Source organism: Triticum aestivum, chromosome 5B (genome assembly GCF_018294505.1).
Source record: "Triticum aestivum cultivar Chinese Spring chromosome 5B, IWGSC CS RefSeq v2.1, whole genome shotgun sequence".
Taxonomy (NCBI): Eukaryota; Viridiplantae; Streptophyta; class Magnoliopsida; order Poales; family Poaceae; genus Triticum; species Triticum aestivum.
In genome coordinates, this window is record NC_057807.1 from 670362812 (window position 1) to 670431971 (window position 69160).

Genomic DNA, 69160 nt, shown 5'->3' on the forward strand with positions numbered 1-69160 from the left:
TATTCCTACAAGTGCCTAGAGCCTATATCATGCTTTGGAATTGCTTGGGACCTCAAAAATTTAACATGTAAGCTGAAGAACATGGTCACCTATGCAGCAAAATTTTTCAATAAATAAAGCACTAGAACAAAAACTAATTGGACCAATGGAGGAGTCACATACCAAGCAACAATCTCCCAAAGCAGTTTTGCGAATGGAGCTTTGAGCAAGGAGATCGAAAATCGCAGCAAAACGAGCTAGAACTCGTGCTTGAGCTGGATGGGGATTTTTTGAGTAGAAGATGAAGTGTGCGGGTGCTGGCATAAGTGGAGGGGAGCCACCAGGGGCCCACGAGATAGGGGGCGCGCCCTACAGGGGGGGCGCCCTCCTCTCTCGTGGCCTGGTGCTTGCCCCTCCTACAGTGTTTTCAGTGCCTAAAATCCTCAAATATTCCAGAAAAAATCATACTAAATTTGCAGGGCATTTGGAGCACTTTTATTTTCAGGCTATTTTTTAATGCACGGATAATTCAGAAAATAGACAGATAATACTATTTTTGCTTTATTTATTCTAAATAACAGAAAGTAAAATGAGGGTACAGAAGGTTGTGCCTTCTAGTTTCATCCATCTCGTGATCATCAAAATGAACCCACTAACAAGGTTGATCACGTCTTATTAAGAAACTCATTCCGAATAACACGAAACCGGAGAAATTTCGAATAACACTAAGTTACCTCAACGGGGATATGAAAATCCCCAACAATAAGAATATCATACTTTTTCTTGACAGTGGGGAGAGGAAATTCAAAACCTCCAAAAATGATAGTTGGAACTTTTTCAATAGAATTGATGCTATGAACTTGAGATTGTTTCCTCGGAAAGTGTACCGTACGCTCATTACCATTAACATGAAAAGTGACATTGCCTTTGTTGCAATCAATAACAGCCCCTGCAGTATTAAGAAAAGGTCTACCAAGGATAATAGACATACTATCATCCTCGGGAATATCAAGAATAACAAAGTATGTTAAAATAGTGACATTTGCAAACACAACAGGCACATCCTCACAAATACCGACAGGTATAGTAGTTGATTTATCGGCCATTTGCAAAGATATTTCAGTAGGTGTCAACTTATTCAATTCAAGTCTACGATATAAAGAGAGAGGCATAACGCTAACACCGGCTCCAAGATCACATAAAGCAGTTCTAACATAATTTCTTTTAATGGAGCATGGTATAGTTGGTACACCCGGATCTTCAAGTTTCTTTGGTATTCCACCTTTAAAAGTGTAATTAGCAAGCATGATGGAAATTTCAGCTTCCGGTATCTTTCTTTTATTCGTGGTGATATCCTTCATATACTTAGCATAAGGATTTACTTTGAGCATATATGTTAAGCGCATACGTAAGAAAATAGGTCTAATCATTTCAGCAAAGCGCTCAAAATCCTCATCATAATTTGACTTGGATGGTTTAGGAGGAAAGGGCATGGGTTTCTGAACCCTTGGTTCTCTTTCTTTACCGTGCTTCCTAGCAACAAAATCTCTCTTATCATAACGTTGATTCTTTGATTGTGAGTTATCAAGATCAACAGCAGGTTCAGTCTCTACATCATTGTTTTTGCTAGGTTGAGCATCAACATGAACATTATCATTAACATTATCACTAGGTTCATGTTCATCACCTGATTGAGTTTCAGCATCAGAAATAGAAATATCATTGGGATTCTCAGGTGTGTGTACAGTAGGTTCACTAGAAGCATGCAAAATCCTATCGTCTTTCTTTTTCTTCTTTTTAGAAGAACTAGGTGCCTCTAAATTATTTCTCTGAGAATCTTGCTCGATTCTCTTAGGGTGGCCTTCAGGATACAAAGGTTCTTGAGTCATTCTACCAGTTCTAGTAGCCACTCTAACGGCAAAGTCATTTTTATTATTTAATTCATCAAGCAAATCATTTTGAGCTTTAAGTACTTGCTCAACTTGAGTAGCAACCATAGGGTGAAGTTCATCTCTAACTCTGGCCACATTATCACCTACGCGTCCTATCTCGAAAGCATTATTCTTTAACTCTCTACCAACATAAGCATTAAAACTTTCTTGTCTAGCCATAAAGTCATCAAATTCATCTAAGCATGGGCTATGAAATTTAGTAGAGGGTATTTCAACTTTATCATATCTATAGGGAGAATTTACCTTTACTACCTGTGTCGGGTTATCAAGACAATGTGGTTCTTCAGGCGGTATATTAAGACAATGTATTTCTTCAATAGGAGGTAAATTCTTAACATCTTCAGCTTTAATACTTTTTCTTTCATTGATTTCTTTGCCTCTTGCATATCTTTAGCACTGAGAAATAAAACACCTCTCTTCTTCGGAGTAGGTTTAGGAATAGGCTCAGGAGTTGGCTCAATTGGTTCAGGAATTACTTCAGGAACTGGCTCGGAAAGAGTCCAAATATTTTCATTAGTCAACATATTATTCAATAATATGTCAGCTTCGTCGATTGTTCATTCCCTGAAAACACAACCAGCACAACTATCCAAGTAGTCCTTGGAAGCATCGGTTAGTCCATTATAAAAGATATCAAGTATTTCATTTTTCTTAAGAGGATGATCAGGAAAAGCATTAAGTAACCGGAGAAGCCTCCCCCAAGCTTGTGGGAGACTCTTTTTTTATTTGCACAAAATTATATATTTCCCGCAAGGCAGCTTGTTTCGTATGAGCAGGGAAATATTTAGCAGAGAAGTAATAAATCATATCCTGAGGACTACGCACGCAACCAGGAGCAAGAGAATTATACCAAGTCTTAGCATCACCCTTTAATGAGAACGGAAATATCTTAAGGATGTATAACTAGCGAGACTTCTCATCATGAGTAAACAGGGTGGCTATATCATTCAACTTGGTAAGATGTGCCACAACAGTTTCAGATTCAAGGCCATAAAAAGGATCAGATTCAACTAAAGTAATAATATCAGGATCAGCAGAGAATTCATAATCCTTATGAGTAACACAGATAGGTGAAGTAGCAAAAGCAGGATCGGGTTTCATTCTAGCATTGAGAGACTGTTGCTTCCATTTAGCTAATAATTTCTTAAGATCATTTCTATCATTGCAAGCAAGAATTTCCATAGTAGCTGCTTCATTCATAACATAACCCTTAGGAACAACAGGTAATACATAATCATTGCGGGAACCTTCATCATCACTATCATCAATACTAGGTTCTTAAAACTTTTCATTCCTCCTAACTCTAGCAAGTTGTTCATCAAGAAATTCACCTAATGGCAAAGTAGTATCACGCACAGAAGTAGTTTCATCATGCATAGCAGAAGTGGCATCATCAATAACATGCAACATATCAGTATTCATAGCAGTAGTAGGTTTAGGTGTCGCAAGTTTACTAATAACAGAAGGAGAATCTAGTGCAGAGCTAGATGGCAGTTCCTTACCTCCCCTCGTAGTTGAGGGCAAAATCTTGGTCTTAGCGTCTTTCAAGTTCTTCATAGTGATCAGCAGATAAAATCCCAAGTGACTCAGAGAATAGAGCTATGTTCCCCGGCAACGGCGCCGTAAATTAGTCTTGATAACCCACAAGTATAGGGGATCGCAACAGCTTTCGAGGGTAGAGTATTCAACCCAAATTTATTGATTCGACACAAGGGGAGCCAAAGAATATTCTTGAGTATTAGCAGTTGAGTTGTCAATTCAACCACACCTAGATAACTTAGTATCTGCAGCAAGTGTTTAGTAGCAAAAGTGGTATGATAATAAAGGTAACGGTAGCAAAAGTAAAGATAAATGTTTTTGGGTTTTTGTAGTAGTTGTAACAGTAGCAACGGAAAAGTAAATAAGCGAAGAACAATATATGAAAAGCTCGTAGGCAATGGATCAGTGATGGATAATTATGCCGGATGCGATTCCTCGTGCAATAGCTAAAACATAGGATGATATAGAACTAACTCCAATTCATCAATGTAATTTAGGCATGCATTCCGTAAATAGTCATACGTGCTTATGGCAAAGAACTTGTATGCCATCTTTTGTCCTACCCTCCCGTGGAAGCGGGGTCCTAGTGGAAACTAAGGGATATCAAGGCCTCCTTTTAATAGAGAACCGAACAAAGCATTAGCACATAGTGAATACATGAACTCCTGAAACTACGGTCATCACCGAGAAGTATCCCGATTATTATCACTTCGGGGTTGTCGGATCATAACACATAATAGGTGACTATAGACTTGCAAGATAAGATCAAGAACACACATATATTCATGAAAACATAATAGGTTCAGATCTTAAATCATGGCACTCGGGCCCTAGTGACAAGCATTAAGCATAGCAAATTCATAGCAACATCAATCTCAGAACATAGTGGATACTAGGGATCAAACCCTAACAAAACTAACTTGATTACATGGTAAATCTCATCCAACCCATCACCGTCCAGCAAGCCTACAATGGAATTACTCACGCATGGCGGTGACCATCATGAAATTGGTGATGGAGGATGGTTGATGATGACGACAGCGACGAATCCCCCTCTCTAGAGCCCCGACGGACTCCAGATCAGCCCTCCCCGGAGAGATTAGGGCTTGGCGGTAGCTCCTTGTCGTAAAACGCGATGAAACTTCCTCTCTGATTTTTTTCTCCCCGAACGTGAATATATGGACTTGGAGTTGACGTCGGTGGAGGTCCAGGGGGCCAACGAGATAGGAGGTCGTGCCCTAGGGGGGTGCCCCCCTGTCTCGTGGACAGTCTGTGGGCCCCCTGGCATTAATTCTTCGCCCAAAATTCTTATTAATTCCAAAAAGTGCCTCCGTGGATTTTCAGGACATTCCGAGAACTTTTCTTTTCTACACATAAAACAACATCATGGCAGTATTGCTGAAAACAGCGTCAGTCCGGGTTAGTTTCATTCAAATCATGCAAGTTAGAGTCCAAAACAAGGGCAAAAGTGTTTGGAAAAGTAGATACGTTGGAGACGTATCAATAGCCACCCTGTTTACTAATGATGAGAAGTCTCGCTATTATTATATCCTTAAGATATTTCCATTCTCATTAAAGGGTGATGCTAAGACTTGGTTTAATTCTCTTGATCATGGTTGTGTGCGCAGTCCCCAGGATATGATTTATTACTTCTCTGCTAAATACTTCCCTGCTCATAAGAAACAAGCTGCCTTGCGGGAAATATATAACTTTGTGCAAATCAAAGAAGAGAGTCTCCAACAAGCTTGGGGGAGGCTTCTCCGATTACTTAATGCTTTGCCTGATCATCCTCTTAAGAAAAGTGAAATACTTGATATCTTTTATAATGGACTAACTGATACTTCCAAGGACTACTTGGATGGTTGTGCTGGTTGTGTTTTCAGGGAAAGAATAGCCAACAAAGCTGAATTACTATTGAATAATATGACTAATGAAAATAATTGGACTCTCCCTGAGCCAATTCCTGAGGCAATTCCTGAACCAATTGAGCCAACTCCTGAGCCTATTCCTAAACCAAATCCGAAGAAAAGGGGAGTTCTATTTCTCAGTCCTGAAGATATGCAAGAGGCAAAGAAATCAATGAAAAAAAGGTACTAAAGCTGAAGATGTTAAGAATTTACCACCTATTGAAGAAATACATGGTCTTAATATACCGCCTGTTGAAGAAACACATTGTCTTGATAACCCGACACAGATAGTAAAAGGTAAATTCTCTTTATAGATATGATAAAGTTGAAGTTCTGTCTACTAAATTTCATATCCCATGCTTAGATGAATTTGATGACTTTATGGCTAGAGAAGAAAGTTTTAATGCTTATCTTGGTAGAGAATTAAAGAATAATGCTTCCGAGATAGGACGCTTGAGTGATTATATGTCTAGAGTTAAAGGTAAACTTAAACTCATTAGCAAATATGCTTCTATGGTTGGCACTCAAGCTGAGCAAGTACTTAAAGCTCAAAATGATTTGCTTGATGAATTAAATAATAAAAATGACTTTGCTGTTAGAGTGTCTACTAGGACTGGTAGAATGACTCAGGAACCTTTGTATCCTGAAGGCCACCCTAAGAGAATCGAGCAGGATTCTCAGAGAAATAATTTAGAGGCACCTAGTTCTTCCAAAAAGAAGAAAAAGAAAAATGATAGGACTTTGCATGCTTCTAGTGAACCTGTTGTAGACACACCTGAGAATGCCAATGATATTTCTATTTCTGATGCTGAAACACAATCATGTGATGAACATGAACCTAGTGTTAATGTTAATGATAATGTTCATGTTGATGCTCAACCTAGCAATAATAATGAAGTAGAGGTTGAACCTGCTGTTGATCTTGATAACCCACAATCAGAGAATCAACGTTAAGATAAGAGAGACTTTGTTGCTAGGAAGCACGGTAGAGAAAGAGAACCATGGGTTCAGAAACCCATGCCCTTTCCTCCTAAACCATCCAAGACAAAGGATGATGAGGATTTTGAGCGCTTCGCTGAAATGATTAGACCTATCTTCTTACGTATGCGCTTAACTGATATGCTTAAAGTAAATCCTTATGCTAAGTATATGAAGGATATCATTACAAATAAAAGAAAGATACCGGAAGCTGAAATTTCCACCGTTCTTGCTAATTACACTTTTAAAGGTGGAATACCAAAGAAACTTGGAGACCCAGGGGTACCAACCATACCATGCTCCATTAAAAGAAATTATGTTAAAACTGCTTTATGTGATCTTGGAGCCGGTGTTAGTGTTATGCCACTCTCTTTATATCATAGACTTGAATTGAATAAGTTGACACCTACTGAAATATCTTTGCAAATGGTCGATAAATCAACTACTATACTTGTCGGTATTTGTGAGGATGTGCCTGTTGTGGTTGCAAATGTCACTATCTTAACGGACTTTGTTATTCTTGATATTCCCGAGGACGATAGTATGTCGATTATCCTTGGTAGACCCTTTTTGAATACTGCAGGGGCTGTTATTGATTGCAAGAAAAGCAATGTCACTTTTCATGTTAATGGTAATGAGCATATTGTACACTTTCCGAGGAAACAACCTCAAGTTCATAGCATCAATTCTATTGGAAAAAGTTCAACTATCATTATTGGAGGTTTTGAATTTCCTCTTCCTACTGTCAAGAAAAAGTATGATATTCTTGTTATTGGGGATATTCATATCCCCGTTGAGGTAAGTTAGTGTTATTCAAAATTTCTCCGGTTCCGTGTTATTCGGAATGAGTTTGTTAACAAGACTTGATCAACCTTGTTAGTGGATTCATTTTGATGATCATGAGATGGATGAAACTAGAAGGCACAACCTTCTGTACCCTCTTTTTACTTTCTGTTATTTAAAATAAATAAAGCAAAAATAGTATTATCTGTCTGTTTTCTGATTTATCCATGCAATAAAAAAATATCCCGAAAATAAAAGTGCTCCAAATGCCCTGCAAATTTAGTATGATTTTTTATGAAATATTTGAGGATTTTAGGCACTGAAAACACTGCAGGAGGGGAAAGCACCAGGCCACGAGGGTGGAGGGCGCGCCCACACCCCCTGGGCGTGCCCCCTGTCTCGTGGGCCCATGGTGGCCCCCCTCCACTTATTCCTGCACCCACACACTCCATCTTCTTCCCAAAAAAATCATCATCCAGCTCAAGCACGAGTTCTAGCTCATTTTGCTGCGATTTTTGATCTCCTTGCTCAAAGCTCCATTCACAAAACTGCTTTGGTAGATTGTTGCTTGGTATGTGACTCCTTGATTGGTCCAATTAGTTTTTATTCTAGTGCTTTATTCATTGCAAATTTTTGCTGCATAGGTGACCCTGTTCTTGAGCTTGCATGTTAAATTTATGAGGTCCCAAGCAATTCTAATGCATGATATAGGCTCTAGGCACTTGTAGGAGTAGTTGCTGCCAATTTCGTTTAGTTTTATTCGCTTTTATTTTGAAGTTACTAAAATTTCAGAAATTTTTCAGAAAAAGAAATATGTCTAGGAGAATTTACCAAGGTGGTTCCTTAGTAAAGAAAGGACCCAGGCTTGCCATGCGTGAGCAAGACGATGAACTACCGAGGGACGCAGAAGTACGAGCTTGTGAGTGGCCATCAGGCGATTTTATGGTCAAAGCAGGCTTTAAGGAGGAATTTGACGCATATGTGTGTAATGCCGATCTCGAGGACTTCTTACAAGATAAGTGTCCTCAGTACTATCAATTGACTGATTCATTTGTGAGAAGGTTTAAATATAAATGTTCACGTAATTCTCAGAGTGTCCTGTTTGATATTTATGATAGATCTTATACCATGGACTTAGAGGATTTTACAACTTCTTGCAAACTTCCGTAGTGGGGCAATGTTAATGATCCCCACAAATCTTAATTTAGAGACTTTCTTGCTAGTATTACTATGGGAGAATCTAGGGATATAGCACAAGCTACCATAGGGGGCATTCACTTTCCTGCTATACATCATTTTGCTCTTTTCATTGGTAGATGCATTAATGGTAAAGATGAAGCATGTCACATGTGTGTCCCTGATCTTTGTGTCCTCAAGAGTGTTGTGTTAGGTAATAAAGATTACAACTTGGGGGCAATAGTTGCATGTAGGTTGCATAATACTGGTAGGGCTGGAGATTTATTTGGAGTAATTTATGCGACCCATGTGGCTAATTATCTTGGTATAGCCCCACGAGAGGGGGATATGGTGTTGCCTCCTGCTTATTTAGATTATGACGCTATGGTCAAACATCATTTTCTTAGGAGGAATGAACAATTCCTCCAGTATCGACTAATCTTTGACAGACATAGCTCTCTCCATGTTACTCTTTCTGCACCTTTCCTTTTTGATTACCAGGCAAAAGGAAGATATGTTGTTACCAGGGAGGAAGCAGCTGAACACGAGGGGAGAGCGGAGGCGGCTCGCCAACATGCCGCAGCTAAGGAGGCATTTGCTGCTGCATCTCAGTACGACCCCAGTTACAACTATGGATATCAGCCAGGCTACCCTTGGCATTAGACCAAGTTAGGCCAAAAGCCTAAGCTTGGGGGAGTACGTATTTCTCACCGACTTTACATTTATGTTCACACACCATTCTAGTCGTCGGTGCCGATAACCCACAAGTATAGGGGATCGCAACAGCTTTCGAGGTTAGAGTATTCAACCAAAATTTATTGATTCGACACAAGGGGAGCCAAAGAATAGTCTTGAGTATTAGCAGTTGAGTTGTCAATTCAACCACACCTGGATAACTTAGTATCTGCAGCAAAGTATTTAGTAGCAAAAGTGGTATGATAATAAAGGTAATGGTAGCAAAAGTAAAGATAAATGTTTTGGGGTTTTTGTAGTTGTTGTAACAGTAGCAACGGAAAAGTAAATAAGCGAAGAACAATATGTGAAAAGCTCGTAGGCAATGGATCAGTGATGGATAATTATGCGGGATGTGATTCCTCATGCAATAGTTATAACATAGGGTGATATAGAACTAGCTCCAATTCATCAATGTAATGTAGGCATGTATTCCGTAAATAGTCATACGTGCTTATGGAAAAGAACTTGTATGCCATCTTTTGTCCTACCCTCCCGTTGCAGCGGGGTCCTTACGAAAACTAAGGGATATTAAGGCCTCCTTTTAATAGAGAACCGGAACAAAGCATTAGCATATAGTGAATACATGAACTCCTCAAACTACGGTCATCACCGAGAAGTATCCCGATTATTGTCACTTTGGGGTTGTCGGATCATAACACATAATAGGTGATTATAGACTTGCAAGATAGGATCAAGAACACACATATATTCATGAAAACATAATAGGTTCAGATCTGAAATCATGGCACTCGGGCCCTAGTGACAAGCATTAAGCATAGCAAAGTCATAGCAACATCAATCTCAGAACATAGTGGATACTAGGGATCAAACCCTAACAAAACTAACTTGATTACATGGTAAATCTCATCCAACCCATCACCATCCAGAAATCCTATGATGGAGTTACTCACGCACGGTGGTGAGCATCATGAAATTGGTGATGGAGGATGGTTGATGATGACAACGGCGACGAATCCCCCTCTCCGGAGCCCCGAACGGACTCCAGATCAGCCCTCCCGAGAGAGATTAGGGCTTGGCGGCGGATCCGTGTCGTGAAACGTGATGAAACTTTCTCTCTGATTTTTCTCTCCGCAAAACGGAATATATGGAGTTGGAGTTGAGGTCGGTGGAGCCTTAGGGGGCCCACGAGACAGGGGGGCGCGCCCAGGGGGCGTCCCCCTGTTTCGTGGACAGGCCGTGGGTCCCCTGGCATTAATTCTTTCGCCAAAAATTCTTATTAATTCCAAAAAAGTACCTCCGTGGATTTCCAGGACATTCCGAGAACTTCTCTTTTCTACACATAAAACAACATCATGGCAGTTCTGCTGAAAACAGCATCAGTCCGGGTTAGTTTCATTCAAATCATGCAAGTTAGAGTCCAAAACAAGGGCAAAAGTGTTTGGAAAAGTAGATACATTGGAGACGTATCACTGCTCATACTCTTTCATTTTATTATCCATGCTAGTTTAATTTTCTTTTTCTAGCTTTCTTCTTGTGTGTTTGATAAACCTTAAGAAAAACCAAAAAAAATTAGTTAGTTTAATTTCCATGCTTGTATTAGAAATTAAAATGAAAACCCAAAAAATATTTCTCGTTCTTCTTTTACTTGTTGGGAGCTTTCCCGTGTAAATAGTTTTTGTTTCTTTTCTTTCGTTTTTGGTTCGAGAGTAGAAGACCATATTGAAAATGTTTAGTGGCTCTCATATGCATGATTGTTTATTTAATTAGAGCCCATATTACTTGTCTTCTCTCTTGAGTTGAATGCTTGCAGATTCCAGCTTAGTCCAATGCACGTGCACTATTCTTATTATACACATCGTTCGGTCGTGCAAGTGAAAGACAATAATGACGATATATGTGGACTGATTGAGATGAGAGAAGCTGGTATGAACTTGACCTCTCTTGTTTTTGTAAATATGATGAGTTCATCGTTCCTGATTCAGCTTATTATGAAGTAAACATATTTGCAATGACATTTAGGGATTATAGTTGCTTGTGCCATGCTTGATTAGTTATGAGTTATCACTACTAGGGAAAACCCTAGTAGTAGCGCGGTTTTGAGGCTAGCAGCAGCGCAGGTAGCCGCGCTACTAATAAGGCGCTACAGCTAACTTATAGTAGTAGCGCGGTCTGTACCCACGCTACTACTGTTGACGATATCAACATCGCTTTTGCTGAATGCGCTACGATTAGTTAGCTGTAGCGATTTCGCAGTCCCTTGCTACTGCTATATCTTTCATCATTTTCCCCCTGTACCCCTTTCCCTTTCAGATACTAGATACTATGTACTACTACTAGATATCAAATTCATAAACCATTATAAGTACTAGGTAGTACTCCCTTCGTTCCAAATTACTCGTCGTGGTTTTCGTTCAAACCACGACGAGTAATTTGGAACGAAGGGAGTACTAGATAACAATTTCATGCATAGTCAACGTGCATCCTCAAGCAGTACAAGGTCATATCGACGGCGATCATCATATGTAGTTCTAGATGATATCGACGACGATCATCATATGTAGTTCTAGATGATATCGACGATGATCATCATATGTAGTTCTGGATGATATAGCCACACACACATATGTAGTTCTAGATGATATCGAAGACAATCATCATCCTCAACCCTGGGCGGTTGGTGTTCCTCATAGTAATTAGGATGGCATGTCCAACACAAAGATTTTTGCCATCGAGGAATTTCTTTCACCCAACCGAGTTTAAGTGTGTGCGACCGTCCGTGTCCACACGGTAAGTACAGGTTGTGATAGAGCCCCTTGCAGTAAGGCGTAGTCCAGCCGAGCCTTCTTCATCAGGCTCGATACCATAACTCACAGATAGGCTCTTTGCCAATTTATGAATAAGAAAAACATATCAATTAATAAATAGCCTCGCAAATAAGTACATGTGGATTATCTACACTATTAATAGTTCCTTAGATTCTACACTAATAAGCATGTGATCGAACTCTACACTAAAATATATCATCGACTAGATTCCACACAACATACCATATCATTGGACTGTACACTAAGTATTTCATTGGATAATTTGCATTTGTAAGTATACCATACCATATCATGTCGATCAACCATGGTATTTGTCAGGCAGGTCACAAATGGCACCCCGACAAAGTCAGCATGTGGCGGAATTATGTCCCACAGGTTGGACACCTCCTCCTTGCCCAACCTTGTTATTTGAGCTACAATGGCTTCATGAAGTGGGTCCTCATCATCTTCATCGAGTGGGTCCTCATTATCTTCATCATCTTCATCATCTTTGTCATCTTCATCATCTTCCACCAGGTTGAGATGAATGACAGCCAGCTTGGGTCTTTCTGCTCTGAAGGAGAAGCTGATCAACTCACCACCAGTAAGACGCATGTGGGCGATGAAATGGGCCCATCCATCTCCTCCAATATGCGACATATTGCGTCCTTTCTCGACCTCCATAGTGTACGGCCCCCAGGAGCCTCAAATGTCACAGTGTCTCCTGTCAGCTTGTTGAATTTCAACTTCACATTGCATGGGACGATCTGTGTAAAATAAGCAAAATGACACAATGCAATAATGCCAACACTAAAAATAAAATAGTTATTACATTTCATCTAATTTCTTACCACCGCATGACGAAAACTCAGCTGGAAGTAGATGCCGAACAGCTTGCCAGTTGCAAGGCTGCTGGTGCACCTTGACTTGCACAGTCGACATAGTGGTGGTGGTGGTGGCGCCATTTTTCCTAAAGCAATATGAGCAAAGGATTGACGATCCACTTCACAGGAAAGAAAAACAGTAGCATGTGATATTTTTGGTTCTTCCGCGAGAAGCAATTTGATGGACAATTATAATCCTAAGATCTAGTAACATATTAGATGACAAGGTACCACCTTCATTTTGCCAAAAAGTAACTTATTACAAAAAAACAAAAGCATCTACCTATCCATGTACAGAAAAAATAACAATAAAATGGTGCGTACTAAATCAACTAAATCAACTAGCCTACTAAATTAACTAAATCAAAATGTTCTAAATCAACTAGCCTACTAAATCAACTAAATCATATCAACTAAATCAAAATGTTGCATATGAACTAGCCTACTAAATCAAAATGTAGCAGGGAGGAGGGAGAAGGAGGGGCGACTCGAGGAGGGAGAAGAGAGTAGGACAGAGGAGGAAGGCGGAGCGAGGAGGGGCCGACCGGCGGCCAGTGGAGGGAGGGCGGAGGAAGAAGGCGGAGCGAGGAGGGGCCGGCCAGCGGCGAGTGGAGGAAGGACGGAGGAGGATGCCAGTGCCGAGTCCAGCAAGGAGGAGGAGGTGACGACGGTGCAGAGGGAGGAGGGGCAACGGGGGAGGACCGGTGCAGGGGGTTGAGGGGGGATCCAGTGAGTGTGTGAGTGTGAGTGGATCGGATAAAGGAGAGGGGGGTGGGAGATGGAATGGCTTAGCAGTAGCGCGCTATAGAGAAAGACGCTACTGCTAAACTACCTAGCAGCAGCGCCTTTCACAAAGAAATCGCTACTGCTATGTGTCAGCATGTAAAAATAGACTTCAATATATCAAAACTACATTGATCATCAACGATCTTTTTGTGTACAATCTGATTTGTCAATATGAGTTCTCACCGGTTTAGGAACCGGTGAAGACTCATATTGCGACCACAAATTCTACACATAGAGTTCAATGAAGACCAAGTGCTTGTCAAAGTTTGAGAAGTAACATATTTAAGGTGGTAGAAACTCTCTTCACGGAGCGAGGTGGGACTAATTTTTTGTAGTAAACTTAGGAGTAGCGCTTATTGATGAAATGCATTGCTACTATGCTAAGTAGCAGTAGCGCTTTTCATGGTAATGCGCTGCTGCTAGAACTAGCCTCGCGGCGGCCTCGTGGGAATTATATCAGTAGCGCGTCTTTGAGCGGGCGCTATTGCTATATTTATTTCAGTAGCGAGTTAAGTTTGAGCGCGCTACTGCTACGTAGCAGTAGCGCCTTATTTTAAAGCGCGCTGCTGGTAAGATTATGTGTATAGACTTTTCCTTAGTAGTGTATAATGGTTTACCTTGCGTGCCAATATGCTATTAAAAGGATTGTGATGTGGTATGATAGGATGGTATCCTCCTTTGAATGAATTGAGTGACTCGACTTGGCACATGTTCACGCATGTAGTTGAAAAAAATCAACATAGCCTTCATGATATTTATGTTCATGGTATATTATATCCTACTCATGCTTGTACTCGGTGTGAACTAATTTTAATGCATGCTCATGACTGTTGTCGCTCTTTCAGTTGTCGCTTCCAGTCTTTTGCTAGCCTTCACCTGTACTAAGAGGGAATGCTGCTTGTGCATCCAAACTCCTTAAACCCCAAAGTTATTTCATATGAGTCCATCATACCTTCCTATATGCGGTATTTACCTGCCGTTCCAAGTAAATTTGTATGTGACAAACTCCAAACCTTCAAATGAAATTATGTTTTGTATGCTCGAGCAACTCATGTTTCAACAAGGGCTGCCTGTATCTTCCATGCTAGGTGTGTTATTCTCAAGAGGAGTGGACTCCACTCCTCATTCACGAGAAAGGGTCGGTAACCGGGATGCCCAGTCCCATGATCTAAAAAGATCAAAGCAAATCAATATAATTAAACAAAACTCCCCAGGGCTGTTGTTAGTTGGAGGCACTCGTTGTTTCGAGCAAGCCAAGGATTGATGCTTGTTGGTGGTGGGGGAGTATAAACTTTTACCATTCTGTTTGGGAACTGTCTATAATGCATATAGTATGGAAGATATAGTCATCTCATAGTTGTTGCGTTGACAGTGAAAGTATGCCACTCAAAATGTTATTCCTCTTTATTTTAAAATCGAGCTCTAGCACCTTTACAAATCCATGCTTCCCTCTGTGAAGGGCCTATCTATTTACTTTTATGTTGAGTCATCATCCCTTCTTATTAAAAAGCACCCACTAGAGAGCACACTGTCATTTGCATTCATTATTATTGGTTTATATTGGGTATGACTTGACTGGATCTCTTTTACCATGAATTACAATGTCTAGTCGGTCCTTGGTCTTTAAAGGTGCTCTGCATTTATGTTTTGCGGTCTCAGAAAGGGCTAGCGAGATACCATTTTGTTATATCATATTATGATTGTTTTGAGAAAGTGTTGTCATCCGAGTTTTATTATTATGACTCGCTAGTTGATTATGCCATTGATATGAGTAATTGTGAGACCTAAGTGTTATTATGAGTATGGTTAGTTCATAATACTTGCTGAAAACTTGAATGCTGGCTTTACATGTTTACAACAACAAGAGCAAACAGAGTTTGTAAAAGTTTTTCTTTATCACTTTCAGTTTATCAACTGAATTGCTTGAGGACAAGCAAAGGTTTAAGCTTGGGGGAGTTGATACGTCTCCAATGTATCTACTTTTTCAAATACTTTTGCCCTTGTTTTGGACTTTAACTTGCATGATTTGAATGAAACTAACCCGGACTGATGTTGTTTATTGTCCAGAAAACAAAAGTTCTCAAAATGACCTGAAAATCCACGGAGATGAGTTTTGGAAAATATAAAAAATACTGGCGAAAGAATCAGGACCAGGGGCCCACACCCTGTCTGAGGGTGGGGGCGTGCCCTCCCCCCTGGGCGCGCCCCCTGTCTCGTAGGCCCCCTGAGGCTCCACCGGCCTCAACTCCAACTTCATATATTCCATTTCACGAAGAAAAAACTTAGAGAGAAAGTTTCATCGCGTTTTACGTTACGGAGCCGCCGCCAAGCCCTAATCTCTCTCGAGAGGGCTGATCTAGAGTCTGTTCGGGGCTCCGGAGAGGGGGATTCATCGCTGTCGTCATCATCAACCATCCTACATCACCAATTTCATGATGCTCACCGCAGTGCGTGAGTAATTTCATCGTAGGCTTGCTGGACGGTGATGTGTTGGATGAGATTTACCATGTAATCAAGTTAGTTTTGTTAGGGTTTGATCCCTAGTATCCACTATGTTCTGAGATTGATATTGCTATGACTTTGCTATGCTTAATGCTTTTCACTAGGGCCCGAGTGCCATGATTTCAGATCTGAACCTATTATGTTTTCATGAATATATGTGTGTTGTTGATCCTATCTTGCAAGTAGTCATCTATTATGTGTTATGATCCGACAACCCTGAAGTGACAATAATCGGGATACTTTTCGGTGATGACCGTAGTTTGAGGAGTTCATGTATTCACTATGTGTTAATGCTTTGATCCGGTTCTCTATTAAAAGAAGGCCTTAATATCCCTTAGTTTCCACTAGGACCCCGCTGCCACGGGAGGGTAGGACAAAATATGTCATGCAAGTTCTTTTTCATAAGCACACATGACTATATTCGAAATACATGCCTACATTACATTGATGAATTGGAGCTAGTTCTGTATCACCCTATGTTATAGCCATTACACGAGGAATCGCATCCAACATAAGTGATCCAATGCCTACGAGCTTTTCACATCTTGTGTTTCGCTTATTTACTTTTCCGTTGTTACTGTTACAACTACTACAAAACTGCTGTCTTTACTTTTTCACTGTTACCATTACTATCATACTACTTTGCTATTAAATACTTTGCTGCAGATACTAAGTTATCCAGGTATGGTTGAATTGACAACTCAGCTGCTAATACTTAAGAATATTTTTTGGCTCTCCTTGTGTTGAATAAATAAATTTGGGTTGAATACTCTACCCTCGAAAGCTGTTGCGATCCCCTACACTTGGGTTATCACTGTTCCTGGCCAACTTGCCGGAGAGATATCCAAAGATCGAAAATGAAAAACACACCGGTGTTGTTCACGTCGGCGTCGGACAGGTTGCGGAGCAAGTCCAGGCCAACCATCGTCCATAGGAACCCGTAATCTTTGCCGATCGTATTGAATCGGAAGTTGGTGTCGTCCATGGAGTAGTTGCCCTTCCGGTTCTGATCGGGACCGGGGCTGTTGCACTGCTGTGCCTTCGCGTGGGACAAGAACGACATAACCGATAGGAGGAGAAGGCATGGTACAAGCTGCTTGAGCTGATCTAAAGCCATTGTACACTTTTGCTACCTACCTATCTGCCTCAGCTTACTCACTATATAAGCTTGTCTAATATACTGTACTAGTAGTTAGTGAGTGAGCATACGTCCACGTATTCCACGACCAAGATAACCAGATGGAGAGCCTGTGATATAGTAATGTCCACCTATATGAGTTTTAAAAATGGTAGTTTGCATTAATAGGGGTTCGTCCTTTCTGACGAATGAGTTTGAGAATGCTTTTGCTAAATCTAGTTTTTCTTCATGTCCCGAAGCATTGCATGTCTCCGTTTTTTTTCATCTACAGTATATTAATAAAGAAAGGAATAGAGTTTGTATAACAAGGCCGCGAGGGTCCACCCATAGAAAGCAAGGAACTACTCTCCGTATAATGGTTCCTAATTTTTTTGCACCCGATGAGACCCAAAACTTGGTCTCGTCTTTGATGGCCTTCAGCAAGATGTGCTCGGCGGCTTGCTCTTTTGCCAAAATACACGCACATTCCTCCCGTTCCAAATGGTCCAACTAATGTGCATTGTGAGGGATGCCATTGCTTTATGGTTGGGGATGTTGTTGCCCAACAAGTTGACCCACCAATCTTTGATGGAGAAAGAGGAGTTGTCAAAGCTTTCCAAGTACAACCGCTCGTAGGCAAGTTCCAAAGACAGAGGGTAAAACGACATTTGAAGAAGAGGTGCGGCCCAGACTCTTGCGGAGGGGGCAAAGGTCACAATGTGGTCATCCACGCTTGGCCAAGCGGTCGACAGTCCAAATCTTATCTTGGATGGCCAACCAAGCAAAGAATTTAATTTTGGGCAGAGACCACACCTTCCAAACCATGTGATCGATAGGAGAGTACACGGTGCCAATAAATTGCACCAAGTAAGAGGTATCCGTTGAGTATAGGCCACTCTCCATGAGCTTCGAAAGGATGTTATCTTTGGCATGCTCATCAAGATGGAAATCCTGGATGAGAGACCAAAGGGCAATGAATTGCCGTAGGTGAACCATGTATAAATTGGTGTCTTAATCTTGGAGACCAATGCACCCGCATGAAGGGCACTCTCTCACCTTGATGTTTTTCTTCTTGTATGACTCATCGATAAATGATTGTGGTGAGGGAGTAAAAGAGACCAAGGTCAGTCTTGTCACATGGGTTTCTCAAATTTTCGGCCTTGAGAATTCACTATAAGATCGCTCGGTATGTGCGGTCAGCTATCTCAAAAAACCAATGAAAACAAGAACTACATATAAGATTTTGAAATGTTCAACTGAACACGTTCAAATGTCGATTTTGGTTTTTTTAATAATGCAACATGCTGACCACATGTCTTAGGCCTTTTGGCCTTATGTTTCTGAGAAAGAATGCAAGAATCTTTCAAGAAAAATCAATGTCGTTGTTGTATCATGCATACTTGTTTGACCATTAATCAGTTCCAGCTGAACTTTTCATCGCATGCATCATGCATGTCTCTGTCCGATTGGTCAACCCACTCTGCACCATGCTCTAGTCAAGAGTCAAGAGTCAGGACTAAGAGTTTCTTTAGATATCCGGTCGATCTGCTGGCAACAAATGTCGGGCAGTTGCAGCATCGGCCAGCAAAACCTTAAACAGCAACACGACGAAATTAATGGTTCCATTACTGCTAGAGTGCTAGTAGCAACCACAACATTTTAAACTCAATAATCCTACACCTACGAAACAAGTTACGAAAGGCTACGTAAACTTCCCTTCGATAATTCTCTTCGGCCCCCTGATTTTAAGTGGGATGGGCCCCTCTTTCCCCCATCGCAATCACAATCTGTCATGTGGCTAATTACGTAGCCTTTCATTAACTTGTTCGTAAATATAGCATTGCTCATCCAACCTACCCTAAAAGAACAGATAAAAGAAACAACACCAAAAGTTGGTCATCCGTTAGCTAGTCCTTGGATCGAACTTGACATTCATCATGCATGTGATGCACGTCTCTATCCAACAGGTCAAGAGTCAACAGTCAAAACTGAAAATTCCTTTTAGATAATCATACTTCACGCGATCGTTCTGCTGGCAACAAATGTCAGGCTGCGGGAAGCACAGACAAGCAAAACTGTTAACAGCAACACGACAGAAATGATACTTCTACACCTACCAAACACGGTCCTCTAATTAAACTTCACTACTACAGATCAAGAGAGCAACTCTCCAAAATATATCACTGTTGCCCCGGTGCGCTAGCTCCAAGAAATCAGCTCTAAGAAAATTATAAAGCTACACAAAATTTCTTAGATACTGCGTGTGAATGGATTGGACATCAACATAAACTAAGCGCTTGATGTTGTTATCATTTTTGGTTGGACATCAAACTTTGACTTTCCAAGCCGCGTACAGCGAAGGCGGACTTACAGGTCGGGCCGGGGCTCCACGCTCTTTCTTTCTATGTGGAAACACAAGTTGTCAATATGAGTGTATACATCTAATTCGATTGTTCTATATTTAAGTCGATGGCCCGATGGCCCTGGCCATCTGATTTGATTTTATTTTTTAGAAAAGGATGACCCCCGGCCTCTGTATCTGGGAGATGTATGCGGCCATTTTATTGATTATTTTTTAGGACCTTACAAAGTAGAACAACAATATACCTGAATCCGACGCCTCCAAGGAGATCAGTCCATACCGACACCTCCAAGGAGGGGAACGGCGCCCTAGGTGTCGCCGATGGCGCGGCCGGCCAGGGATTTCGCCCGAACCGACGATCAAGGGAAGCGCGGCCCGACCAGGCCCGCACACCGAACATGGGAGGGGGAAGGCACCAGATCGCGCGCACCGACCGCCGCGGAAGCCGCCGCCAGCCGCCAACGACCACCGGGATTCCGCCGCCCGCGCGGCCAGGACGCCAGATCCAAAGGAGCTGCTGCTCCAGATCCGGGACTCCCCACACAGGGACAGGGCAACCGAGACCCCACGCCGCCATCCTTGGCGCCCCAGGCTTGCCCGGCGGCTGCCTTAGGCGGCAGCGAGGAGGTGGGCCGAGGTGGGGAGGGGGCCGCGGCGGCGCAGCTAGGGTTCCCCCACCGCCGCCGGGGAAGGCGACGCGGGGGTCGCGGGAAGGGTTGGGGTCACGAGAGAGGTTAGTGTCTGGTCTCGAGAGGGGTTAATTGAGTATATATATGCCTCATGACATTAACTTAGATATAACAAATACTCAAGCTTCTTAAATTAACCAAAATCACATCAACATTAAATGCAACAAGTGAATTTTCATTTTACTATGTTTTCATTGGCATTTCCTCATGGACCAGAGGCACTGCTTGCCGTGATGTAGACAGAGTGTTGGAGTTGAAATGAGGCATGTTCTCCAGTGGTGCTTGCCATACTATTGTCGAGATTACTCATCATAGATGTATCTGTGCTACCATCATCGGAGGCCACTGAACGTCCCTCTTCCCGCGGCGGCCACACAAATCTTGGCTTCTGAGGAGGCACCTGTGGTGGTAGTGCAGACTTGGTGATGACACGCACCACATCGGGCATGGTTGGTCGGTCCGATGGATTCGGGTTGCTGCAGGCCAAGCCCAGGAGGAGCAGGCGTTCCACATCACCAGTATTTTTTAGATGCTCCTCGTCCTCTGGAGTAGAACCATTGGTCAGCATGGCATCCACACACTCCAGTAGCCTCCCCTCACGGTGAAGACGCCACACCCTATCGGTGATATGCATGTCATCATCATCCACCACCTCGTGGTCAGCCAATGCCCGCAGCCCAGTGACGACCTCAAGGATAAGCACCCCAAGCGCGTAGATGTCAGTTTGCCGTGTCGCCTTGCGACAAACCGGGTACTCTGGCGCGATGTAGCCCCAAGTGCCACCCACACCGGTGACAGAGTTCCTATCGGCGGCGACAGTGCATGCCAGGCCAAAGTCGCCGAGGCGGGCCTGGAAGCTCGAGTCCAACATGATGTTGCTCGCCTTGATGTCGCGATGGAGCACCATGGGCTCATACTCGTGGTGGACATAGTGCAAGCCGGTGGCTATGCCTCTGATGATCTCGTAGCGGGTTGCCCATTGCCGGATGGCGCCATCGGTGTTTCGCTGCCTGGTGCTATTGCCGCCTCTTTGGAAGAGATGTTGGTCTAAGCTGCCATTGGTCATGAACTCAAACACAAGCAGTGGCACTCCTTTGTTGTATGACCACCCTGATATTTGTTTGTGCAGAGACATGAAAATTAGTGTTTATGTATTTCTACAGGTGCATAGCTAGAATTTAGAATGGATCTCTAAGCAATGGATCCCAGTTGCTAAGCCAGTAGAATTTGACCTCTAACCACAATTGATTATCCTCAACTCCATATAGGACCCTACAGGCAATATATGACATCCAATGCAATAATACACCCTTCAATCCAAATTACTTATCACAGCGTTAGTACAACGTTATACTAAAGTTATACTCAAGCTGGGACAAGTACTAACGCTGCGACAAGTAATTTGGATTGGGGGTAGTACATGACTTCTTCGTATAGGACCCTATATGAAATTTTCTGAAATTTTTTAGGTGATGTACAACGTGCATGTATCCACCAATACAAAAAATTAAATACAAAAAAAATCAAAACAAAGCATAATAAACAAAACAAAGACCAGTCCAACACCGAGAGTAGCAATGAGCTAAATTCACAGCCCAACTTAGATTAAATGTGCTATTTGGATGATGCTCACCGATGAGGGGGACGATGTTCTTGTGGCGCAACCGGTTGATGATGCTGACCTCGGCGAGGAAGTCGTCGTAGCGGTGGTTCTGCACATCACGCGTAAACCTCTTGATGGCCACGTCCATCGGTCGCTTCATCTTGGAAGCCGTGGCCGGGAGCGTGCACCTGTACACAGTGCCGAACCCGCCTCCACCGAGCTTCATCTCCTCGTGGAAGTTTGCGGTGGCCTTTTTTATGTCAGCAAAGTCAACCTTGGTGGGTACCCCCGGGAGGCGCTCCATGGACTTGGCGAGCTGGTCCAGGTCCCTGTGCCACCTCCGATACCTCGAGTTGAAGTAGCACGCCGCACTGGCTACCACCATGGCGGTGACGGCTACCGACCCAAGGACGGATGCCACTATGGTCACCTTCCTTGACAGGAAGCCTCCTTTGGCGGTGTAGCAAGGGAAGTTGTCGACCGTCGCGTTGAAGTGGATGCCTCTGGTACGGAGCCGCTGCGCCACTGTCGAAAGGAGGCCGAGATAGACAAACGGAGACGTCGGGGAGATGACACTGCCGATGTTGAAGGGCGCCTCGGCCATGGCTTCGCCAGGTTTGGGCTTGCCCTCCACGTCTGCGTAGACCGACAGCCGTCCTACACGGTTGTAGTCGATCCACACAGAATAGTTGGAGTCATCTAGTAGCATAGTGATATTGACGACCACTACGCGTTCGCCAACATAGCCCGTCCACACAGGGCTAACCAGCATTCCAATTTGGACGTTGACGTACATGTAGGATCCGGGGATGGAGCCGCTCCGATCTGTAAGGTTGTCAAGACCCCGAATGCTGGAGAACTCTTGCGGGTAGAAATAACCTGTGTCGACCAGCAGTTCCTTCGCCAAAGGCAAGGAGTCGTTTACCTGGAGAAACTCAAGGACCTCTCCAGGGAGGATGAGGAAGGCGAGGTGATTGGTGGCAACCCCTGTCGTCTGAATCCGCATGACGATGTTGACACTGAACGACACATCGTCGACCCCCGACCCGTCGGGGCGCCTTCGACAGAGTTCAATCGAGCGATGGACGGTGGATAGCAATGTGCTATTCGCCTTGGCATAGGATGATAGGTTGTAGTGGTGCGTTTGTGAGAACCCGGACTCATAGTCGACCATGAATACGAAATCGGCGTCGTCCATGGTGTAGTTCCTCTCCCCGTCCTGGTCTGAGTCGGGGCCTATGCATGGCATCTCCTTCGCGTGAGAGAAGGGAGCGAAGGAGATGATTGATGAGAGGAGGATGCATAGACATGGAACGAGCTGCTTGTGCCGGAAGGCCATTGCTTCGCCCACGTATTAGTCACTAAGCTTGCTTTTATAAGCTATACTGTACTTGGTGAGTCTGTGTCTGGGTGATGAACGCAGATTCCACGACTAAGGAAGAGATAAACTATTACTCCCTCCGTTCTAAAATAAATGTCTCAGTCTTATTACAACTTTGTATTAAAATTACTATAAAATTGAGATGAGATGGAGGAAGTATCTGCCTACATTAATTATAAACTACTCTATATGGTGTAGGCGAGTGTCTGCCTGTTATATAAACAGAACTAGATCATTGATGGCGCGCGTTGCCGCGCCCGTTCATGTTTATAATGAAAAGGTAGGTATTGCCCACAAGGTTTAAAGTAAGAGTACTACTATAATCATGCTTAACATAGATTGCTTCCATACCCAGTCCAAAAAACTAACTTTTAGCTCTTAACTAAGCAACAAAAAATATATAGCCTTGTTAATTGTGAACTTCTATGTTTTGTTCATACAAATTACAAGATCATTGTCAAACACATAACTATAGCAAAGTCAGCAAGAAATAATAAATACACAAAATGATGGAAATAATAGGTGGCATGACTTGCGAACTCTTATTACTTGTTAGGCATAAATCGTGAAAGCCATAAAGCTACCACCATGCATAGGAAATCGCCTCTCAAATTGTGAATTTGTAACACAAGAGTTCTCCTAAGCTTCTTATTTAGGGCAAATATTCAACTTAAGAACATGTTTGTGGGGATATATATGAACAAAGCCTGACCTGTGACGTACATATATAGCATGCATGATTGACTTGAGAATTTGTAAGAATTTTGTTGAGCTTCTTGCCACAAAAATGTTTCTTGATAATATTGTATGTTGTAGAACTGCTCAACTTGGGACCGGTATGAGAAAAATCCTTGATACAGAAGCATACATGATCCGGGTCTTCTCACTAACAGCTTTGTCTCCATTGTCCAACTTTCTAACAAGAACATCAAAAAGAACAAAAAAACTATTAAAATAATAACACAGCTCAGGAGCTCAACCCTCACATATTTCATTCTTTCCAGTTATATTATTTTTTGAAAAAAAAACTACAAAGCGCTCACTTCTTGTTTCCGAACAGGCACAGTATGACAAAAAAAAAAAGACTGTCGTCTTTTCTGTTCTAGAAAGCCAAGCCATTCTGATGCTAATTAAGTTCCACCAAACAACTTCGGGATTTAGTCTTACCTAAACTTTGGCCTGCTAAGGAGAGAGATTTAACGCAACAAATATCACTAACAGGAATTAGATGGTACAAAGTTATAAGAAAAGAAAAAAAAAGTCGCTTGGAAGAAAAAGATAAAACTATTATTTATTGAAGAATAGTGTAGCAAAAACAGAAGTCCATTGAGCACACCTCCATAGAACAAACAGATTGTCTCTCGAACTGCAGTTTGAAAGCCCCTCAAGTTGTCCCTGTGCTATGATGTAACCAGTACAATTATTGTCACACAAGGATTATTGCTACAATAGTGTAGCAAAACTACCAACATAGAAGCACAACAAAGTGGGTAATGGAATCAGAGTTAAATATGTATCCTTACTCTGTAGCGCAAACTAACAAATGCCTATATAGGGCATGTAGAGTTAGAGAAAAACCAATCTACTTGAACGGAATGGGGGATCAAACAATAAGAAACTTCAAAGCATATTAGCGCTCTCTCTCTCTCTCTCTCTCTCTCTCTCTCTCTCTCTCTCTCTCTATATATATATATATATATATATATATATATATATATATATATATATATATATATATATATATGACAAATTTTATCTACAAGTAGTGGTAGTTACCACCTAAATGCTGGCCTTCCATGTGTCCTACTGTATTTAAACTAAACGGGTTCGTGAATAGCCAAGGATCCACTATTTTACAACTAACTAATTTATTTTTTTAATCAAATAGATAACGAGTGACTTGTTTCAACGACCTCCTAGTTTGTTGCAGGCGTCAAAATTTAAACACATAGAGCCAACGTACTCAGCTTTGTACTACACGTGCAGCCATGGAATAAAGAAACAGAATACCTTTTCAAGGCACTATATAGTTTTTTTTTGCATCGACGGCAATATAGAGTATATGCACTTCATTGTGAAAGGAGTATGCAGTATACCCCGCAAAAAAAGGAGTATATAGTATGTCCACATCTATGTTTCCCACATCTATGTTGTATAAGTGGGAGTAATGCGGAAGTATGTAGAATATTCCTTTCTAACCGAAGTATAGAGTTTATATATACGTCACCTTGAAAGGAGTATGGAGGATGTCTCCATCTATTCAATCGTTATAAAGTTTACAACCATGGTACATGCATGATACTATTTATACATTTATGCATATCATAGTCGAGCAAGCACCTATGTACCTGTAGGGATGTGCCCTTGTAGTTTCTTTCATCTAATGTGCCCTTGTAGCTCACTAGTCTATATTGTTTTTCTTTAAGTATGTCTTACAAAATTGTATGGAGTATCTGCAACATGTAGTATGGAGTATCTCATTCGCAAAAAAAAGTATGGAGTATGTACTGCATAGTTGTGTGGAGTATATATCATACAAAAGCAGTATGGAGTATATATCATACAGAAGCAGTATGGAGTATCTACAAAATGTGGTTTGGAGGGCATACGGAAAATAATGTACATATACATGTCACACGTGATGGTTACAAATTTGGTTACAAATTGTACTATTATACAGTTCATAGATGAATTTACGGACTCAAGAGCATGGCACAGATGTGCCAATGCCAACGAGATTTGCATGAAATTATGGCGGATATTGCCGTCGGAGCATGTCTTCACCACACATGCGTAGGTGCCGGATTGCCGCTCTCGCCGCAGCCGCTAACCATAGTCACGCATCAAGTCCATGTTGGGTCAGCCTTTGCAGATGGAATCATCGTTCTGGCCGCCTCCCTGCTGATACTCCTCTTCACTTCTTCAGCCATCCCTGATAAAAAGATCAGGCGAAGTAACAACAATTAGCATTCAACCGGAACTTCTACCTTCAATAAATACTTTCTAATTAGTTTAGATACACCCAGCCCAAGAAAACCAATCGCGTGTGCAATAAAATAAAGAAACAAGGACGAAACAAATATCAATTGGCCTCACGCATGCATGGAACCACCGATGTGATGCCGTGTACCTTCCTTTTTGCAGATCCAATTCTTCTCACGCGGATTTAGAGAGAGAGAGAGATCTAACCGTATTGCCTTATCCAGAGTCAGCGTGTATACAAGACTGAAATATATAAATGGCAAGAGAAAAGGTGGGGCGTCCCAGAAAATTCGGAAGCTCAGTCCAACAAACTGATCGGGCATAGATTTTATGGTGCCCACGACCCGTTAAGAAAGGCACAGATCTTGATGCAATCAAATGGCAGTGGGGATGGTGGTAACTACAGGCGATGGTAGAAAGGATTATATATATATATATATATATATATATATATATATATATATATATATATATATATATATATATATATATATATATATATATATATATATATATATATATCAAATCAAAACTGAGAATGAACAAAGGAAATATCCATTGGCTAGCTGCCAGATTGAGTTAATTTAAAACTGCACACAAATTCTCTTACCAAATTAACATGTATGACAAAAAACTGAAGCATGCCATAAATTAAACTGTCTATTTTATGCAAGCAAGTGGCGGCTACTCAGTTCTTGTAAATTTTAAGCAAATTGACCAACAACATTTTCCCCATATTAGAAGGAATACAATTGTTAGTTCTCACCATGGCGACTACATAATTTGGATTGGAGCTTGTGAACTTACATTATTTGCATACATATAGTAGTGTTGGTCACGGATGGAGAAGGCCAGAAGTGGAGGAACATGAAACGGCATAAGTAGGATCCGTAGATTAAAAAAATTCAAACTATGGACTATGGAGTTTAATGCAGTGAGGTGAAATAAGCAAAACTAACCGCTAATAGAATTTTTGAATTAAACAATAAAATTAGAACCGTGATTGTCATAAGTTATGATCAGAAAATATGACCTTACAAAAATGGACCATGCAACCTTACTTTTAGAAATGTGCACACAAATCCAATGTAAATTGGGGTAGTGGTAATAGATAAACCAAAATCATATTTCTGGAAAAGCTAAGAAAATTTTCAGATGTAGATACATACTTTGTCGTGTCTGGAGATTCCCTGTACCAAGAAAATAAAGGGCATGTGCAATTGTTGTTCCGTTCGCCTTTGGTAGTTCAATCAACCCAGAAACTTGCTCCAGCGGAAGGTTCACTAACTTGAGGTGGCCTCTAATTGCCGCAGTTATCAGAGGAGTCACATTTTGATTGGCCAAATATTTTCGCAAGGGATGGATCATGGTCCAGGAGTACTTCACTATATCTACAAGCAGTGTCAGATGTCCAACTTTCTGTATTACCACGGTAAAGATGAAACAACATGAATGATAGACTAATTCTTGCCCATTAGCTTGTTAAGGCAACGACACAGTTGAGTTATTACACAGAGCAGGTAAATTTGAACATTGAAAAACAAATAACAATAGGATCCATGGAGATTAATCAAATAGTAGATTAAGAACACATAAAACCTTGGCTGCCCATAAAACCACGGCCATCAATTAATTTAGGAATTCATATCAGTCTTATATATATGCATGATCCCCGAGAAACAATGATCCATGAGGCCATCACTAAGCATCCCTCCCCATCTCCCCTTTCTATCTTTTGTGGAGCAAACAGATAACTTTAGCATCTACACACTTTTGATTTTGCTGAACTATTTGTGCACAAAACTGGAAACTACAGACAAAGGGGTCAACAAACGTGGCATACACCATACAGTAGCAATCGTTGTTTGCTACACACCTTTGATTCAGCGATTTAGTGCTAGTCACGTGGTTCAGCAAGATGGCATCCACAAGAAACATAAAGCATCTAAAAACAATGCAAATCCAAGAAGGTACATGGAAGGAGATAGCTTACGATGTTACGCGGATGAAGCTGGTGCCTATTGATGGTTAGATTGTAGTCTAGACAAAAGGTCCAAAGCTCCCCTGTTACCATGTAAAAATATGAGAAAAAACAGAAGTGCGTGATGATGCGCCGGCCACTATCGTCTGCGTCCCACCCTTTCCACGCAGGCAGTTCGACCGCGTCGGGTGGATCGATTGGCCGCCGATTCATCTGCATCCCGCGCGGTGGATGGATCCCATCGTTCGCGATTGAAATTTCATGCCTGTTGGCCGCCGCGCCCCAACCGGCTCCGCCGCTGGCGCCCGTACCCCATCCGGCCGCGCCGCTCGCGTCTGCGCGGAGCCGCCAATGCAATCCGAGGCCATCTCAGGCGGCGCAGTCGGAACAGAGCAGGTCGCGAACATGGTTTAGGGCTTCGTCTTTGGAGTTTCACCCTGTGCGTTGTGTTGGATAGGATGGTAGAAAAGGCCCACTAGGCCCAATTGAACATGAGACACCAAAAAAGCCACTGGAGCAGTGGCCCGGAAAGCCCAGCGCAGCCTGACGCGCGAGTTAGCGCCTGCGTACGAGATTTAGGTGGGAGTAAGCACGAATCTGACAGCCAAAAATTACTAAAAGTGGCGATCTAACGGCTAGAAATGCTAATGGCCTGAGAGGGCTCGGAGGGTGCTCAGTTTTAATATATCTAAATGAGTTTGACGGTTGTGAGTTTGGAATAATTTCTCTAAAAACGGTTTTCGCTCCGTTTTATTTATGATGAAGCTCAAACGGCCGCAACCGATAGTCAGGAAATCCCTTAGAAACTAGGCCAGAAAAAAAGAAGACATAAAGACAAAGAGAGTAGCAAGATCGCCACCAACTCAAAGTAGAGCAAGAGAACAGGAGAAGACTCCCCCAACAAGAGGCAATTGAGACGGCAAAGTCATTTTGAGCGCTTCCATGATGTGCCGGTAGATCTAGGGCCATCCACTTGTTCTGAGATTCGTAAAAATGTATGGCCCACCTAAATGTATAGCACTGATATATTTCTTGTATCTTTATTTTTTAGTCAAATCAATGGCAGCATAATAGACCCTAAAGTACATCTTTTGTCAGGGATGGTACACATGCAAGTTTCTCCTCTCGCTCTACCTGCGGAACAAATCGATAGACTTTATTTCCTCTTAGAAAATTTAAATCAACCATATCTTTTAAATATAGACTCATTTTTGAAACTTTTTATATATTTGGACTCCTGGCGTCAAGAACTTAAAACTAGACCAATTTTGGTTACATTTCAAACACATTTAATTTTCGACGTTTCACATTTCATATATGAAATAAACACATTTCACTATAAAAATCTGAAACAAACCTATTTCACTAGAAATATGTGAAAATAACACTTTTCACATAAACCTATTAAACTCAAATGACACCTTGAGAAACTAATTATTTGGAAGTATGTAACATTTTTATTTCAAAAGAGTAAAATAAGTTATTTCATAAGTTATTTTTCATAACATTTTTTTTAAAATGTGTAACAATTTATTTCAAAAAAGTGAAACGTCATCTTTCTAAAAAATATGCAATTGAAATATATGTGTTTTTATGAATCAAGCCAGTGGAAAGCGAAATGTATGTTCTGAAAGTGAAAAATAATATGAAACCGAAAAGTTAACTTGTGAAACTGATTATTTCCAATGTGTAACAGTTTATTTTAGAAGAGTGAAACATGTTATTTCAAACATGTGCACTTGAAATGCATGTGTTTTATGTGAAACAAGCCCATGGAAAGTGAAATTCATGTTCTGAAAGTGAAAACAATATGAAACTAAAATGTTAATTTGTGAAACCGATTATTTCGAAATGTCCAACAATTTATTTCAAGAGTGTCAACTTATGAAACCGATTATATGAAATGAAATGTCAACTTGTGAAACGGTCATTTCCAAATGTGCAATTGAAATAGATGTGATTTATCTGAAACAAGCCGGTGAAAAGTGAAGTGTAAGTTCTGAATGTGAAAAACAACACAAAACTGAAATGTGAAATAATCCCTCCATCCTAAATTACTTGCACAAAAATGAATAGAAATGGATGTATCGAGAACTAAAATACGTCTAGATACATCCATTTCTTCGACAAGTATTTTCAGACGAAAAGAGTAGGAGCATGAAAGAATGTTGTTCGTACAATAAGCATTGAGTCTTTGCCCCCACCATTTGTCGGCATAGTAGAGAGCCTCCTCAGCTGGGGAACAATTTGCTAGTCTTTGTCCCCATCATGTGTGATTGGCTGGCCGGGCAGAGTAGCTGCGTTACCTGCGTACCTATGTGGAACAAACGGCCGGCCTGCATAGCAAAATCATTAGTGTTCAGTTAATTATCCGGTATTTCTGGTGATCTGGTCTTCATAGTACTGCTTTGGTTGAATTTACATGTCCCTATCCTGTTCGACATGTACTCACGCTTTAAGCATATTGTATTGCACATGAAGAACTGGCTAACCAGACGCTCTCTTAACTCTTAAAGCCATGGTTTAAGCTGGCATCATGCATCATGCATCATGCATATATGTCTCTGTCCAACAGGTCATCATGCATCATGCATATCCGTTAGTCCTTGGATCGAACTTCACATGCATCATGCATGTCTCCATCCAACAGGTCAAGAGTCAAAACTAAAACTTCCTTTTAGATAATCATACTTCACGCGATCATTCTGCTGGCAACAAATGCCAGGCTGCGGCACGCACTGACGAGCAAAACTGCTAACAGCAACACGTCAGAAATGGTACTTGTACACCTACCAAACGGCCCTCTAGATTTCACTAAAACGGGTCAAGAGAGCAACTCTCCAAAACGCATCAATATTGCCCCGGTGCGCTCTCAAAAATCAGCTCATGAGGCCGTATGGGTGCGAAGCATGTTTCTGAAGATTATATAAAGCTACACAAAATTTGTCTCGCGATTCTATGAGAATGGAATGGACATCAACATTAAACTAAGCGCTTGATGATGAGGTAGGCAATTTGGTGCTCGGGCTCACCTGGACCTGATATCTTGGACGTTGGTTGGCATGTTGGGATCTGGTAAAGTGTGGCAGATGTGTCAGAGCTGGTTCACTGGAAAAGAGGTATACGGAGGCTATACGGTGCGCTATGTGGGGCCGGTCGTAGGCGCATGGGGTTGGTCCGTCACGGAGGAGAGCTGGGGCCAGTTCTTTTCGGCAATTCTCCCAGAATTGACCCTCTCCCCAGCTTCTCCCAGAATTGTCACTTCATTTTTTTTTACAATTCCTAGCTAGTTAAGGTCTAATTAGCTAGGAATTGTAAAAAAGTATCAAGTGGCAATTCTGAGAGAAGCCGGGGAGGGGATCAATTCTGGGAGAATTGCCCAAAAGAACTGGCCGCCTTAGGCACAGAATGTTGCTCGCCGAATTGAGCCGTCCAGTGCACAACGTGCAAGCGCACACGTGTGGTGGTTGGGGGTCCCTTGCAAAATTAAATTTTGGGTGGTAGATGGTTCTGGTCGAGGCTGCCTCGTGTTAAACCAAGACAGTGCTCGCTGTTCCTCTCAAAAAAAAAGGCAGAGCTCGCTGTTAGATCCATGGAGGCGCCGGCGACTGGTTCCACCCGCGGCGAAGACATGGAGGCCCACGGCTTGGAATCCCTTCTAGATGCAGTCGACAGGTGCGCAAGCCTGTTTGCCTCGGTCGTCCTTTTGCGTTTTATTTGTGCATTATTCGCGATTTTGTCCGCGGTAAAGCAACTCTGAGACGATGAGATACCATGTTTCCACTGCAAGAGGAATTCGTTGCAGAGCAACCAAATCCGGCGCCCCTTGCTGTACTGCAGCGGGGTGGAGCGATTTAGGAATTGTGCATCCGGCTGCGTACAGGACGTGGGGAACCGCAGATCGCACAGAAGTGTCTGCCAGGCCAGGGGAAGGAAGAACACTACCCCGACGCAGTCCGCGCAGTCAACCGGGAAGGTTAACCCAGAGGCTCCAGGCTGTACGAAGAGGTGAGTTCCTATTTTCGCTTAGATTGTGCTGTTTCAGAATTTTAGTTCTTAATAAAGAACGAAATTCGTTGAGGTCGCATGCATAGAAAATGTATGATGAAGTTGTGCTGTAGTGTTCAGTACTTGCATTCCTGGATGAGTTATCTTGCCAAAATTCTTACGACTGGGTAATTTGCTATCAGTAATGGTGTGGGTAAAAGAATAGAGCTGCCCAGATGCTACTACTGGCTGTTTTGAGCAGAATAAGCATGTTTGCAATGTTGGCTGACTGAAAACAAAAACATTGATGCAGTCCTGCATGTTTTTGAGATGTCTGCCGAATGATTTGCAGGTTGAGGCTAGTCAGTGCTCCACTGGACAGAACCCCATGCCTGTTGAGGATGAGCACGTTGGAGAAATTAATTAGGCAGTATGCAGAAGCTTTCTAAGTGTGTGATTAAGCCTGAGTTGGGGATAAGCTTTGACTCGCTAGGTGAACACTTCTACAACCTATGTTCATGGGAGGTAGGCTTTTGTATTAGGTATGGCAAGAGCGGATTGAATGCCTGAGTTGGCTGAACTTTTGTGCTGAATTGTGTACTCTTATTATGCAGATCAGAACAGAGCCATGGAGGACGCTATCAATAAAGTGTTCCCGGATACTTCCATAGTTACATGAAAATGTTCAGAATGCACGCGGACCTTCTCAATTTTGGATTTAGACTGGACTGCAAGATTAGGGTACTGAGCCCGAAGGTAGTTTGCAAACTCCATCGGTCCTAGTTCCAGGACAGGCGAAGCGAGATTCATATTTGTGACTTGTGGGAGTGGTGGGTGAATGCCGGCACTTGCTGTACAGGGGAGGTGAGGCTTCGCCTATGCAAGAAGAGGATATGAGGTTCCGGTAGATTCTTTTTTCTTTTGAACTGGGCATGCTCATCTTAATCGCTCAGCCCAATAGCCACACGTATGTGTGAGCTGGGCAAAACATGTGTATGATATCCAAAACATGGTATACACTCAAGTCGAATGTCAAGAACGAAGGTAATTCATCCGCAAAAAAAAAACAAAGGTAATTAACTTATACTAGTATTAGGCATCACATAACCTTAAGTGAGCAGTACATTAGTTGATGGGTTACAACGATCGTGTACAAACAGGCTACCAAGGGAGCCACCCTTTGCATATATTTGTGCCGTCTCACTGCCACAACTAAGTAGTAAACACACTTAACATAGTTGCTTGATCCAAAGTACTCCGTCCCATAATATAAGACCATTTTACAAGTTAATATAGCTTGCAAAATGATCTTATATCATGGGATGGAGTAAGTACTCCCTCCATTTTTTTTAGTCTGCATATAAAATTTGGTCAAAGCCAAACTTTGTAAAATTTGACTAAATTTGTAAAAAAAATCAACATCTATATTACTAAAGCTATATGGTATGAAAATTAATTTCATAATGTATCTAATAATATTGATTTCATATTTTGAATCTTCATATTTTTTTCCTATAAACTTAGTCAAAGTTAAGAAAATTTGATTGATCAAATTTTATATGCAAACTAAAAAGAAACGGAGAAAGTACATCATAACGATAAAGCAGAGAACTAAACCAGCGACCATGAGATTGGCAACTTCGACAAGCAGGACGACAGCAGCATGAGATACGTCGTACACTCCTACTGGCACCACGGCTGGCTTAACGACCTGATTAACTAGGGCGGGCTGAACTGATTTGTAGCAGGAGCGATACTCGCGGCGGGGTGTGCGTGATGGACAGCTGCTGGCACCTGAGCCTGCGCGATCTGATTGGGAATAGCCTTTCGACATAGGCATAAGCAACTTGGTTAATCAAGCGGGATTGTTTGGTGGCCGTCAGTACTTCCGTCGAAGTTACGGCTCGGGAATGGTTCGGGTCCGTGCACCAAACTGCTGTTCCGGCGAAACAGTGAGGCCACCTACCTATCATGATGACTCGATGGGATCCTTTTTCTAAGTTGGCGTACGGTGCGGATACGGCTGGAAATACCACTGCAGGCGTGAATCTTCATGTGCTCGGAGGGTGCAGATAAAGGGAGCATTTGAGCCCGGGCTCAGACGCAGATTTTCGCTTGATGATGTTTATCACAGTTTGTTGGACATCAAACTTACCAAGCCGTGTACAGCAAAGGCAACTATACATGTTGTCAATATGATTGTGTACATCTTTTTTTTAGAAGGAGGATAACCCGGCTTCTACATTGGACGATGCACACAGCCATATATTAATTATAATGTAAAATCCAGCAGCCAAACAACATCGACCTGAAAATAAAACAAAAAAGAAAACCCGAGGCCGCATGCCTCGCGAAGGTAACTTCACCAGATAGCCACTAACCCTATAAACAAGACAGAAAAAAATACACAACTCCTAGTCTACGCCTTCAAGAAGGAATCACACCACGTGCGCCGATGATAATGAGTCCAACACGAGTTGTACTCCGGATTCTTATCCCCAAAGTCGAGCTACAATCCATCACCTTCAGCAAGGACACCACGCAGACGCGCGTAGAGATAGCCTGATAAGAGATCTTGTATTTCCACCGTAGTGCATAAAGTCGTCAGCGAAACCGGCCGTACCATCGTCCCTTATCTGGCTACCGACTCCTCAATAACTGGCTACCTATGAAGAAGACATCGGAAGACAGATGTCCTATACAGTATGCCTCCAGCCACTACCGCATGAGACATCGTGCGTAGCTTCCGCCGGAGGCTTCAAAGGCCGGTGAGAGTCATTGCACAACGTCTTCGGAAGAGACGTATGTGTCACCTGCCGAGCCACATCAAACCTGATCTATTGATGAAGGGGATGTCCCATACCGCTGCCAGCCTCAGAAAGGCCGTCACCACCTCAAGATCCAGCCTCCGAGTCGCCCACACAGGCCCACAGTCCGCCGCCGTCGAACAAGAGGGTGACCAGGTAATGGCGCATGAGGGGCGGTTGCCGTTGGATGGGTGATGACAGCGGCCGGCCATCTGATCTAATAAATATATTTATTTCATACATGTGACTCATGATATTAACTTAGATATAACACAAATACACAAGCTTCTTAAATTTATCGAAATGACATCAACATTAAATGCAACAAGTGAATTTTCATTTTTACTTCTCCTTGGCATTTCCTCATGGGCCAGAGGCACTGCTCGGTGTGATGTAGGCAAAGAGTTGGAGTTGAAATGAGGTATCATCACTTGTCATACTTGATGTACGCACGCTATCATCATCAGAGGCCACTGAACACCCCTCTTCCTACGTTGGCCACACAAATCTTGGCTTCTAAGGAGGCACCTGTGGTGGCGGCATCGACTTGCGCAACATAATGGCAAGTGTGGCGTGCAGTGGCAAGCTCATAGCCTTGGGATTTACCACATCGAATGCGTTGTGATCACGTGGACATCGCGACCATCATCACCGAGGGTGGGAAGAAAAATAAGTGGCAACATGGTGAGCCACCGTGTTAAAATTGAGGACGCTCCTATGTAAGGGTATCGAGTCATACTTGTTTGGCTTGCGCAATTTGTTTTTTATATTCTGTTGCAACGCACGGGCATATTTGCTGGTTGATCTAAAAAGACATACAAGGAATTTGCCATGCTTTATATTTTCATTTAAAAAAATGGAGGAAATTTTCATGATAAGAATAAAAAAACTGCCATGCTCTTAGTAATAAATTGCCATGTTATTAAAAATAAAATCTTCATGCTCTTAATAATAAAATTGTCAAGTAAACAGAGTAAGCTGGCCGGCCGTTTGTTCCACACACGCCGTTTGTTACAGGTGTAGTCAAGGTCAGGCAACATCCGTACCGACCTCTGGTGTCTTTGTCAATCAGATGACATGTGTGACTCTTCTGAAAAAAAGTGGGACATGGTGTCGTTCAGAGGTCTGGTTGCTCCTCCGATCTAGGTTGGAGTCTTCGAGGCACTTCCATAGCCCGGCGTCGCGTGAGAGAAGAAGGCGTTGATCGACAGGAGAAGGAGACACGGGACAAACTGCTGCTTGAGCTGATATAACGCCATGTTGTGTTGATTTTTGTAGGTCTCCATAGCTTTCCCAAAGCTAAATAGGAGTTTTTTTTCTTTGAAAAAGATGTTAAATAGGAGGATGAAACAATGTTGTATGTACAAGAAACATTGAGAAAACTATGAGACCGGGGAACAATCTGCCCTCACCATTTGTCGGCATAGTAGAGCCTCCCACTGGGGAACAATTTGCTGGAGTCTTTGGCCCCACCATGTGTGATTGGCTGGCCGGGCAGAGTTCGCTGCGTTACCTGCGTACGTATGTGGAACAAGCGGCCGGCCTGCATAGCAAAATCATTAGCGTTCAGTCAAATATCCGGTATTCCTGGTCTTCATAGTACGACTACTTTGATTGAATTTACATGTTCATACTCTATTCAGCAAGCCTCTTATCGACATCTGTACTCACCTTTAAGCATATATTGTATTGGACATGAAGAACTGGCTGGCAAAGGCGTGGTTTAAGTTGGCCATCTGTTAGTCCTTGGATCGAACCTCACATGCATAATGCGAAACTAGAGGAACTTGAGAGCCAGCGAGCTACCGGCCAACCATCTCAGTGGCACGAAGATCCTTCATTCGACACTGCCCCTGAAGCTACCCCACCATCTTAGCAGAGAAGCAACGTGGCTTCCATGGAGCTCGTTCAGCCTAATATCACGGCTCCTCGGTACCCCGTGGATAGTATCACGGAGAATAAACATTGTGTGCTAATGGCGAAATGCCATAACCTGACCTTGAAGGTGGCGGTCGGCTCTGTCTTATCTCCTCGAGTTGAGGGAACTTTCCATTGTCGTCCGATTTCACATGGCTTTGCTATTGTCGGGTGGATGAAATAATGGAGGGATTTGAGGCGCTGGAGCTTGAGTACCCTATAGGTGAAGGGGAGATTCTTCTGGAAAATGTCTTAAGGAGTACCTGACTATGAAGAAAGGAGAACATCAAGCTTACAAACTGGATGCCGCCTTAGCAGACTCAGCCGGAGGAGGCCCCTCAGCAGACTCCTCACAGTCCAGCTCAGCCGTCTCAGCTGTCTGAGTCATCTCCGGCGCGTGAGCTGTTTCCGCGCCTCAGCTGCCGTCTCCGCCGCCTCAGCTGCCGTCTCCGGTGGAGGAGGCCCCCTCAGCAGAGTCCTCTTTCACCTCAGCTGTCTCCGGCGCGTTAGCGGACTCCGCCTCCTCCGGTGCGTCAGCGGACTCCGCCTCCTCCGGCGCGTCAGCGGACTTTGCCGCCTCAGCAACGGCAGAAGAGAGCCGCCGCCGCTCTGGCGGCTAGCAATATAACAGGAGGGAAGAAATTCAAAGCTGGTCCAAGCCTCATGGCTCCTCCAAAGTTACCATACGAGAGGGCTGACGAGGAAACCAAGGACATCGTGGATGCCGAAGTGCATGCCCATTTTGAATAGAAACGTCCACCTCCGAAGGAAACAATAGATCTGATGAAAGCGAAGCGCACTCTGGATGCCCTTAAGCGTCCACCACCGCCTCCACCGCAATCACACTATGATCGCTCTATTGCAAAGACATATGATGAACCGAGGCGATCGGGAAGTACTACCAGTGCTGCAAGACGAAGTGGGAAAACAATTCCCCAGCTCGGCGAACAGGAGAAGCAATCATGCGCCCCACTCAAGGTGTCTAGCGATATCGCTAATCATCCAGGGCTAGCGTCCGGTACCACTCTTGGTAATTACGTGGGCGATGATGTACAGTTTGAAATGGCTGAGATAGTAGAGGTCTTTAGATACGAGATGCAAAGATTGCATGACTGGTACTTGTTGGAAACCTGTAGCAAGTCTGGGACTGACAATATGATGCTGGGAATTAAAGATGAGCATGACTTCATTGGAGTCGACCTGATGCCTGTTGAATTTGTGGAATCATATTATTTCAGTTATTTAATCAAGAGGCCATTGACAAACAACTCATGACTTGCTACTATCTGTAAGTATTATTTCTGTAATTAAGTCTCTAGTTCAGCTAGTTCATTGCATGTATATATAATTATCCTCACTATATTATGCAGATTGAAGATCATCGAATGCAAAAGAGGACAAATCTATGACATTGAGTTCATTAGCCCAAATACCGTAAATGAATGGGCGGTACAAAATAGAGCCACCGACACTGAGGATAACTTGCTAAAAGCGTTCCTTCGACATCAAAACAAAAGGGAAATACTCTTTCCTTACAACTTCAAGTGAGTATAACTGTCTTGTGCATATTCGGTTTTGCTTACTCGAGGTTAAGTTTAGTTGATGAGTTATGCTTGCGCAGATTCCACTTTATTCTGCTATCCATTAAGCTTGACGGGGCAGTAGTAACTATCTTAGACTAGGGACATAAAGAGGAAAAGGAGTGGGCGGACATGAGTGAAATGCTCCAGAGGTAAGTTCAATCATTATCGCACCATATCAGCAACTTTTGTTCATTTCCTGATATCAAGCAATCATTTTCTTTGCCGGGCAGGGTTTGGAAAAAGTTCACTGGAATGGTCCCGGGTCTGAAGAAGGAGCTGCGATTTACACACCCCAAAGTAAGTAGTACTAGCTAGTTTCGTGCATCTCTCATTGATTCTAGTTTCATCAATATCGTTATCATGCTTGATTATCAGTTTGATTGAACTCTATTCTCGTAAAGTACTTGTGGCAGGCACCCGAAAACAATTTATGTGGATACTACGTTTGCGAGTTCATTCACAACTTGACCCTTGAGCGGGGCATAACTTCAAAACAATTTGAAGTACGTAAACAATATTCATAATTCTTTTTTATTACCATCACTTGTGTTGAGTTTCATTCATATATATGTATTGACCCCCTTCTTTAAATTAGATCTGGCAGATGCGGGATGAACTCCTACCACATGATCGCATACGAGCAATGCAAGAGGAATTGGCGGGATTCTTTGTTGACCACGTCATACCTGAAAACGAAGAATACCATACAGATTTGCAAATGGATTTTAGGTAGATGATGTTAGGGATCGTAAGAGATGTTATATTGTATATATGTACTAGTGTCAGATAGATATACGAAAACTTGTTGTTTGACCAAGCACAGAGAAAGAGAGGTCACTTCTCTCTATATATGTTCATGACGATGTTGTGTAACTAATGGTTCCTTCATTTGCTTACTAGCTAGCGTCGAGTTCTCTCTATATGTACTAGCTAGCATCGACCAAGCACGGAGAAAGAGAGGTCACTTCTCTCTATATGTAGTAGCTAGCTAACACAATATGAAACCCCTAAACCCTCCTAAACCCCTAAACCCCCCCTTAAAAAAACAAAAACCCCAGCGCCCGGGAGCTGATGACGCATGGCTGCCTTTTAGTCCCAGTTGGTACACCAACCGGGACTAAAGGTCCCCTTGCCTGGGCGCCCCACAGCGGCCACGTGGAGCTCCTTTAGTCCCGTTTCATAAGCCAATCGAGACTAAAAGTAATGGGCATTAGTCCCGATCATTTTGTCCCGGTTCCAGAACCGGGACTAAAGGCCCTCTGGAACCAGGACTGATGCCATGTTTTCTACTAGTGGTTGCACAAGGCGGCCATTGAGGAGAGAAGAGCACGTGCCGGTGAGAACAAAGCCATGTCCAAGCTTCTTGCCGAAGAGAATAGGATCATGGCAATGAACCGCGATGACATGGACGACATCACCGAAGAATGACATGATATGGCAAGGAGAGACATCTTGAAGAGGAGGATTCTAGCGTCGGTCGGTGCGTGCTTCAGTGCCGGCAATGCTTTCTCATCGGGATTTGGATCCAGTGCCGCTGATGCATTCAGTGCGCTCGGCGATACTTTCGGTGTCGGAGTTGGAACAAGTGTCGTCGATGGATTCGGGGGCGGGCGATGGCATCGATGGAGGTGGTGCGGAGTGAAGATCATGGCAACGGGTGAAAAGCGACCAAGATGACGACGGACGTGGTCGTTGCTTTTGCATGAAGTCCTTTCGTGTTTGTCATACAAAACAATGATTTTATTTGCGTGCGAACTATGTTTAGTTGTTCGAATTTGAACTCAATTGTCGGAATCGCTGTCAAATTCGCTTATCGGGGGTTTTCGGTTTGCGGGTCGATGCGGGCTGCGGTCGAGCAGACCCCGCGTAGCCGACCCGTAAAACAGGGTCGGCATAATACGGGGTCTGCTAGAGATGCTATAAGGGGTGCTACAGGCGCTGTTTAGGGATTGCCATGGTGTCGTCCAGAAGGATGTGGATTCTTTGCCTTGCTGTGGCAAAGGCAGAGGTAAACAGTAACCTCTAGCTTTGATCAGTTTCACCCGTCGGATTGGAAACCAATGTCCCAGATTGGATGCTACAAGGGATCCAAACAGTACTTTCAACAGTACGAACAAACAGTAATTTCATGTGAACAGTATTTGGGACAGTACTTGCAGCGATCTCAGCCTTCCATTCTTGATCCTGTGGCAAAGTCCCCGGTGCCTTCACCATAGCAAGGTAGAGAATCCGCGCCCCGTCCAGAGGTCTGGTTGCTCCTCGATCTAGGTTGGAGTTTTCGAGGCATTTCCATAGCCCGGCGCCGCGTGAGAAAAGAAAGCGTTGATCGACAGGAGAAGACATGGGACAAACTCCTGCTTGAGCTGATATAACGCCATCTCGTGTTGATTTTCGTAGGTCTCCATAGTTTTCCCAAAGCTAAATAGGAGGGGGCGGGGGGGGGGGGGGGGGGGGGGGGGGGGGGGGGTTCTTCCGGAAAGATGCTAAATAGGAGGATGAAACAATGTTGTAACTAAAAGAAACATTGAGTCTTTGACCCCATCATTTGGCGGCATAGTAGAGCCTATTACTGGGGAACAATTTGCTGGAGTCTTTGGCCCCACCATGTGTGATTGGCTGGCCGGGCAGAGTAGCTGCGTTACCTGCGTACGTATGTGGAACAAGCGGCCGGCCTGCATAGCAAAATCATTAGCGTTCAGTCAATTGCCCGGTATTCCTGGTCTTCATAGTACGACTACTTTGATTGAATTTACATGTCCCTATCCTATTCAGCAAGTATCTTATTGAGATATGTACTCACCTTTAAGCATATTGTATTGAACATGAAGAACTGGCTGACAAAGGCGTGGTCTAAGTTGGCCATCCGTTAGTCCTTGGATCGAATTATGCATGTCTCTATCCAACAGGTCAAGAGTCAACATTCAAAACTACAAGTTCCTTTTAGATAATCATACTTCAAGGGATCATTCTGCCGGCAACAAATGTCACGCTGCGGCAAGCACCGACGAGCAAAACTGTTAACAGCAATACGACAGAAATGGTACTTCTACACCTACCAAACAGGGCCCTCTAAACTTCACTAAAACAGACTAAGAGAGCAACTCTCCAAAAATATCACTATTGCCTCGAAACTACGAGAATGGATTGGACATCAACATAAACTAAGGGCTTGCTGGTGCTTATCATAGTTTGTTGGACATCAATCTTAGACTTTCCATGCCTTGTACAGCAAAGGCAACTATACACGTTGTCAATATGAGTGCCTATATCTGATTCGATTGTTCTATATTTAAGTCGATGGTGATGGCCAAAATCTGATATACAGTATATATTTATTTATTTCATACATATGACTCATGACATTAACTTATACATAAAAAATACTCAAGCTTCTTAAATTGGGCAAAATCACATCAACATTAAATGAAACAAGTGAATTTTCATTTTCACTATATATGCTCCTTAGCATTTCCTCATGGACCAGAGGAATTGCTTGCCGTGACGTACACAGAGTCTTGGAGTTGAAATGAGGCATGTCCTCTGGTGGTGCTTACCATACTCTTGTCAAGATTATTCATCATCGATGTACCCGTGCTATCATCATCGGAGGCCCCTGAACGCCCCTCTTCCTGCGGTGGCCACACAAATATTGGCTTCTGAGGAGGAACATGTGGCGGCGGAGTTGACTTGGCGATGACACGCACCACTTCAGGCATGGTGGGCCGGTCTGATGGATTCGGGTTGCTACACGCTAGGCCCAAGAGCAGCACGCATTCCACATCGCCGATAGTGTCTAGCTGCTCCTCATCATCAAGGGAAGAATCGTTGATCAACATGGCATCCATGCACTCCAGTAACCTCCCCTCACGATGCAGACGCCACACCCTATCCGTGATGTGGATGTCATCGTCATCCACCACCTGATGATCAACGAGCGCCCGTTGTCCTGTGACAACCTCGAGGATGAGCACACCGAGTGCATAGATGTCCGTTTGTCGTGTTGCCTTGCGGCAAACTGGATACTCTGGTGCGATGTAGCCCCAGGTGCCACCCATGCCAGTGACGGAGTTCCTATCAACGGCGACGGTCGAAGCCAAGCCAAAGTCGCCGAGGCGAGCGCGGAAGCTCGAGTCCAACATTATGTTGCTTGCCTTGATGTCACGGTGCAGCACCAGAGGCTCGTACTCGTGGTGGACATAGTGCAAGGCGGTGACTATGCCCTTGAGAATCTCGTAACGTTTTGCCCATTGCCTGATGGCATTGTTGGTGTGGTGCTGTCTTGTGTCACTACCGCCTCCATGGAAGAGATGTTGGTCTAAACTGCCATTGATCATGAACTCGAACACAAGCAGCGGCACTCCTTTGTTATAAGACCAGCCTGGAAAATGATTAAGCGCATATAGTTAGGAAAACCATTCTTCGACATCTGTAGTTCTATGAGTGCATCACTACGAGCCTAGAATGGATATGTAACGAAGGTTAAACCAACAAATAATGAATGAGTAATAAAGAATTACAATTTTGTATGATTTCAATAATGAATCGAACATTGGGAGTAACAAAGATACTAATCATTCCTCCTAATAAATATGGAATCCAATAACTCCCAAACGTTCGGATTTTGAGCATTTCATCCCGAATATTTTTACATGGCAACTTTAATTCATTTTAGATGGCAACTTTAGTTCATAGGGGATGGCAACTTCGTCCTTTTTCGTTTTTTTGTCAGAAAATTGCCATGTTTTTCTAATCTCACGCAAACTAAACTTGCCATCTAAACCCGTTCGGGTTGCCATGCTTAACTCCCGAACATTCGGGAGTTATCATTACCGATAAATATTTAAGCGGACAGTCATACAGAATCTTAAGTCCAAGTAAAAATAAAGGCCCCTACAAATTATAAACTTTGGGAGTAGCGAGGGGCTAAAGTGACATAACTTAGACTAAATACTACTCCTTCGATCCAGAATAAGTGTTGCAGTTTTGAACTGGAGTTAATTTAAAACAGCGACACTTATAATGGATCGTAGGTAGTACCGTAGTAGTAGTAGTTAGACGATGCTCACCGATGAGGGGGACGATGTTCTTGTGGCGCAACCGGCTGATGATGCTAACCTCGGCGAGGAAGTCGTCGTAGCGGCGGTCCTGCACGTCACGGGTGAACCTCTTGATGGCCACATCCATTGGTTGCCCCGTCTTAGAAGCGGCAGCAGGGAGCGTGCACCTATACACTGTACCGAACCCACCTCCACCAAGCTTCATGTCCTCGTGGAAGTTGCGGGTGGCCTTGTAGATGTCAGCGAAGTCGACCTTCTTTGGGACCGCTGGGAGGCGCTCCATAGACCTGGCGAGCTTGTCTAGCTCCTTGTGCCACCGCCGGTACCTAGAGCCGAAGTAGCACGCCACGGCGGCAACCATACCGGCGGTGCCGGCTATGGACCCGAGGATGGAGGTTATGATGGTTTCCTTCCTCGACAGTAATCCACCTGCTTTGTCCTCCTCGTAGGAGCGAGGTAAGCCCTCGACTATTGCACTGCATTTTATGGCTCCGGCACGAAGCAGCTGCGCGGTCGTGGAGAGGAGGCCAAAACGGACGTATGGGAAATCGATGCTGCTGATCCTAAGGTTCACCTCGGCTATGGCGTTACCAGGCTTGAGCCTACCTTCAACGTCCACGTAGACCGACAGGCTATGCCCCACACGGTCGTAGTCGATCCACACTGAATAGTTAGAGATGGCAGCTGCCACCGGATCAATGTTGATGACGACAGCCATGGTGCTATTGTTGTACCTCGTGCCCGAGGTGGTGAGGTTAGCCAGTGCACCGATCCGGACAGAGAAGGAGCTGCCGGAGACGGAGGCGCTTCGGGTTGTGGGGTTGGAGATATCTATGGCCACCAGTTGCTTCGCTAAGGAGCTATTTGCCCCCACATACGCTTCGAGACTTGTTAGCAATCTGTAAGAGAGGATCAGGAAGGTGAGGCCACTACGGCTCTGGTCCATCAGCGGCTGATAGACCATGGTGATGCTGAACGACGCCTCGTCGATGCTCAGCTGCTCCTGGCCAACTTGCCAGAGAGTTATCCAGAGGTCGAAGATGGAAAACACACCGGTGTTGTTCACGTCGGCGTCGGACAGGTTGCGGAGCAAGTCCAGGCCAACCATCGTCCGTAGGAACCCGGAATCTTTGCCGATCGTATGGAATCGGAAGTTGGTGTCGTCCATGGAGTAGTTGCCCTTTCGGTTCTCATCTGAACCGGGGCGGTTGCACTGTTGTGCCTTCGCTTGGGACAAGGACGACATAATCGACAGGAGGAGAAGGCATGGTACAAGCTGCTTGAGCTGATCTAAAGCCATTGTACACTTTTGCTACCTAGCTATCTGCCTCAGCTTACTCACTATATAAGCTTGTCTAATATACTGTACTAGTTAGTGAGTGAGCATACGTACACGTATTCCACGACCAAGATGAATGACTAGATGGAGAGCCTGTGATATACTAGTAATGTAAAACAAGTTTGTCCACCTATATGAGTTTTAAAAATGGTAGTTTGTATCTATCGGGGTTCCTCCTTTCCGACATATGAGTTTGAGAATCCTTTTGCTAAATCTAGACTTTCTTCATGTCCTGAAGCATTGGATGTATCCGTTTCTTTTAAATGAAGGCAAAAGCTCTGCCTCATCTACAGTATTAATAATTAAGTAATGAATAGAGTTTGTATTACAAGGCCGTGAGGCCCACCCATAGAAAGCAAGGAACTACTCTGCAGGTATAATGGTTCCTAATTTTTTTGCACCCGATGAGACCCAAAGCTTGGTCTCGTCTTTCATGGCCTTGAGCAAGATGTGCTCGGCGGCTTGCTCTTTTGTCCGATTTGTCAAGAGTCAAGAGTCAGGACTAAGAGTTTCTTTAGATAATCATCCGGTCGATCTGCTCGCAACAAATGTCGGGCAGTTGCAGCATCGGCCAGCAAAACCTTCAACAGCAACACGACCAAATTAATGGTTCCATTACTGCTAGAGTGCTAGTAGCAAACAAAACAGTCTAAACTACCCTAAAAGAACAGATAAAAGAAACAACACCAAAAGTTGGTCATCCGTTAGCTAGTCCTTGAATCGAACTTGACATGCATCATGCATGTAATGCATGTCTCTATCCTATCCAACAGGCCAAGAGTCAAGAGTCAAAACTGTCAACAAATGTCAGGCTGCGGCAAGCACCGACGAGCAAAACTGTTAACAGCAACACGACAGAAATGATACTTCTACACCTACCAAACACGGCCCTCTAATTAAGCTTCACTAGAACAGATCAAGGGAGCAACTGTCCAAAATATATCACTGTTACCCCGGTGCGCTAGCTCTAAGAAAATTATAAAGCTACACAAAATTTCTTAGATACTGCGTGTGTATGGATTGGACATCAACATAAACCAAGCGCTTAATGTTGTTTATCATCTTTTTGTTGGACATCAAACTTTGACTTTCCAAGCCTTACGTGTACAGCAAAGGCAACTATACACGTTGTCAATATGAGTGTATACATCTAATTCGATTGTTCTATATTTAAGTTGATGGTGATGGCCATCTAATCTGATATATTTATTTATTTCATCAGATTCAGAGGCATGTAGGCTCACTGAGCTCGGTTGTATGGACCGAGTTGATAAGCAAAACAAGCCTAAGCGCAAATGAAACTAGAAGATATATCCGGCCTCGGCTGTGCGCAGAAGCGCTAGAATCCTGACTACTAAACAAATTTCATGATGAAATATGAAGGGAATATTTTGGAATAGCAGAGGTCTGGCTGACTTGGCTAAACGAAGATTTCTGGCGGATGCTTCTATAAAGCACAAGTTAGATTTCATTACCCTCTCTGAATATACCGACCAGACCTCAAACAGTCCGATCTTTGTGCATCAGTGTCATCCCTGGATTAGTAATGCTGACACGCACAGTACTTGAAGGATTTATAACAGAGTAGCAATCACACTTATTACATCGAAGGTCTCCAAAGAGAAACTTATTACAATAAATATGGCTTAAGGCCATCTAATAACGATAACAGCGGAAGGCTTGGAAGATAAGTGAGTCCATCAACTCCAACGGCATCACTGAGTATAGAACCACGATCCTAAAGCATCTTACTGGTCGTCTGAAAAGTCTGCAACATGAACGTTGCAGCCCGAAAACGGGTCAGCACATGGAATATGCTGGCAAAGTAACACATAGAGAATAATGAAAGAGTAAAGCTATACTACATGCATATATGGCTTGGTGGATAGCTCTATGGTTACAGTTTTTGCGTAAAGCCAATTTTTCCCTACTACAAAGGAATAAATTATTTAACTATCATGGTGGTTGTTAAACATTGAGAATGGTTGACAGCATCCTTAATCCCAATTAAGCATCATCATTAAACAAACCCAACAATATTAATTAAAGTAACATGATGAGATTCACACGATAATCCAGGTACTAGATACTCAAGATGTCCATAACCGGGGACACGGCTAATCATGATTAGTTTATACACTCTGCAGAGGTTGCGCACTTTCCCCACATGACTCGATCTCCTCCGTTGGTTTTCTCGCACTACATGGTGTTTGAGAAACGAATGACTGAGACATAGTCTTTCAGAAGCGCTAGCACCTTACGATGGGTAGACCGATACACCTACTTTCCCCTACATCTGCTAGTCTACCACTATAAGAGTTCGCACGACTTAGTCAACTATGCTAGAGCCCATAATAGCATGTGGCTGCACACAGAAGTTTCTAGCATGAATAATCTTATGATCCCTTTGAGTCTGGGTGGCGGTCCATAAAAAAACAAGCAATCTTGGTCTACCCAGGTGCCTAGACAGGCAATCCTGGAATAACCAGGTACCTCAATCCACCCAGATGTGTATTAATGTTGCCACCTTAAATAAATCATTAATTAACAATCTCACATCTGTCATGGAAATTCACTCACCCAATCCACGTCTACTAGCGTAGGATGGCATAATAAGCAACGTAGAAGTAACTCCCAAGGGTTTGATAATAAAACGGTAATAGGTACTACCTCAATCTACTTCCCAAAACCCATAATTTAATTAGATCCTAATCATGCAATGTTTGAGGATTGATCTAATGCATAAAAACTGGGTAGTAAAGAGGTATGATCAAAGTGTTACTTGCCTTGCTGATGATCCGCGTAACCTAGGGATTAGAAGTAGCAAGCGGCGCAGTCCGGGTACTCTAATGCAAGCAAACAAACAAACAAGCATACAATAAGTACTCATCTAATGCATGGGTAAAACTCAAATAAGAGGTCTAACCAGAAAGTTCAACTTAAGAACTCCGGTTTGCAAAAAGAATCAAATCGAACGAAGAAACAAAAATCAAACGGCGAAAGAAACAAGCTTCGATTACTAGTCTAGACCTAAGTCAAATTTTACAGAAGCAAAAACTGGTTTGAGTAGATTATTCGGAAAGAGGGTTTTGAGACGAAACTCTAGGCGCTTGAATCGCCTGATTCCGATAAACGAGCGAAAAGTTATACTAAAACAAAAAATCGGATCAGAAATCGCGATCAAAAAAATCACGGAATAAATCCGATAAAAAGAAAAATGACGAACAGATTAACGAATGAACGTTCATTATCTGGATCTAAACGATGAATGCGTTCGTTAAAACGAACGAACGAGTGAACGCTCGCTAATTAATCCAAACCGGAAGAAAACCGATCTAATAAAAAACGGAATCTACAAAAACCGACGAAAAACCGACGGAAAAACCGAACGTTTTTAAAAAAACGGCTGCGCAGAAAACGAGGCACCTCGGGCGGCGGGTCAACGACGGTGGCGGGAGGCGGCTCCGGCGAGGCGGCGGGCGGCGGCGGCGGCGGCGCTGGCAGTGGGTGGCTAGGGTTAGGGTTCGGGGGCGCGGGTGGGCTGGCGGCGGCGCTGTTGGGCTGGGGCGGCTCGGGCGGGCGCTATTTAAAGGCTGCCCCGGGCGGAGTCCCGCTCGGGTACGACCCGGAGTCGGTTCAAGTTTTTTTTAAATCGCGCAGAAAAACAAACGAAATAAATACTAAACGGACTCTAAAAATCCCGAAATAAATTTTCCCCGGCTTCTAAAATCAAGCCGGTTTAGATGAACATTTATTTGGGCCTAAATGCAATTTTGGAAAACACGCATTTTTCCTAAATTCGAATAAAATAGCAAGAAAATCCAAAATAAAATCTTATTTGATTTTTTTATTAAATCCTCAATATTTCTTTATTTTGGGAAAGTCATTTCATTCCCTCTCTCATATTTATATAATTGAAATAATTGAAGATAAAATAAATAAAATCAAATGATCCTACTTCCAAAATTTGAGAAAACTCAAATATGAAAATATTGAAATTCCCAACTCTCTCCGTGGGTCCTTGAGTTGCGTAGAATTTCTAGGACCAAAACAAAATGCATTAAATATGATATGCAATAATGATCTATTTGTATAACATTCCAATTGAAAATTTGGGATGTTACAAACCTACCCCCTTAAGATGAATCTCGCCCTCGAGATTCGGGTTGGCTAGAGAATAGGTGAGGGTGGTCTTTCAGCAAATCTTCCTCTCGCTCCCAGGTGGCTTCATCCTCGGTGTGGTGGCTCCACTGAACCTTGCAAAACTTGATAACTTTGCTGCGGGTGACTCGGCTGGCATACTCAAGAATCTTGACTGGTTTCTCCTCATAGGTCAAATCACTATCCAACTGAATCGCCTCTAGCGGCACGGTATCTCTTAGCGGTATATCAGCCATCTCTGCGTGGCACCTCTTCAACTGGGAGACGTGGAACACGTCGTGAACTCCTGACAATCCTTCAGGTAATTCCAACTTGTAGGCAACCTCTTCCATATGTTCCAAAACTTTGTATGGTCCCACAAAACGCGGCGCTAACTTTCCTTTAACACCAAAACGCTTAACTCCTCGAAGTGGAGATACCCGAAGGTAAACTCTATCCCCAACTTCGTAAACTGTCTCCTTGTGTTTTGCATCAGCATAGCTTTTCTGCCTGGACTGGGCTACCTTGAGCCTGTAGCGAATCAACTTCATTTTCCGTTTAGACTCCTTAATCAAATCTGGTCCAAACAACTGACGGTCTCCAACTTCGTCCCAAGACAACGGGGTTCTGCACCTCCTTCCGTATAAGGCTTCTAAAGGGGCCATCTTCAAACTGGATTGATAACTGTTGTTGTAAGAGAACTCTGCATATGGCAAATTGTCATTCCAACTAGATCCATAATCTAGTGCACAAGCTCTCAGCATGTCCTCTAAAATCTGATTGACTCTTTCGGTCTGTCCATCTGTCTGTGGATGAAAAGCGGTACTGAACTCTAGCCTGGTACCCAAGGTTTCGTGCAACTGATTCCAGAACTTTGAGGTGAATTGGGTTCCTCTGTCTGATACAATGCTCCTTGGAACTCCATGCAGACATACAATCCTGGTCATGTAAATCTTGGCCAATTTGGCACTGGTGTAAGTAGTCTTCACTGGGATGAAATGAGCTACCTTCGTCAAACGATCGACTACCACCCAAATCGAGTCATAGCCTGAACGAGTCTTGGGCAATCCCGTAATAAAATCCATGCCTAGCTTATCCCACTTCCATTCGGGTATCGGCAATGGTTGCAACAATCCTGCTGGCTTCTGATGCTCTGCCTTTATCCTCTGACATACATCACAAACTGCTACATACTCGGCAATGTCCTTCTTCATTCCGGTCCACCAGAAAGTCTCCTTCAAATCCAAGTACATCTTGGTATTCCCTGGGTGAATTGAATACGGCGAATCATGGGCCTCTTGCAAAATCAACTTCCTGATCTCAGGGTCATTGGGTACATAAACGCGGTCCTCAAACTAGAGGGTATCGTGCTCATCCTCATGAAATCCCTTGGCTTTTCCCTTGTTCAACCTCTCCTTTATCTCTGCAATCTCCTTATCGGTCTTTTGAGCTTCTCTGATCTTATCCATCAAAGTCGACTGAATTCCCAATGTTGCTACATAGCCTCTCGGAACTATCTCCAAACATAGCTCGCAAAAGTCCTCGGCTAACTCCTTTGGCAGTCATGCGGTCATGAGTGTATTAACATGGCTCTTACGGCTCAACGCGTCGGCTACTATGTTAGCCTTTTTCCGGGGTGATACTGCAATCTCATATCATAATCCTTGATGAGTTCCAACCATCTCCTTTGCCTAAGGTTTAACTCTTTTTGCGTGAAGATGTACTTCAAACTCTTGTGATCCGTGTACACCTCACAATGATTTCCGATAAGAAAATGTCTCCATGTCTTCAATGCATGCACTACGGCTGCTAACTCCAAATCATGTGTGGCGTAATTCAATTCATGAGGTTTAAGCTGTCGTGACGCATACGAAACAACTCTTCCTTCCTGCATAAGTACTGCTCCAAGTCCTCGACATGAAGCATCGCAATACACCTCATAATCATTAGTCTGATCTGGCAGAATTAACACTGGTGAGGTAACTAGACGTTTCTTTAATTCCTGGAAACTGGCCTCACATTCCTCGGTCCAATTGAACTTGATATCCTTCTTCAACAACTCCGTCATGGGCTTTGCAATCCTTGAAAAATTCTCAATGAATTTCCGGTAGTATCCTGCCAGTCTAAGAAAACTTCTGATCTCCCCAACTGTCGTTGGTGCTTCCCAATTAGTCACGGTGACAACCTTGGTGGGGTCTACTGCTATACCCTCTCCGGATATAACATGTCCGAGGAATCCAACTTCCTTCAACCAGAACTCACATTTGCTAAACTTGGCATATAGCTGGTGTTCTCTGAGCTTCTCCAATACCAAACGCAAGTGCTCCTTATGCTCCTCTTCGTTCTTCGAGTAGACCAAGATGTCATCAATGAACACCACGACGAACTTATCCAGAAACTCTATAAATATTGTGTTCATCATGTTCATGAAATATGAAGGTGCGTTAGTCAGACCAAATGACATAAGAATATACTCATACAGCCCATACCTAGTAGTAAAAGTTGTCTTGGGTATATCCTGTTCTCGAATCTTCAACTGATGGTATCCTGATCGCAAATCGATCTTGGAAAACACCTTTGATCCTTGTAGTCGGTCAAACAGATCATTGATCATTGGCAGTGGGTACTTATTCTTGATGGTTACCGCATTTAATCCTCGATAATCAACAACCATCCTTAACGATCCGTCCTTCTTCTCCACTAGAAGTACTGGTGATCCCCAAGGTGAAGAACTTGGGCGAATGTATCCTTTATCCAGTAACTCCTTAATCTGACTTTTAATCTCCTCCACATCTTTTGCGGGCATCCTGTATGGTCTCTTGGATATTGGCCCTGTGCCTGGCAAAAGCTCGATCAAAAACTCAATGTCTCTGTCTGGTGGCATGCCTGGCAACTTCTCTGGAAATACATCCGAAAAATCCTTCACTACTAGTACTTCCTCCTACACAACTCCTGATAAGGAATTTACGTGCATCCTCCTCGGCTCATGCCTTGATACATACCTTATCCTTTTCCCTTCTGGGGTAGTAAGCAGAATCGACTTACTGGCGCAATCAATGTTTCCTCCATACATTGATAGCCAATCCATACCCAGAATCACATCCAAACCTTGGGATTCCAAAATGATTAAATCCGAGGGGAAAACATGCTTGCCTATACCCAACGGAACCTGAAAACATCCTCAACTGGCCATATACTCTGCTCCTGGTGAGGTTACTAGCATGGGTGTTTTTAGAACCCTAGTGGGCAGTCTATATTTATCCACAAATCCCCTTGATATGTATGAATGCGATGCACCAGTATCAAAAAGAACGAGTGCAGTAAATGACTTAACCAAGAACTTACCTATTACTGCATCTGGCTAAGCTTCAACCTCCTCCACGCTAACGTGGTTCACTTGTCCTCTGTTGAAAGGGTTCAGCTTCTTCCCAGAGCTTCCATTGCCATTCCCTGTCTGGCCTTCAGGACATTCATTGGCATAATGTCCGGTCTTCTGGCACTTAAAACAAGTGACTTGACTCAGATCTTTCTTGGCTGGTGTTGAGGGGTTGGTACGGTTCTGGGTACTACTTCCTCCATTCCCGGTACCATTCTTGGGACCATTGTGATTGTGCGAGCTACCTCCTCCATGGGTATGCTAAAACTGTCCTCCTGACTTCGGAGTAAAACGGGGCTTCTGCTGAGCTCCAGAATTGTACTTCCCTTGTCCATACTTCCTCTTGCGGTTTTCAATCTGCTGCTACTTCCCTTCAATCATGAGAGCACGATCTACCAACTCCTAGTAGTTGTTGAAACTTGCTACCATCAACTGCATGCTCAGCTCATCATTCAGCCCTTCTAGAAATCTCTCTTGTTTAGCTGCATCCGTAGCGACATCATCTGAGGCATAACGTGCTAGCTTACTGAAATCATCCACATACTGGCCAACTGATCTTCCTCCCTGGAGCAAGTTGCGAAACTCACGCTTCTTCATGGCCATAGCTCCTACTGAAACATGGGCAGTATGAAAAGCCTGCTGAAACAGATCCCATGTGACAGTGTCTGCTGGATAAGTGGCTGTGAAATTCTCCCACCATGATGCTGCGGGTCCCTCAAGCTGATGTGCGACAAATCGCACCTTCTCTGCATCTGTGCATCCTGCAGTGATCAACTCCCTGGCTGTCTTGCGAAGCCAATCATCTGCAACAATCGGCTCGGTTCTACTGGAGAACACCGGCGGATTTAGTCTAAGAAAACGGGTTAAGTGATCAACAGGTGGTGGTGGTGGATTGTTGTTGTTGTTGTTCCCCTGATTCTGATTTTGGACTAGTATCTGCATCAATGCATTCTGCTGCTGGATCAACTGGGTGAGTTCTGATGGGAAAGCAAATCCGTTGTCACGTCTCGGAGGCATCTGAGGGTTTAGAAAAGACGAGAATACAGAATAGAATGAGGTCTAGAGGGAAAACACTACCCATATGCACATGAGGCAAATTGCAATCAAAACACTTCATTCAAACAAGCAAGGGCATACAACGGTCTATCTATTGTTACATAGTGCTCAGACTATAATAGATACATGGAGGGAAATTCTACTACTTTATGGTGGTCTACTAGAAAAACTGCTCCGATGAAGACTCCATGATATCTGCTCCAGCTTCATCAACATAGTCATCATCACTATCATCTGGGTCCGATTCGGTATCGTCGATGATGATGTAATTCTCGGGGCAAGTGCGATCTTCGTCTTCTCCAGTTGCTGGAAATCCCATGAACACTCTTAGCTTCTTCTTCAGATCATCATTCTTCTCGACTACAGTTGATATTTCCTCCTCATATCCATCGCGTGTAGACTTGAGTTCTTCCTCCAGTTCCGTGATCTTGGTCATGGCTTTCTTCAGATCCCTCATGCCTGCACACATCTGGTTCTCCTGGCGTCGAATGTGCTGGTTTAACTCCTGGATGAAAGCTGCAACTGATCTGTCTTTCCTGGTTGTTGACCATCTCCCATTGCTCATCTCGGCATCCACAAATCTGGTATGTAGTATCCTTAAGCTCCTTGTGATAAACTTCTCCAATGCGTCCCATGGTGATGTGAGCTGCCATGCTCTTCCCTAAACTCCAGGTTGGTGCATCAAAGGAAAACTCTATAGGCTCAGTGACTGGCATGAACGTCCTTCCTGGAACTTGAACTTGAATCATCCAGCGCTCCTCTTCGGGTAAGGTGGCGTTATAGGTTCCGGTGAAGCTTGGTACTCCGATCTTCAAGTACTTGGTTACTTCCTTCAGGTGTCACTACAAGAAATCTGTTAATCCATGACGGATTTCTGGTGACATTCTAGAAATCTGTCACGGAAACCGTCACCAATTAGCAAGATGCATTTGGGCCCAAGTAGGGCAGCCCCCTCATGACAAACATGGAAGTACCGTCACGAAAACTGTCATGGATCGACCAAACAGGACTAGTTAATTTTTCCTTTATACAACATCATGACCTTGCTCCTGTTGATGTGGCGTCACCATTTGAGTTACATTGTAATTTGAATATGTAATAATGTTAAACAAGAAAGAATCGTAATGAGATTAAATAGCACCAATTTGAATATATTAGTATAGCAGACACACACGAGGACAATATGAAGCTCGCCCAGTATCAAAAAGGTAAAGATACCAAATTACCAGATAATACATGTATTCCAGAAATTTTAAACGTTGTATAAAATCCTAGTATCCCTTAAAAAAAGTTTGAAATAGTTTTGAAGGAAAGCGCGCGGAGAATAAAACATTCAAGTCGTTTACGCACGCTGTGAAAAAAATCGGAGCCAACCCATTTATACACACCTCGCGCCTCCCTCCCCCACCGCAAAAACCCTATCCACCCAGGCGCCGCCACCTCTCCCTCTCTCCTCCTGCTCTCGATTTAGATACGCCACCCACCGGCGCCCTCACATCTCCGCCGGTGTCCCCCAAGCCGCCGTCCTCCCACCGTCTCCGTCTCCCCCTCCCTTCGCTCCCCTCCCCTCCTTAGAGAGGAGAGGGAGATCGACCAGCCATGGCGGTGGCCTAGCGGCAGCTAGATCTGCGATGGCCGCAGGCACCTCTCCCTCCTCGCAAAGGCTATAGGCTTTGCCGGTGTGGGACAGGAGGATTTCTTCCTCACGTTGCTTCTGCTTGGCCGCGCGTGAGGAGATGCCATGGACGCTGATGTAAAGCTCCGCTGCTCTGCCCCCCATCCAGATCCGCCCCCTTATCTCTTCTCCTCTTCGATCTGCCCTTCTTCCATTTTCTTCCCTGAGGCATGCATTTTCTCTTGTTTCTCTTCCTCACACAGGCACCTGCACCACGAACTCTATGCAAGGAGAGGAGTGAGGGTGCTGCAGGGAGGAAAGGGAAGAACGGGATGCACCTGAGGAGCGAGGGTTTGCCATCTTGGTTCCTGTTCGACCACGTTGCTTATGGTATGCCTCTGCTACTTTCCCTCTTTACAATTGCATGCCTCTGTTTGCTGCTAAAACAACAACCTAGGCCACCAATTGCTTGTTGTTTTGTTAAAATCTTTAGATCTGTATGCCTCTATTTTAGTAATTGCTATAGTAATTGGATCTGGTTGAACTGAAAATGGCGTTGGGGACATCAATTGGTCATTTGGGTTCTCTGGTTGTATTACAATTGGGTCTGAAATGGACACATTTTTTTTGCTTGTAGGATGGTGAGAAGAAGGAAGGTGCTGCAAGTGCCAGGGGAAGGGGTCGGATGCTGCTGAAACCCTTGCTATGAGGGTCTCTGTATAGGTTTCCACTCAATACTCTACTTATTTTCTGAGAAATACCATGCATAACCGAGTAGCTAATTCTGTTTTTTTAACTAGACCAAGCACCTACGGGTGAAAGGGACGTGAACCTTCAGAAATCAAATGTTTGGCGCCTGCGCGGCTCCGGCGCCTGCTGGATGGTGCTCCTGGAACAAGACGGCGCGGAGGCCCTCCTCTTGCAGGATGTGCTGACGCAGCGCACGCAGCAGCATGTTTGGGACGAGCGCGAGCGTGATGGCCTTGTCCCGACGATGACGGCGGCGAACATCAGTGCTCCTTCTCGTCCTCTATCTCCAAGGACGCGCGCCGGTACAGCTCGGGCAACCCTGCCCCAAACGCCGACCACCCATCTGGCGATGTACAGGTCATCCTCATGTGTGTGGATTCGCCTCCTGCTGGACTGAACACTTGCAATGTGGACATGGTGATCCTCCTTTTCCCTCCCCCCTCTACCCAAAATCTGGATGACATTTACATCTGTACATACATACATATGTTTTAATTTTGACTGAAACAATCTGGATGGCGCCTACATCTATAGATAAATATGAATAAGAACCATGCTTTGGTTCAGTTTGTACATATCAATTTGGTTTAACTTTGACTGAAAATATATATGAATAAATTTTGGTTTCTAGGCCCTTGTAATGATGGGCTTACTGTCCGATAGTTTTCATTTCTTCAGTTATCCTTGTTAGTCGTGACCCCTTTAGCTAATCTGTTTGGAACAGGTGGGTGGTACATTTACATGTTGTTTGATCGAAAGGCGGAACCCTTAGTATTATCATGTTTGCTTTCCATGGAAATGATTTAGCTCTAGGAGCAAATTATTAGTTTACTGTTTATAATCTGTATCATTTTGTAAATTATCATTCCCTGGCTCATTTTAATTTTTTTGCATTCCCTGGCTCATTTTAATTTTGTTCCTGTGGTGGAGTATAACTGTTGTTGTTTCGCCTTTACACTAAGTATTTACAAGGGCCATATTAATATAGGTACAGCGTACACTACACCTTTACACTAAGTATTTACTTTGGGCAGCTTATCATCCATATTCTTGCAGCTTTATGTTCCATCTAATATGTATAGAAATCAATGTGTATTCGTAACCAGACGTGTCATTAGCTAGTTTAAATCCTCACAGTAGGCAATATAACTTGCCAGCACATGCCAATTTGTTTACTTAACCATACCTTATAATGGGTTAGCCCCATGCACTTACTGTTTATTCGGTCCAGAACCAATGGCTGCACCGACTGCTGCACTTTTAGTTCTGTGATGTGTGTTTGTTGTCACTTGTAGGATAACTCGATTATACTTTCATTTGATGCAGCTTTCTTTGGACTAATTTTGCTTGTTTTCACGTGTGTTGCACACATTTACGTGGTACCTTAGTATAGTAGTGGTGTGTCCATGGATGATTGCTTGGAAAATCAACTAATATTACTATCTGTATTCATTTGGGAGCTTGCTTTTTATAACATATTATAATTTTGAATGTGTTCTGATTCTACACAGGTTTGGCAGTTAATCCATGTTACTAGAGACTGAAGTTTTTTAGCAGGAATTACTTGGGTCTGGAAGCTGCCTTCAATCGTTGTTGTTGGAGATTAAAATTAGCTAGCAGTGCATTTTCTTTTTAAGTCATGTAACTCACTCTTTACAAAAAAAAAACTTATAGCGCTTTCTAGATGTGCTCGGGATGTTTTGATATTAGCTTTGCTTTTTCAAATCAGATTTGATTGTTGGAAATTTGTATTGTCATGTAAACTATTGCTATTTTTTGAAGGAATATAGTTTGGTTGTCTTGCTACAAATTGTGTTAATGAGAAAATGGGCTGTACAAAAAATGGGGCTAATAGGTTGGACTAAAAAAATAGGGCAGGACAAAGATAAACAACTAATTGGTTGGATTGTACATCAAAATTATTGGGCCAAATCCCTAATTGGACCGGTTACAACATGGGCCATGTTCCTCTCCATGTCAGATCCACGTAGACGACTTGTTGGGTCCACCGTTGCATCCACGTCATGTAAATCGGTGACGGTTTGCTCCGTCACAACCTAATTTGGGCTTGGCGGGCCTGGTGTAGATCCATGACGGACAAGAGCTGTCATGGCAGGTACAATGTCAAATTATGACGCGATATACATGACGGATTTCAATTCCGTCATGGATTTGGACGCATGACGGATTTTGGCTGATCTGTGACGGACAAGGACTGTCATGTATTAACAAGTTTCTTGTAGTGTGTCGTCCAAAGGGCGTATCTTCATCCGGTTGCATGAACTTGTTCCTTGCATCCTCCATCCTAGAAGAATAGAAGAGATGAGGAGTTAGAATGAGAAGAGAGAGTAGTGATCTATGGTCTTTGCTTAGTGATCGTGTCCTATAGTCAGCGTGTGCTCTGATACCATCTTGTAGCGACCAGACCTCGAATAGTACGATCTCTGTGCATCAGTGTCATCCCTGGATCAGTAATGCTGACACGCACAGTACTTAAAGGATTTATAACAGAGTAGCAATCACACACTTATTACATCAAAGGTCTCCAAAGAGAAACTTATTACAATAAATATGGCTTAAGGTCATCTAATAATGATAACAGCGGAAGGTTTGGAAGATAAGTGAGTCCATCAACTCCAACGGCATCACTGAGTATAAAACCACGATCCTAAAGCATCTTACTCATCGTCTGAAAAGTCTGCAACATGAACGTTGCAGCCCAAAAACGGGTCAGCACATAGAATATGCTGGCAAAGTAACACATAGAGAATGATGAAAGAGTACAGCTATACTACATGCATATATGGCTTGGTGGATAGCTCTATGGTTACAGTTTTTGCGTAAAGCCAATTTTTCCCTACTACAAAGGAATAAATTATTTAACTATCATGGTGGTTGTTAAACATTGAGAATGGTTGACAGCATCCTTAATCCCAATTAAGCATCATCATTAAACAAACCCAACAATATTAATTAAAGTAACATGATGAGATTCACACGATAATCCAGGTACTAGATACTCAAGATGTCCATAACCGGGGACACGGCTAATCATGATTAGTTTATACACTCTGCAGAGGTTGCGCACTTTTCCCCACATGACTCGATCTCCTCCGTTGGTTTTCTCGCACTACATGGTGTCTGAGAAACGAATGACCGAGACATAGTCTTTCAGAAGCGCTAGCACCTTACGATGAGTAGATCGGTACACCTACTTTCCCCTACATCTGCTAGTCTACCACTGTAAGAGTTCGCACGACTTAGTCAACTATGCTAGAGCCCATAATAGCATGTGGCTGCACACGGAAGTTTCTACCATGAATAATCTTATGATCCCTTTGAGCCTGGGTGGCGGTCCATAAAAAAACAGGCAATCCTGGTCTACCCACGTGCCTAGACAGGCAATCCTGGAATAACCAGGTACCTCAATCCACCCAGATGTGTATTAATGTTGCCACCTTAAATAAACCATTAATTAACAATCTCACATCTGTCATGGAAATTCACTCACCCAATCCACGTCTACTAGCGTAGCATGGCATAATAAGCAACGTAGAAGTAACTCCCAAGGGTTTGATAATAAAACGGTAATAGGTACTACCTCAATCTACTTCCCAAAACCCACAATTTAATTAGATCCTAATCATGCAATGTTTGAGGATTGATCTAATGCATAAAAACTGGATAGTAAAGAGGTATGATCAAAGTGTTACTTGCCTTGCTGATAATCCGCATAACCTAGGGATTCGAAGTAGCAAGCGGCGCAGTCCGGGTACTCTAATGCAAGCAAACAAACAAGCAAGCATACAATAAGTACTCATCTAATGCACGGGTAAAACTCAAATAAGAGGTCTAACCAGAAAGTTCAACTTAAGAACTCCGGTTTGCAAAAATAATCAAATCGAACAAAGAAACAAAACTCAAACGGCGAAAGAAACAAGCTTTGATTACTAATCTGGACCTAAGTCAAATTTTATAGAAGCAAAAACCGGTTTGAGTAGATTATTCGAAAAGAGGGTGTCGAGACGAAACTCTAGGCGCTTGAATCGCCTGATTCCGATAAACGAGCGAAAAGTTATACTAAAACAAAAATTGGATCAGAAATCACGATCAGAAAAATCGCGGAATAAATCCGAGAAAAAGAAAAACGACAAACAGATTAACGAACGAACGTTCGTTATCTGGATCTAAACGATGAACGCGTTCGTTAAAACGAACGAACGAGTGAACGCTCGCTAATTAATCCAAACCGGAAGAAAACTGATCTAACGAAAAAAATGGAATCTAAAAAAACCGACGGAAAAACCGAACGGTTTTCAAAAAAACGGCAGCGCAGAAAACGAGGCACCTCGGGCGGTGCGTCGACGACGGCGGCGGGCGGCGGCTCCGGCGAGGCGGCGGCGTCGGGCGGCGGGCGGCGGCGGCGGCGCGGGCGGCGGGTGGCTAGGGTTAGGGTTTGGGGGCGCGGGTGGGCTGGCGGCGACGCTGTTGGGCTGGGGCGGCTCGGGCGGGCGCTATTTAAAGGCTGCCCCGGGCGGAGTCCCGCTCGGGTACGGCCCGGAGTCGGTTCCAGTTTTTTTTTAAATCGCGCAGAAAAACAAACGAAAGAAATACTAAACAGACTCCAAAAATCCCGAAATAAATTTTCCCCGGCTTCTAAAATCAAGCCGGTTTAGATGAACATTTATTTGGGCCTAAATGCAATTTTGGAAAACACGCATTTTTCCTAAATTCGAATAAAATAGCCAGAAAATCCAAAATAAAATCTTATTTGATTTTTTATTAAATCCTCAGTATTTCTTTATTGTGGGCAAGTCATTTTATTTCCTCTCTCATATATATATAATTGAAATAATTGAAGATAAAATAAATAAAATCAAATGATCCTACTTCCAAAATTTGAGAAAACTCAAATATGAAAATATCGAAATCCCAACTCTCTCCGTGGGTCCTTGAGTTGCGTGGAATTTCTAGGACCGAAACAAAATGCATTAAATATGATATGCAATAATGATCTATTTTCTATACTACTATTAAACGAGAGAACATCTTCAGAGGCGAACGAAAGCTCTGCCATCCACCGAATAGGCGTGAAAAGGGGAGCCCACGTGTCCCGTCAAAAAAAAGGAGAGCCCACATCGGAAAAAAAGAAAAGGAGAGGCCACGTTTCGTCCTGCCTCGCCTCCATCGTTCCCTACTCCCATCCCTCCCTTCCCTCTCCTCATCGCCGCCACCACAGGTCCCTCTCCTCCCTCCAGCAGCGGCGGCGGCACGAGACGCAGCGGGCTCGACCTTCATTGGCGGCGGGGTTCCTCTCCTCTGTCGAGCAGCGGCGGCGGCGGGGGACGCGGCGCGATCGGTCTGCATCGGCGGCGGCGGGTCCCTCTCCTTCGACGAGCAGAGGCGGCCGCATGGGACACAGCGGGCTCGGCCGTGCCGAGCGCAGGCTCACTTGACGTGGGAATCATATTCCTCGAAAACAGATTCGGGGATCACAGCGGATGCCTCAGGTTCTATCGTCGAGCAGTTGGCATGTCAAACTATGTCTCTGTTATCAGTGTATATCCACAGGTCGGTGGATTTGACTCTATTCAGGCTAACGCGGCAGAATGGACAGTGCTGGGATCTTGATCTCCTACAGGGAGGTAAGGCCACACTCTTAAAACAATGGACGTGCATTTACAGAAAAACGGAATGGATCATGTAGAATGTTGATTGTCAGACTCTGGCACTGAAAGAAAGTCTTGTGACATTATCTTGAAGTTGATCCATATTTTGATTTAATGAATACTCAAGCTACTACCATCTTGATTCAGTGAAGGAGGGGTAATCTCATACTCAAGCCAGTTGAAGTCCTCCATTGACACGGTGAGGACGAGGTTAAGTGCATTATGCTCGTTTGAGTAGGAGAAGCAGCGGGCGGCGGGGCTGAGGATGGTGCCGGCGAGCGGGAAGAAGCAGGTGAGCATGTACGGCAGGAAGGCAGCGGGAACACCGCGGCCCGGTCGACGTGGGGGTAGAAGAAAAGGCGCTTGACGGAGTCCATGAAGAGCCAGGCGAGGTCATCGAAGAAGTGATGGGGAGCTCCAAAGACGGGCGTCCTCGCCGCCGGCACCACGTGGATCTGCTCCAGCAAGTGCACCTCCGCTTCCGCCATGGGTTCGCTGGCTTTGCTTGCTTGGGTGGGTTGATTTTTTTTACATAATAAAGTGGTGGTGATGCTAATTCTCTATGGGCTCTTAGTTTGTTTCGGAGTCTGTAGGTGCACTGCATGTACTTTAGTACAAAGCAATTTCGCAAAGAAATTTTCGCTTTTTGTTCATCTGTGTGAACTTACTTTGCAAATATGCTGATCACAGTTTAATTTCAAAATGAAAAGAGAATCCAATCCATACTGTGCTATAGTACTTTTTCGTGTAGACCAATTCAAGAGTACTTGAAATCTGATGGGGAATACTGATGGTGCCATCATTTTGGACTAATCTTCTTAACTGAAACCAAATTTAAATGCCCTAGAGGCCTTAACACTAGGATGACTTAATCCTTTCAGCATCTAACAGTTATTACAAAAAAAATGAGAAAACTCCAGTTATGGTGAAGAATGGATGAGTGTGCTATTTATATCTTTTTCTTGTTTTGGTATTGCCTGCAGATTTGTTTCATGAAGATTCTATGTCAGATTTGAAGGTGTTGGCAAGTAAGCGGCTCTACATCTTGCCAATTCAATTTCTAATTGGCATGAGCTCCCTGTGTTCTGGACAACTAAGGTTACATGCAAAATTACCTGATCATGTAGCAATTATGATTGAGACGCATGCATTTAGATCGGATGTTGAAGCGAGCCCGCCATTTTATTACTCTGAAAGAACTATACAGTGGTATTTGGCTATTGCTTTCAGTATTAGAGAATCATAGAAACTGATTTGCAGGGCTTACTATAGATTTATGTGACATTCCCCTATGCCATCATGCCATACTATTTATTTTGAGCAACCTTTCTATGGTATTTTGTTGGACAGTTTTTAGTGGAATGTCCAGCACCTCAATATACGTTAAATAGTGCAAGCATGGGCATATATTTTCTCTCTCTCATGTTGTATTCATTTTATTTGCTCTGCTACTTTGGGTAAATAGAATCACGCACAAGCTCCAGTTATTCCTGTGCAAAACTGATGTAGACGTGTGGACTATGTACTCCTTATTTTGTCTGCTTCAGACTTAGGATTGTAAGGAAAAGTGTGGACTATGGACTCCTTATTTTGTATGCTTCAGACATAGGATTGTAGGGAAAAGTGCGGACTATGAATTCATACCAGAACTTGATTGGCCATGGCACATCTTCACCAACGAGACATGGCATCGGCAACAATATTCAAGATTTCCCATTTCCTTTATTTCCAAGCATCTCTCTTAAAGGCAATATATGCAGGTTCATCATTCTTGTGAGGGAAATGAAAGATGAAACAAGAAGATGTTTATGCCTACAGGCTACGGACCATCATAATTGTGGAGCATCATAATTGTGGAGGAGTGTTGTGTTGATTTCTTAAATCCAGTAGCATCCTACTACTCGCAGTTTTTGTAGTTCAATCAAATAGTACAATTTTCAAATGATATTTGTTATGGTTAGATATAATTTTTTTAAAGTTTCGAGGTTTTGTGAGATGAGATGATGGCTCATATGTGTCATTTTGACAAAAGTCCCACTACGATCAGATCTTGCAATTAGATAATGCAATTTTCAAATGATATGTGATATCATGATATGCTTTTATTTATTTATTTCCTATGTTCCTCGTCACCGGCATTTGTGCATGAATTGGCTACATGTGTGCAAAGCTAACCAAATAAGAATGAGATGAATTACATTTCTGCAAAGCTAACCAAATACGAATGAGATGAATTACATGTCTGCAAAGCTAACCAAATATGAATTTCTTGGCCGCAGTTTTTGCCCGAGCTTACTAGAAAGAAACGATCTATGCCAAAATCACCACTCTCCTATTATTTTTATTTTCACCGCTTTACTGACTAAATTCTTCACCAGAAGCCGCGGAAAATCTTTATGAATAGCAATAACTATGTTTGTTTCTAGGCCGCCCTGCTCCATGTAAGTCGACAGGTCTTTTACAATATCAGTCGGATAACAAATATAATTCTTCACCATGTTAATTAGCAATACTAGATGCCAGAATCCATTCATCCATTCCCTGGAAGTACTTAACTTCCTCTTTGCAGAATCCACATACTATGTATTACGTACGTGTAAAAAATATGCTTACACATGACATTTTTCTTCTTCTCACGGTTATACATGCATTGCACGTGCACACTTACTAGTTTGTATAACATTCCAAATTGAAAATTTGGGATGTTACACTGAAACTGGTAGAGACAATTTTACCTCTCAGTTTCTTGGCACCTTATCGGGAGGAGTTGATTTTGATTGGCATTGCTTAACCCCAAGAGGAAGATCCGGTGGGATTTTACTTGGGGTGAAGGGCGATTCGTTGGAGGTTCGGAATGTTGTCATGGGAGATTTTGCGGTTAAGTTCGAGTCAGATCGAAGGTTGACGGTTTCCAATGGGCACTCGTGGCAGTGTATGGAGCCGCACAGCCTGAGCTAAAACCAGATTTCTTGGCTAACTTAGTTCGTATTTTGCGGAAATGAACGGCTCCCAATTCTGGTTGGGGGTGATTTTAACATAATACGATGACGGGAAGAAAAGAACAATGATAACTTTGATGGCAGATGGTCGTTTATGTTTAACACAATTATTGAAAACATGGATCTCAGGGAGATCGAGCTTTCTGGTAGAAAATTCAATTGGGCCAACACTTTGCCAAATCCAACATATGAGAAGTTGGATCGTGTTCTCACCACCGTGGAATGGGAGCAGAAGTTTGCTTTGGTGACGGTCCAAGCGTTGTCGCGGGGGATATTTGACCATACCCCACTGCTTGTTGACTCTGGGGAGGCACCTCATGTGAGAAATAAAAATATCTTCTCTTTTGAATTAACATGGTTTGAGAGAGAAGGTTTCTTGGGTCTGATAGCACAGGAGTGGGCAAAAGATGCAGGAAGGAGATCGAGCATAGAAAGATGGCAGAATAAGATTAGGCACTTAAGACAGTTCTTACGCGGTTGGGCCAAGCATCTGAGTGGTGTTTATAAGGTTGAAAAGGAAAGGCTCTGTAAGGGCATATTTCTCCTTATGTGGTTTTGGTGATTGATGACAATGCTTTTGCGGACTAATCGTGTGCATTTTGCATTTCAGATATCCCATGTCTAGGCACAAGACGATTCGTTGCCGCTTAGAGTTTTAAGTGAAGACGGTGTAGTCTCTTTCGTTTCGGCTTTGGTGGACTTGAGTCGTAGGAGACATCGTACTATCAAGAGGGGGTCCGCATTGGAAAAGCTAGGGTGGAATCAGCACTTACACTTCATCTGTGCACCCCAGCTCATATCCTCTCCTTGGAGTTTGTGATTTCATTGAAGTGGAGGTTGTGAGGTGCTAGCGGTAGTACCACCGCCAGAGCGGTAGTACCGCCCATGGACCACAAGCGGCAGTACCGCTGTTCTACAGCGGTAGTACCGCTTGGGTGCATCGGCGGCGGTACCGTCGTTTGTTGGCACTGCTACCGCCTCGATTCGAGGGTGCTCTCCTCATGTCGGGTTGTGCGTCAGTAGTAGCGGCGGTAGCACCACGCATGAGCGGTAGTACCGCGGCTACCATCGCTACTAGTGCCGCCCAAACCCTCTCTCTCCCTCATGTCCCTCCTCTGAGGCCTCTACTCTCAGTCACCGCGGTAGTACCACTGGGGGTCGCAGTAGTACGGCTGGCACCAGTGGTAGTACCGCCCCACTGAGTAGTAGTACCGCTCTGTGTGGGCTGAAAAGGGGGTAACAGTTGGATTGTTTCCCCCACTATAAAAGGAGGCCTTCTTCCCCAAGTTGACCTACCTCTTTTCCCCCAAGCTCCATTGTTGCTCCAAAGCTCATTTTCGCCCGATCTCTCTCCCTAGCCAATCAAACTTGTTGATTCTTTAGGGATTGGTTGAGAAGGCCCGGATCTACACTTCCACCAAGAGAAATTTGATTCCCCCCACTAATCCCTTGCGGATCTTGTTACTCTTGGGTGTTTGAGTGCCCTAGACAGTTGAGGTCACCTCGAAGCCACATTCCATTGTGGTGAAGCTCCGTGGTATTGTTAGGAGCCTCCGATTAAGTTGTGGCGATAGTCCCAACCTTGTTTGTAAAGGTTAGGTCGCCGCTTTTAAGGGCACCAATAGTGGAATCACGACATCTCGCATTGTGTGAGGGCGTGAGGAGAATACGGTGGCCCCAGTGGCTTCTTGGGGAGCATTGTGCCTCCACACTGCTCCAACGGGGACGTACTTCCTCTCGAAGGGAAGGAACTTCTGTAACACATCCTCGTCTCTACCGGCTCCACTATTGGTTATCTCTTACCTTTACTTGTGCAAGCTTATATTGTGTTGTTTTCCCTAGCTTGCTTGTCTGCTTGTTGTTGTTTCATCATATAGGTTGTTCACCTAGTTGCACATCTAAACAACCTACTTTGATGCTAAGTTTAATTTGGTCAAGAAAACCTAAAAATTGTTAGTTGCCTATTCACCCCCCCTAGTCAACCATATCAATCCTTTCAGGCTCCTTAACATTATTAGTACCTTAGATTTAAAAGTTGAGTCCTCCATTTTAGACACCACAGAGTTGGAAAATAAAGTGGAGGCGAAACTAAGACTGAAATAATTGCTTCGAGAGGAAGAATTGAAGTGGGCTCTCAGAGCTAAAGTCTGAAAAGTCGTCCAAGAGGACGATAACACACAATTCTTTCATATGATTGTGAATGGCAAGCATAGGAAAAAGAAAATCTTTCAGCTAGAGCAATATGAGGGGATGATAGTGGGACAGGAGAACCTAACACTACCACTAGTAGAAAAAGCACCTAATATGAGACACATTAGTGCCGGTTTGGTTTTGAGCCGGCACTAATGTGTCCATTAGTGCCGGTTCCAACGGCTAGCCGTCCGTTCTCATTAGTACCGGTTCGTGGCGAACTTTTAGTACCGGTTCGTGGCACGAACCGATACTAAAGAGGGTGGTAGCAGGGTGTTGTCAGTCTGGGGCCCGTCCAGCACCTTTAGTACCGGTTCGTGGCACGAACCGGTACTAAAGGTCGACCTACATAAACCCTTCGTCCACCCAAGCTCGCTCTGTTCTTCCCCTTTCCCCTCTCCTCCTCTGTTCTTCCCCTCTTCCTCTCGAGCTCATCACACATTTTGCCCAAAATTTGTCAAGATTTGAAGGCCCCCATCCATTCAAATGATCACAAAGGTTAGCAACTTTGTCCTTTCAACTCTCATTGCTAGATTAGCTCTTGCAATGCTTTGTATAGTTATTAATTTGGGAGGAATTATATTTGCTAGTATTTGATTTATATGCAATTTGAGGTCAAAAATAACACTTAGTTTGCATATGTAGGTGTGGTTTACTTAGTGCCTTCTAAATCTCCGTCGTAACCACCGTCGATCGCCCGCACCGTCCCGTCGCCGGCACCACCTTGTGGTGAGGCTCTTGTTCATGAATGTTTTACATTACCAAATTGATATTTGTGTGATTTGGATATATAGTTAATCGTATAATTATCTTACCCGTACGTTGTTTGTTATACATAGTGCCATAGTGCCATTGCCCTCGTCCTTGTTATGATTCGGATGTGGTATATTCTCTTTTAAAACTACTTGTTGCATTTCGTGTTTATGACAAATTATGCCCATCAAGTTGACATAGATATTTTTATCTAGGAGGTATGTGAACCGGAAATTCCAACCAACCCTATTGTCGAGAGGTTAAATTTAGTTGAAAGAGAAAACGAGTATTTGAAAGAAAAATTCAAAAGAATTGAGGGGAGAAGATGGAATTGGAGTTGCATGTTGCCGATGTCGTCGATGATCACAAGATCAAGATGGAGAAAATGAGGTTGAAGATTAGAAAGATTAGAAAATATGCCATTGATAGTGTGGCTTGGTATCATTATGCTGTTGGATCAATTGTTACCTTAGTTGTGATCTTCATCGCATTTGTTGTTGCATTTAAATTCTTTAGCTAGAGAGTTATTTGTATGTTGCATTTAATTAAGTGATGTATATAACTTTATGTATGAACTTTATGTATGAACTTGTATTAATTTAGTCTATTCGGTGTTGTGTAATGAAGATGAGCCGACAATGGATGTATGATGACCGATGCTCTCCCGAGTTCATTAATGGCGTGCATACTTTTCTGCTTGCCGCTGAGGCAAACAAGCGGGCGGATGGTTTTATGCCTTGTCCATGTGCTGGCTGTAAGAATGGTCACAATTACTCTACGTCAAGAACCATTCACGTCCACCTATTTGAGTCCGGTTTCATGCCCCACTATAATGTTTGGACCAAGCATGGAGAAATAGGGGTTATGATGGAAGACAATGAAGAAGAAGAGGACGGCGACGGCTATCCTGGCCATGGGTTCCCTGAATACGATGATACAACAATGGGGGAAGAAGCTGAGCCGGCAATGCGTGAAGAAGCTGAAGAAGAGGCATCAGATGAGCCCGCTGATGATCTAGGTCGGGCCATTGCCGATGCAAAGAGAAACTGCGCAAGTGATCTGGAGAGGACGAAGTTGCAGCGCATGTTAGAGGATCACAAGAAATTGTTGTACCCGAATTGCGAAGCTGACAAAAAAAAGTTGGGCACCACACTTGAATTGCTGCAATGGAAGGCAGAGAATGGTGTATCTGACAAGGGATTTGGAAAGTTGCTGGTAATGATAAAGAATATGCTTCCAAAGGACAACGAATTGCCCGAGAGTACGTATGAAGCAAAGAAGGTTGTCTGCCCTCTAGGGTTAGAGGTGCAAAAGATACATGCATGCCCTAATGACTGCATCCTCTACCGCGGTGAGTACGAGGATTTGAACGCTTGCCCGGTATGCGGTGCATTGCGTTATAAGATCAGTCGCGATGACCCTGGTGATGTCGAGGGCGAGCGCCCCAGGAAGAAGATTCCTGCCAAGGTGATGTGGTATGCTCCTATAATACCACGGTTGAAACGTTTGTTCCAAAACAAAGAGCATGCGAAGGCGATGCGGTGGCACGCAGAAGATCGTAAGAAAGACGGAAAGTTGAGAGTACCCGCTGACGGTTCGCAGTGGAGAAAAATCGAGAGAAAGTACTGGGAGGAGTTTGCAGGTGACCCAAGGAACGTATGGTTTGGTCTAAGCGCAGATGGCATTAATCCTTTTGGGGAGCAGAGCAGCAACCATAGCACGTGGCCTGTGACTCTATGTTTGTATAACCTTCCTCCTTGGTTGTGCATGAAGCGGAAGTTCATTATGATGCCAGTGCTCATCCAAGGCCCTAAGCAACCC

The 69160-nt window shown here is 43.5% G+C and overlaps 2 protein-coding genes and 3 long non-coding RNA genes across 6 annotated transcripts; 2 read left to right on the forward strand and 3 right to left on the reverse strand.

Moving 5' to 3' along the window:
• Positions 1 to 20359: 20359 nt before the first annotated feature.
• LOC123115228 (L-type lectin-domain containing receptor kinase IX.2-like) lies at positions 20360 to 23096 on the reverse strand. Its single transcript, XM_044536448.1, has 2 exons — positions 21788 to 23096; positions 20360 to 21264 (listed from the first exon to the last, which is right to left on the reverse strand). The coding sequence occupies exons 1-2, from the start codon at positions 23094 to 23096 to the stop codon at positions 20360 to 20362; spliced, it is 2214 nt and encodes a 737-aa protein (XP_044392383.1).
• A 2618-nt stretch (positions 23097 to 25714) lies between these two features.
• LOC123117539 (uncharacterized) lies at positions 25715 to 26414 on the reverse strand. Its single transcript, XR_006457406.1, has 2 exons — positions 26235 to 26414; positions 25715 to 26070 (listed from the first exon to the last, which is right to left on the reverse strand). It is a non-coding gene; the product is annotated as an uncharacterized lncRNA (long non-coding RNA).
• A 5199-nt stretch (positions 26415 to 31613) lies between these two features.
• On the forward strand, positions 31614 to 33123 carry LOC123117540 (uncharacterized). Of its 2 annotated transcripts, XR_006457409.1 has the most exons (4): positions 31614 to 31776; positions 31892 to 32109; positions 32441 to 32613; positions 32703 to 33123. It is a non-coding gene; the product is annotated as an uncharacterized lncRNA (long non-coding RNA). The 2 variants fall into 2 exon arrangements; XR_006457407.1 differs by having other exon boundaries at positions 31615 to 32109.
• Positions 33124 to 41868: 8745 nt separating this feature from the next.
• Positions 41869 to 45245, reverse strand: LOC123115229 (L-type lectin-domain containing receptor kinase IX.2-like). Its single transcript, XM_044536449.1, has 2 exons — positions 43462 to 45245; positions 41869 to 42773 (listed from the first exon to the last, which is right to left on the reverse strand). The coding sequence occupies exons 1-2, from the start codon at positions 44750 to 44752 to the stop codon at positions 41869 to 41871; spliced, it is 2196 nt and encodes a 731-aa protein (XP_044392384.1). The 5' UTR covers positions 44753 to 45245.
• Positions 45246 to 54850: 9605 nt separating this feature from the next.
• On the forward strand, positions 54851 to 56320 carry LOC123117542 (uncharacterized). Its single transcript, XR_006457410.1, has 3 exons — positions 54851 to 55368; positions 55616 to 55701; positions 55779 to 56320. It is a non-coding gene; the product is annotated as an uncharacterized lncRNA (long non-coding RNA).
• The last annotated feature ends 12840 nt before the right edge of the window (positions 56321 to 69160 follow it).

Bases quoted from the DNA above. Each gene is read 5' to 3' on its own strand.
- LOC123115228 (XM_044536448.1), bottom strand. From the start codon at position 23,096: ATGGCCTTCCGGCACAAGCAGCTCGTTCCATGTCTATGCATCCTCCTC. The intron at 21,265-21,787 runs GTGAGCATCATC...AACAAATATCAG, and splicing joins GAACATCGTCCCCCTCATCG to GGTGGTCATACAACAAAGGA.
- LOC123115229 (XM_044536449.1), bottom strand. From the start codon at position 44,752: ATGGCTTTAGATCAGCTCAAGCAGCTTGTACCATGCCTTCTCCTCCTG. The intron at 42,774-43,461 runs GTGAGCATCGTC...ATCATTTTCCAG, and splicing joins GAACATCGTCCCCCTCATCG to GCTGGTCTTATAACAAAGGA.